A 69,608-nucleotide genomic window follows, 5' to 3' on the forward strand; every position below is an offset into this window, starting at 1 on the left:
TGGTTGTGGTGGCTGAACCAGCCTTTCTGCTTCTTAAATGACTGCAAGATGCACCTCAGCACCAACCCTCAGGGAACTTAGAAAACCCAAGGTCTCTGACTCACAAGCCCTGGAGGGTCCACGGCACACGAGGGCCACTTGGGGAGGCTGTAGGGAGAGAAAGCGAGCGAGCATGAGCACAGATGTGGAGTCCTGCCTTTATTGGGATCTAATGGGGGGTTGTTGGAAGGGAATGGGGGTGCAGTATGGAAAAGCAGGCTCGCTCGGGGGTTGTCGAGGTTTCCCCAAGGCTTTCTAAAAGGGGAACTTCATGAATGCGGGCCACCTGGGTGCTAGAAGCTAGAAGCTGTCCCATAGCTGTCGATGCCTTTACTCGAGGCGGACGTCTTTGAAATGGACACCTCGGCAGTCAGACGCTTAAGGTCAGGCACTTTTCCTTAGCGGCCTCACCATTTCACATGCTTGCCAGCCGGGCCCCAGGCTCCTTCCTCCTCATCTGCCTCAGCACCTGTCACCTCCTGGTGCTTTGATAGTGGCCATCCTCATGGGTGGGAGACGGCGGACGCCTATTTTGAACAGATCCTTTGGTCTACAGCGCAGGGAACGGAGAGCCTCGGACGAGCATCCAGGACCTTGAACAACAGAGCTCTGAAGGAACGTTCCCAAGGGCTACCTCTCGCCACCTGGGAATGGGTGGCAGGCACCGCGCGGCGACGTGGAGCTGCCAGGGTCGACTGGGCCCTGGCACGGTCTTAATTTTTTTTTTTAATGTTTATTTAGTTTTGAGAGAGAGACAGAGAGCAAGTGGGGGAGGGACAGAGAGATGAGGGAGACACAAAATCCGAAGCAGCTCCAGGCTCCAAGCTGTCAGCACAGAGCCCGACGCGGGGCTCGAAGTCACGGACCGCGGGATCGTGACCTGAGCCCAAGTCGGACCCTCAACTGACCGAGGCACCCAGGCGCCCCACAGCATATCTGATTTCTTGCATTCAACCACGAGGTTCGCTGACGTAGTTCCCCTTTTTTTTTTGGCAGTAGGCTAGTCCATTGTATGAATGCATTTTTCCTTTTTGCTGTTGGTGAACCATTGTGTGGTTTCCAGTTTGGGGCTGGGAGGAGCAAAGCCGTCATGAACGCATGCATGTGCTTTCATTTCTTTCAGGTAAATGTCTAGGATTAGACTAACCGGGACATAGGAGAGGCAGATATTTGACTTTATTACAGTCCATCAAGGAGTTTTCCAAAGTTGTATTCTTTCATATTCCAATCTGCAGTGAATATTCCAATCCAACATCCAGTTTTCCATAGCCAATCAATGAGGAAATTCTCCTGGTGTCCCTGGTGTCCCCGAAAGGATCCCAGAGACCTTCCCTTCCTTTCCTGCCCCTCCTTTCTGCTCCAACTATTGTCTGCCCCTTATATTTGGTCATATTCTGATTGATCCGGGAATATAATGGGGACGGAGGGTGGGCAGGGGGGACATGTGGGCTCAGTCTCTGGGAGCATCTCAGAGAAGTCAGCCTTTGCAAATTCTGGAGCATCTAGGCAAGGTGCAAGAGGAAGAGAGGCCCAGAGCTGCACACGGCCCCAGGGCAACCTCTACCCAGCCGGTGCCCGGATGACCCTTAACCACTCTTCCAGGCTTGACCGTGGCCCCTCTCCCTAGCACAGTGCAGGGACCCACATGGCTCCAGGTAAGTTTATTGTCACCTCCCCCCACCCCATCCTCTGACAGCCTATCCTGCTGGTCTCTGCTTCAGTCAGTCATTTCCCTTCACTAGGTACTAAAGCCACTCGAATGCAGTTTATTTCATATGTCTCCAACCGTCTTGTCACTTGGAATGTTCTATTATGTCGAAGACTTGTCCTCTTTCCATTGTAAAGCCCAGGGGGAAAAGGGGAGGGGAGAAGAGACGAAAGAAATAAAGAGAGGGGATCTGAAGCTCCCGGGGCACCAGTACAGTCTAGGGTAATAATTTCCATTATCATGTCCTCTATTTGAAGAACATTTCTTTCTAATTTTTAAAAATGTTTTATTTGTTTTTGACTGGGGGGGTTGGGGCAGAGAGAGAAGGAGACACAAGGTCCAAAGCAGGCTCCAGACTCCGAGGGGTCAGCACAGAGCCCGGTGCGGGGCTCGAACTCCCAAACTGTAAGATCATGACCTGAGCCTAAGTCGGATGCATAACCGACTGAGCCACTCAGGCTCAGAAAAACATTTCTTTCTACGTGATTGTGTTTTAATATGAGGAGTGGAATTTGTATTTATTTATATATTTATTTTATTTTATTTTGAGAGAGAGAGAGAGAGAGAGAGAGAGAGAGAGTACAAGTGGGGGAGGGGCAGAGAGAGAGAGGGAGAGAGAGAGAGAATCCCAAGCAGGCTCCACGCTCATCACAGAGCCAACACGGGCTCGATCTCACGACTGAGAGATCATGACCCGAGCTGAGGCCAAGAGTCCAGCGCTTAACCAGTCGAGCACCCAGGCGTTCCAGGAATAGAATTTTGAAAGGGAGAAATACTTTTTTGAGAACCCAGGTGTCCTATAGCTCGGGTGGCCGCTGGTGAGCTGTGTGATTGTGGGCATGTCCTTTAGACTCTGAGCGTCAGTTTCTCTGTGTGCAAGTGGGTAGAAGCAGGCCTTCCCCCACCGCCCCGTGCACAGGCGATGCCCGGCACAGCCCCACTGTTTTCTGGGCCCTGTGGGCAGGCATACGCAGGAGACACGGCCCCACGCTCGTGGACAGTGTCCTCTAGAAACTTGCTATGTCAGTGAGGTCAGGCTCTTTGAATCTGTCTGAACCAAACACAAGTGGTTTGTTGGAATGGAGCACAGGAGAGAGGAAGGGCAAAGGTCACTGAGGTGAGGAGTGTCTGCTCCCTCCTCCCTCAGTGTACCCCCAGCCCTCCCTCAACACCCTCCCTTTCTCTTTTTCTCCAGACCACTTCCTCTTGCCTCTGGCTCCTCCCTACTGAGTAACTGTAGGTTTGCTTCAGTTTCTATTTCCTGGTTATCTCCTCCCAGTGCAGAGAACTGACTGCCTGGCTGGCCGCGGAGAGCAGCAAGGGCCACACGGGCAGTGGAGAGATGGCCTTAAGCAGCTCCCAGCCTCCCTACCTGAACCCGGTGAGTTCTGGGGCTGAGGGCATGGCTGGTGCTGGCATGGGATGGCCCCCACTGAGCCGGCTGCCTCCGCCAGGAGGAAACAGCGCTGGGTCTGTGGGGAACTGACCCGTGGGTTGCAGCAGGCGGAGGGCAGGTGTCCCGAAGAGGACACAAGGCAAAGAGCAGAAAGCCAGGAGGGGCAGTCCCAGCACACCCCATGCCGGTCTCCCTTGCATCTCCGGACTGGACTGGCGGGCTGATAACCACCAGGATTCATGCCTCTGACAAAGGTTCACGGAGCTCCCCTGGGAGCCCGTCCTAGGGATTCATGCCTCTTCGACAAATGTCCTAGGTGCGGGAAGTGCGGGGAGGGGGAAGAGGGGGAAGGCAGGCATAATAACGAGAAGAGTGATGGTTTGTATGTTCACGGGGCAGCGACCAGGGCTTCTAGGGAGGAAAACAGCCCAGCGCGGTGGTTAAGGGCGCTTACTTTGGAGATGGCCTCCCTGGGTCCAGCCATTTTACTAGCTGGGGGGCCTCAGGCAAGTTACTTTTACCTCTCTGGGCCTCAGTTTCCACATCTGTAAAAGGGGATCATCTTCGGGCTCACCTCCCAGGGTTGGGTAAGGATTAGGGAGGTAGCATATCTAAAGTGTGGCCACAGTGCCTGGCACACTGTAGGGAGGGGGCTTTGGAAGTGTTTTGTATTATTAGGAGTCTGGAGGCAGCAGGGGAGGCTTTCCGGGGGAGGTGTCTGCTCCCTGAGGGGTGAGTTAGCAAGGCAGAGGCAGGCCAAGGGTGTGTGCAGAGGGGCCATCTTGGGAACGAGAGGGGAGTGGGGCTGTCCCTGCAGAGCGGGGCCCAGGGGGCTGCCTCCAACTTTTGGCCACATGTGAGTAGACTCCGTCTGCCCGTGGCCTTGTTTAAACCCTGTGAGTCTTACGACCCCCACATCAGACGCGGGAAACAGAGGAGCTGAGGCCACTTGCCAATGTCCCCAGATGATAAGTGGCAACTAAGGGAGGTGCCTTGACTTACCCCCAGAAGAGAGAGGTGCCCACAGAGAGAGAGCAGTTAACAGGGGAAGGCAGGCAATCAGCAGGGCCCAGGAGGCCCAGGAGGCTTCGTAGGAGCCCCTCTGGGCCTTGGCCAAGAGCTTCCGGAGGGGCTGGGCTGATAGCCTGACAGAGGCTGCAGGGCAGGGGTGGGGGGAGGGGAGGTGTCGCTGGAGGAAGCTGGGCCTGGCTCCAGTTAGCTGGCCCTCCATGGGGCTCTCAGCATCAAATGTGTCACTTCAGGCTCATTCTCCATCAGATGAGAGATCCCAGAGATCCTCATAGGCCCCGACATTTCATGATTCTGGTGGCTAGTTTTTACTTGCCAATCCTTGCATTCGAGGGTTTCAGATGAGAAGGAGAATCTTCCTGTGGGCAACAGTGAGTTAAAACAGGGCCTTGGAGTCCGAACGAGAAAGAGGATGGGTGCAGTCCCCACAGGCACCAGGAAAACCTGCCCGTCCCACAAGGGTGCCCTCTCCCAAGTGGCCCGCTGATGTCCAGCTGTAGAAACGTTGCTTCCTCCCAAGGGTGGCAGGAAGGTCCCGCGGCCCAGCTGTTCTGAGGAGCCAAACGCCATGAGGGCCGCCTTGGGAACCTGGCCCCCCGTTTCCTGCCCACTCCCCACACGCCTCACCTGACCAGCCTTGTGCTGGGATTCAGACCCCATGCTATCACCAGCTGAGTGGCCTTGGGCAAACTGCCAAATCTTTTGTGCCTCAGTTTCCTCTGTAGAAGTGGAACTCAGAGTGGATAATGAGGTAACAGGGAAGGAAGGTCAGCCACCAGAGGGGCCTCAGAACCTGTAGGGCAATGGCTCCCTTTGGCCGAAAGTCTCCCGCCGCCTCCTGCCAGTGAGCCCTCTGGTGACCCTGGGCCTCCTCCAGAAGGCGGCTGCTGAGGCCGGAGGGTAGAGCCTGGTTCTTCCAGATCAGAAGAGGAGGAGAAAGTCCTCAGCCTCCAGGCACAGCCAGGAGCCGAGAGCAAGTTCTGACCCAGCAGAGTCACATTCTGATGCAAACAGCTGCCATTGTCAAAGGCCTGTGAACCAAGGGGCTTTCGTGTGTGGCAGTGTGTGGCATCTCATCGAATCCTCTCACGAGCTCGGTCAGGTTGGTGCTGTTGTCCCACTGTCCTGAGGAGGGACCTGGGGCACAGACAGATCAAGTGACTTGCCCAGTAGGAGAGCTGTTACCACAAGGAGGCACGTCTTTGGGACCATAAATCCAAGAGTTCTCTCTCTCTCTCTCTCTCTCTCTCTCTCTCTCTCTCATACACGTGCACAGGTCCAAATTCCACAACAGACTTGGCCCACCAGGCCTAAAACGATACAGATTTGTTCTCTTACAGTTCTGGAGGGCAGAAATCCAAAAATATAGGCTTCAGGGGAGAAGCTCTCCTCGCCTTCTCCAGCTTCTGGAAGCTGCCCGCCTACCGCGGCTGGGGTTCCCTCCATCTTCACGGCCAGCAGCTTCTTGCTTCTGTTGTCACACCTCCTACCACTAACTCTGTTCTCCTGCCTCTCTCTTTGAGGTCCCTGTGATGACATTGGGTCCACCCAGATAATCTAGGATAAACTCCCCATCTCAAGATCTGTAACTGAATCACATCTTTCAAATCCCCATTTGCTTCATAAGGTGACATACGGGAGCCACAAAGTCCAGGGATTGGAATGTAGACGTTTGGGGCAGCGGGGAAGGCGTAGTAATTATTCAACCCACCGGACCTCGTCGGAGTCAGCCAGTATTGTCAGTTTCTTTGAATCCATCCACAGATATTCTATGCATAATAGGAGATGAGGTTTTGGGGGAGACAGTGGGGTTCATGGGGTCCGGAGCCGACAGCCAAGAAAGAATTCCCAAAGACGTCTTTGGTGCGGAAAGGTGATTTTATTGCAGCACGGGGACAGGATCTGCGGGCAGGAGTTGTTGCCCCAGGACTATGAAGAGACACCTGTTATATGCTATGGGGTTGGGGGAGATAAGAGTCCAGGGGAAGTTTCCACTGAGATTTTCAAATGCTAGAGACTCATGGGATACCGGAGGCCTACGTATTGTCCAGCTAAGGTTGTTCTTCCCTCTAGCAAGACAGTAGGGAGTCTCTGGAGAAACATTTCACTCCGCCAGCCTCAAGTATTCGTCAATGGGCTGCAGGTTATAAGGAAATTTAGTTTTATCTGCCATTTCCTTCTGCCTGTGTTCCCTACATCACTGTGGAGGGTGATGGAGGGTGACTATGATCTCTATCAGTTAATCATTAGCTTTTTTCCTTTTCCTTTGTTCTTAGGCAGCCAGGAGTCCCTGAGGAATATCCCACATATCCCACGGGGTGGGGGCGGGTGGGGGGGAGAGCAGTGTTTGAGACCTGCCAGCTTGCCTTCTGCTCCCTCATCAATAAGTAAATGCATGTATATGGCCTCCCACCCATGTTTTTTCTACAAATGGGGTCATTTCGTATCAGTTCTCAAAGAATTCCCTTCTTCCTCTTCCTTTTTTTGTGGAGGCTACATCGAACCCATTTACTTCACCATCATCCTCTTGCTGAACTTTTCTTTCCAATCCTCTGCTGTTACAATGCTGCGGTGAATAGCCTTGTCTGCAAAGTTGTACTCAATTTAAAATAATCTTGGTTTTCAGAATTTGGGGACACCATTTAAGGCACATTGAAAGCTCAAAACCTTTCTGGGGAAATCGTTGCTTAGGATTAACCTGTGCTCCCCCGTCCCCACGATCTCACCCTCCCTTCTGTGTGCTGATAAACCCACCTAACCACACTCTGCTTTTAGTTCTTCACACTTTAGTGTGGATGTGCTTAAGTGAAAGACACATGCTTGCCAGGAGTATTTTTTTCTTTTCTATCTCTTTTTTTATTTTTATTTTTATTTATTTTTTTTTTAATTTTTTTTTTCAACGTTTTTTATTTATTGTTGGGACAGAGAGAGACAGAGCATGAACGGGGGAGGGGCAGAGAGAGAGGGAGACACAGAATCGGAAACAGGCTCCAGGCTCCGAGCCATCAGCCCAGAGCCTGACGCGGGGCTCGAACTCACGGACCGCGAGATCGTGACCTGGCTGAAGTCGGACGCTTAACCGGCTGCGCCACCCAGGCGCCCCTCTATCTCTTTTTTTAATGTGTATTTGTTTTTGAGAGAGAGAAAGAGCACGAGCAGGGGAGGGACAGAAAGAGAGGGAGACACAGAATCCGAAGCAGGCTCCAGGCTCTGAGCTGTCAGCACAGAGCCTGACATGGGGCTCAGACTCACAAACCGCAAGATCATAACCTGAGCAGAAGTCAGATGCTTAACTGATTGAGCCACCCAGGCGCCCCCCTCTCTCTCTCTTTTTTTTTTTTACTGCTTATTTATTTTTGAGAGAGGGAGAGAGCACAAGCGGGGAAAGGCAGAGAGAGAGGGTGAAAGAGAGAATCCCAAGCAGGCTTCGCGAGGCCAGCACAGAGCCCGACTGGGGGCTCGATCTCATGAACTGCACGACCCTGACCTGAGCCGAAACCAAGAGCCCCAGACGCTTAACCAACTGAGCCACCCAGGTGCCCCCAAAATCCTTTTTAAAGAATTCTCCCCCCAGAAATTAGAAAGTTTTACAGAAAAGAAAATCCAGATTTCTGTCTTCTAAAAATTTGGGAGCTCTGCCGGCACAGGGCATGGGTGGTGATCACTGGTTAGAGCTGAATGCACACTGCCCTGTTAGATGAGGGAGGCAACATCTAGTTTGTAATACTCCCCTCCAGTCCCTCTCACCTATCGCCTTACCTGGACATCTCACTCACACATATCACCGGCCTGGCTCCTGTAAGCATTTCATTTTTGCAAGGAACTGACCTAGGGGAGAAGTTAGAGAAGGTGTGAACAACTTAACAAGTGTGAAAATTGACGGGGAGCTAGATGTCTCTCCCAGTCTAATGCAGGTTATACAACCACATTAGTTAAGAGGGATTCTGGAGTTAGGCTTTGACAGTTGAGAAATAACCAGTTTGGGGTTTCGCTCAGAGAGCCCAACATCGAAGAAGGGGGGCGGTAGAGAGACACCTGCTAGGTGCCAGCTTCTTCTGCAGACTTTTTCTTAATCATCAAACTGACACAGAAGGGGGGGATTTATCCCTCTGTTTACAGATGAGGAAACTGAGGCAAAGAGAGATTCAATAAGCTTCCCAAGGCCACTCAGGTAATGAGCCAAAGAATTAGCATTCAGACCTGGAGTACGTCTGGCTCTGAAAGGAGGCGTGCCTCACCATAACCGTTGGTCCTTTAAAGTGGCCCAGGAATGAGAATTTGACAAAGCTGGTGCTGAGGGGCCCTAGGAGGAGGGCTTCGGAGGCTGCCGAGGGCCTGAGGAAAGGAACGGGGAGCCGAAAAGCAGAAGTAGAAGAGGGGGCTGCCCCATGGCTGCAGAGAGCATCTGAGGAGAGGCACTACCTGAGGTGGCTGGAAGGGCAAAGGTCATGGTCACCATGGTTCTATGGGTGGGGAGGGCAGGAGCAGGGGAGGATGCGTTCTTCCTGGCCCAGTCAGGCAAGTGGAAGGCTTATCCTCTAGAATGGGTGGTCTCTTTTGGTCCTTTGGGCCTCCTGAGTCCCCAGCCAGGGCTCTGGGCCTTTGCTAGGAGCTTGACCTGGGGTCCAGCGCTCCCATCACTCCTTCCTCCCATCACTGGCTCCTTCCCATCTCAGGGCCATGTACATGTTACTTCCTCTTAGAAGTTGTCACTTTCAGACTCTCAAGGGAGGCCAGCACCCCATCACGTCGTCTCAGAGCCCCAGAGCCTCCCTGTCACAATCTTAGAATCTGTGTGGAACTATCTGGACTCAGATCTGCTCCCTCACGGGCCCGGAGGATCCATGAGGCTGACACACCCAGGCGCCTCTAGCAAGTGCTGGGGGGACCAGACGGAGGTGGGCCCACTGACTGACCTGCCTCTTCTCCCTACAGATCATCCCCTTCTCTGGGAAAATCCAGGGGGGTCTCCAGGATGGACTTAAAATCACTCTCACTGGGACCGTTCTTTACTACAATGGAACCAGGTACCTGGAACTGGTTTTTTTTCTCTCTAGCCTCACCCCTTGGCAAACCGTGGCCCCTGTCAGCTCAGGTGGGTTCGCCCTACACCCTCGGAGCCGCTTGCGCCTGGCTCGGGGGATCCCGGGTGATCTGCGTGACACCACTGTCATCTGCCCGTAGCATCTGGGCACCATTAACAGAGATCCCCCATAGACATCGGGGTGACAGGAGCTCATAGTCTAAGGAGGGAGGCAGGCCAGCCCAGAAGCAGATGATTTTGTTCTGGGATCGAACTTTTCTACACCATAACTCAGAGTGGCAAAAATATCACTTCCTTTATTTCCTGAACTTGCCCTTCAGTACTTTGGAGCCCTCATCTGGCTGATGCAGAAATATTGAAAATTGCCATCAAATGCAAGTCGCTTTCAGTTTCAAGGTCTTTTCTGGAAAATACTAAGTCAATCCAAAACACAAACACCATTTAAGTGCTGTTTCCCACCACCCCCCTCCTCCCCAAGGAGGCATTTCTGGGAACAGGGAGGCGGGGAGGCACTCGAGGACTCCTCAGAGGCTGGAGGCCCTTCGGAATCTCGGGCGGCCCTGCCTGGCCTCTGCTGCGGTCCAGCTTCTCGCCCACTTTGCACGGGGCCTGTGTACATGGGGGCTGTTTCCTGAGGTCCACGGTGCCCACGGGAGCCCGTCTGGACCCGCGGCCTCTCTCAGAAGACTTTCTGCCTCAATCCCCAATGTCTCTTGCTCACTGTGGTCCTCTCTCTCACCACCTGGACCCACCTTCACGTCGCTCCCAGGCCGGGCCCTACCTCAGCTCGGCATCTAGACTCTAGATGACTTCCTCCACCACCGTTTCCCTGCCAGGTGGACATGGTCGCGCTGACCATGGGACTTGTCCCAGAGCCCTGAGTGCCCCCAGGAGACCCTGAGGGAAGGGAGGCACCAGGATCCCCCTAAACCCTGCCAGCAGGGAACTTCGGGACCTCACCTCTGAACTTCCCTTCTTTCTCTCTCCTTCTCCCTCTGCCTACCCCTCCCCTGGCACCAGGATGGCTTTCTACTCCCATCCTGTCTAACAGAGACTGTCCCGACTTCTTCCTGCAAAGCTTCTGCACACAGGAGTTTTCGCTTTCGTTTTCTTTTCTTTTTTTTACATTTATTTATTTTTGAGAGACAGAGCATGAGTGGGAAGGGGCAGAGAGAGAGGGAGGCATAGAATCTGAAGCAGGCTCCAGGCTCTGGGCTGTCAGCACAGAGCCTGACATGGTGCTCGTACCCATGAACTGTAACGTGGTGACCTGAGCCGAAGTCGGACGCTTACCTGAGCCAGCCAGGGGCCCCGAGGCAGAAATTTTCTAAGAGCTCCTCCAGCAAGAAATCAAGCAGACTCTGCAGGAATTTAATAGAATGACTCTCAAGGGCCGCTTCTGGGCTCGGTGCAGAGCCCGGCACTGTGGGGGATGTGGGTGACAGGAGAGCACTGTGCGTTAGCTGGGGAGACTGGAGTGACCCCGAGAAGCAGGTGGCGGACCACGCTGGTGCGCTGAGCTCAGGGAAGGCTGCCGACAGAGACGCCTCGGAGGAGGAGCCTCAGGCTGGAACTTGGTTGTAGGACCTGAGGGAGCTCTGTCTGCGAAGAGACAGAACAAATGTTTACCGTGCCCCTTCTGGGAGCCAGGCTCCTCGGAAGGTTCTTCGTTCGGAGCCATAGGCTGTACCCAAAGGCAGTTTTGACAGTGAGAGGCTGCTTCCAAGGAGAGAGGCAGGAATGGAAATGGATTTGGGTGGGGCTTTCTAGAACACCGCCTCATTAAGCATCCCCAAAGGAAGTACCTCACCTCCCTGGTGATGGTGATTTGAGGGTAGTGTGGTTCAGAACCGTCACAAATGACGAGCAGTGTAGAGCTGGGGTCTGGGTCCAGACCTGCTGACTTCGGGGCCACCACTCCACACGTCATGTGTGGGACACACGCCAACCTCCAGTGAGAGACAGAGAGCTACTATTTACTCTGTACCTTAGAAACCAGCTCTGGAGGCCTATTCCCTCAATTCTGCATCGCCTTTGAATTGGTTTTCTTCTTTCCCAACTGAGCTGATGGGGGCTGGCCTCCGAGTATCCACTTGGCATGAAAGCGTCCACTATTTTTGTTTACCCGTGTTCTACGTATTTTTAGAAAATCATACCGTAAGGGCAGCATGCAACAATTGCACAAACACACACGAAGTCCAAGCTAGGTGAACAGAAAGGATGGCAACAAACTAAGGATGGGTCCAAACCTGCCATGCAGGTTGTATGCAAGTTCGCAGACAGACCAAGTCAAGGGCGTGAGCCCCCCTCCCCCCAGCTGGCAATAAACCAGGCTGCGGAATCTCTTTCTGCCTAGGTTTGCTGTGAACTTTCATTCTGGCCCCAGCGACAATGACATTGCCTTCCACTTCAACCCACGGTTCGAAGAGGGCGGGTATGTGGTCTGCAACACAAAGCAGAACGGATGCTGGGGGCCAGAGGACAGGAAGATGCATATGCCTTTCCAGATGGGGAACCCTTTTGAGCTCTGCTTCCTGGTGGACAGCTACAATTTCAAGGTGAGAAGCAGCCCCCCTCGCCCGCCTTCCCACCGCCTCCTTCCCCTCCCTCCAGGCCCTATCAGGTGCGGTGAGCAGCCATCAGAAGTCACGTGAGCTTTTAAATGGTCACGTGAGCAATGCCATTATACAGATGGCAGGACGTTTGCCTTGTAAGAACGTTAGCGATGGCCACAGTCTGCTCACACACCTTCACCTGCACATCTACAGGGACACCTGTTGCTGCTTTTACTCAGGAAATAGGAACGAGGTAAATCACCGTAGCGCTTTTGGGCCTTGCGGGTCTTTAAAGTTCTAGTTCATTCCATCCCTTTGCTGTAGGCTTTCCTCCCCTGCAGGTCCCTGCTAACGTTTGGTTTTTGCTAATATTGTTGCAGCCTTTGTCCGGGTTCCGCCAATGGCTTAGTTTTACATGGTGTTGCAAATTACGTAAGCAGAGTAGTGTCTCTGGGCTTGGGAGACAGGTGGGGGGTGAGTGTCCCCGTGTCTGTCCTTCTCTGTGCGAGCGTGGATGTTCCCGTCCCCTCAGTGTACAACCTGCCTCTCCCCTGCTCCCCATGAACATGCTTATGCATATTTAAACAACACCTCCATGAGCTAACATTAGAAAGATAAACTGATTGAGGCACCTGGGTGGCTCGGTTGGTTAAGCATCTGACTTCAGCCCAGGTCATGATCTCATGGTTCGTGAGTTCGAGCCCCACGTTGGGCTCTGTGCTGACAGCTTGGAGCCTGGAGCCTGCTTCAGATTCTGTGTCTCCCTCTCTCTCTCTCTCTTTCTCTCTCTGCCCCTCCCCCACCCGTGCATGCTCTCTCTCTCAAAAATAAACATTAAAAGAAATTAAAAAAAAAAAAAAAAAGGTAAACCGATTGCAATAAACAAATGACTAAGAACTAAAAAGCCCAGTAGAGCCCAGTAGGGACTGGGTTCTGATGCACTTTGGATCATAGGCCATGTTCTTACAACTGGCACAGTTCTGAAGGCTGGTGTCCCTGACCCCTGGGGGACAGATGTGAAAACCAAACACAGGTCTTAATTTCTGGGAGCAGGGGTTCAGGTCCCCCGCCCTGGCCTGAGACCACTGTTCTGGAATATGCACTTGTCTTCACAGGTGACAGTGAACGGGAGCCATTTTGTGCAGTACCCACACCGCGTGCCCTTCCACCATGTGGACACCCTCTCCATCAGCGGTGCTGTGCACCTGTCCTACATCGGCTTCCAGGTCAGAATGTCCCTTTGGCACCTGTCTCAGGGCTGAGTGCAGGGCCCAGTCTAGCTGCACGTAGGCCCTGCTGGGAGGGCCCAATGGTAGCAGCCAATGTCCTACCCAGGTGACTCTGGGAACACACCTCCAGCTCCCCTGTCCTGTCCTTCTGTGTTACTTACTGTCTTTGTCCAGAACCCTTGTCTCAGTCTCCCAGACACTCTGGCCACCGCTCTCTGTCACTCTCTATTTCCACCATGCTTAGGAGGCCACGTGGCTCTAGAAAGAACCCAGGCTTGGGAATCCAACTGAATCTAGCTCAGATGCCTAGCTCTGCCATTATCACCAGCTGTGAGATCTTAGACAAGCAACTTTGCCTCTCCCAGCCTCAGTTTCCCCATCTGTGGAAGGGGTGTAGCCACTGCTGCCCCATGAGTTATTGGGTGAATTCAGTGAGCTCACAAGACGGCCTGCCTGGGCCCCCGCCAGGGTCTATTGGCCCCTCTCCGTGTGTCAACATTTTCGAACGTGTTGCCAGCATCTAAAAGGCCAGGAGAAGAAGTTTTGCATTCTGGAAGTGGGTGGTGGTGACGGATGTATGGCAGTGCCAATGTACTTAATGCCGCTGGAACCATACACTTAAAATTGGTTGAGATGGTAAATTCACACGTGTGTCACCACAATTAAAGGCGGAAAAAAAAGGTGAGGGAAAAAAAGCCAGGATTTCTGGCTTTTTTGAAAACTGGGAGGAGGGGGTATGCTGGGCGCACGTTCCCTCAGGGCCCCAGGTGGCTGAGGGGGACTGCTGTCACCATTTTTGGTCCTGGTGCTCCCTGAGATGAGAAGAGCACACAGCAGGCCCTCCATGGGTCCAAGCTCCTCTCTCTCTTGTCCTAATCTCTCACATTCCCTCCCTACCCAACTCTTTCCCCACGGGCCTGGGGAAGAGAGCAGGGGAGGGGAAGGGAGGGTGAAGGAGAAAGATGGAGGAGGGTGGGGCAGGAGCTCAGTGGCCTGCTGCCCCCCACTGGAGCCGAATCCTCCCTCTGCCTCTCTGCATGATCCTGAACACCCTCCCCGGCCTGCCTGGCTTCCTCCCTCTGGCCCAGGCCCCTGCCTGTCTGAGCTTCCTTGGCTCCATGAATGCTTCTCTTCATGCCTTGGTGCCTTTTGTTTTAACAGAACATGCGAGCAACCCCTATGCAGCCTGCCTTCTCCACGGTGCAGTTCTCCCAGACTGCCTGTTTCCCACCCAGGCCCAAAGGGCGAAAGCCAAAAGTGAGTTCAATGTGGAGGCCTTGGAGGCCGAGCGAGCGCTCATCAGGAAGGACAGAGGCTCTGAGAGGCTGGTTCCAGCAGGCGGGCCCCATGATGCCTACCCAAAGCTTCCCCGTCTCCACCACACCACCTGACCCAGAGCTGGGGACCTGGGAGTCGGCCTTCCTTCCCCTCCTTAGTATGCCTGCATTGCACCCACACCTCTCCCTCCCGAAGCCACTCTCTTTCTTGGGCCAGGCCGTCTGACCCTTGACTACAAGGACCGGGCTCTAGTTCCCCACTCACCCCGCCCACTGCGGCAGTGACCTCCCTACACCCAAATGCGACTGCGTCCTCTCCCTGCTTAAAAATCCTAAAGGCTGCAAACCCTTCTAAATAAAGCCTTAAATTCCCGGCAGGATGTGCAGAAACCACCCTGCTCCCACCCCAGTCCTGCCCCAGCCCACCTCCCGGCCACGCCCCTTCCCCCATGAAGCTTAGGCAGCCTCCACTGCTCACTTGAGGCTCTCTGGGGCCGCATGCTTTTTGCACCTGCAATCCTGGTGCTGAAAACACCCTGGGCCACCTCAGCCCCAGCCGACCTCTAACAGCCCTTCACTGCTCTGCTTAAATGTCCCTCTTCAAGGGCATCTTTGCTGTTTGGAACATCGTTGGATGTCCCCCCCCCACCCCAGTGTCCCCATGGACTATGTATATATCTGTGCTATGCCAATTACCATGTCCTGTTGTAACTGTGCCTACATATCTGTCCCTGTCCCTCCACCCCCTCCTTCCCTACACCCACAAGCCCCTTGTGGGCTGGGACTGTGGGTCGTTCATTTGTGTATCCCCAGCACTTAGCCTAGCATCTGGGCAAGCAGTAGGGGCTCGGTGCATGTGGAGTGTGGTTTGCACAGCCAGAAGAAGGGGAGACCAGCCAGGGCAAGAACGGTCTGCTGGGTGGGGACAGGGTCTAGGACAGGAAGGGAAGCATGGCCTGGCCCCTCCTTCGAGCACTGGAGCAGCGGGGGTTGAGGAAGGGGTGCCTCTCTACCCAGGCTTTCTGTGGCCCATCGCAGTACAGACAGGGCCTGCGCCTCGCACCCCGCTGGCTTCAGGACCGGGCAAGCTTCAGGGAGTCTTGCAGGGCAGCCCGACTTTGGCTCTGGCCTGGGGACGACGGAGTGTGGTAGATACAATCAGCCAAAACCGAGTAGCAGTTTGGATTTTATCACTTACTACTGGGAGGAGCTTGGGCAAGTTGCTTAACCTTTCTGACTCAGCTGCCTCGCTAGCGAAACAGGAGCCGAGGGTGCCTCCCTTGTAAAAGTGCCAAAGTCAGAGCCTGGCACACATGTGGCCTTCACTAAATGGTTGACCTTACGGATCAAATAGGGCACCGGAAGTAGTGGTTTTGCCTCTGGGAGGGAAGGGAAGCTGTACGGTCTCTCTGCGACCCATCCTCTTCTCCCTCTGGAGGAGCCAATGCAGATGTTCCCCAACCTGACCGTACCCCCAACCCTGACTGTACCCCCAAACCCCGGTGGGCCTGGGATGGTGGGGGAGGCTCACTCTGGAAGGCTTGCTAGGGAGCAGGAAGGAGGTGAGCGTGAGTCTGGGGAGGCATTTCTCACTCCACTTTCCGCCAGTGTCTCACCCTCGTGAAACACCAACGTCAACTACTGTTTGATTTTTCTCCTCTCCTTCAGTCTCCAGGCATTTGGCAGGCCAACACGGCTCCCATTGTAAGTCTCTGGTTTCTCCCATCCTCTTAATTTTGCTTCTTCCGGTGGGTTCAAAGGAGGAGGCAGGCTGGGCACCGGGCCTCTCCCACGGGGAGGCCACCCCGGGCCGTCTGCCTGGCTGTCGTGGGGGGCGGGGGGGAGGGTGGAAGCAGGGCAAGGGGTTGGCTGGCCCTCGTGAATTGGGAAACACCTTGAATTGCCCCCTGTCTGCTCAAGCCCCTGCCCTTTTCTGTGAGTGGCCACAGGAGACCGAGGCCACACATCCACTCGTTCCTCTCGTAAAGTGAGGCTGTGCCACATAAAGTCCCCTGAGGAGAAAGACGAGCCACAGGCCACAAGCGCAGCCGTATTTCTTCTCCAAGTAGAAGAAACCTTTGCCCCTACCTCACCACCTTGAGAGAAGATACCCCTCCATCCGCCAGTTTCGGGGGATCTGGCGGGGGCCGTTGGGCTGCTTACACGCTCAAGATGGAGTCACCTCATAGGGGGTTAAGTGATGCCCTCTGGTGGCAGCTGGTGGTGGTCTTGATGCCGCGGAGAGCCGGTTCAAATCTGGATTTCTTTCTTCCAGACTCAAACTGTCATCCACACCATGCAGAGCGCCCCCGGACAGATGTTCCCTGTAAGTTTGAAAGCTCGGGTCAGATCACAGCCCCACCGTGTGCCCCTTCACCAAGGACTGAATTCTCTAGTCCCAGAGGCAGGAAGGAAGTGCAGCAAAGAGGATAGAGTTTTGGGGGCTTGGGCCTTCTGCTCAGGAGGCGCATGAGTAAAATGCCCCTGGGGACGACAAAGATTCTGGAGCGGGTTTCTCAGGGACCAGCAAAAAAACTGATCCTGCTGTCACTGAGAGGGGAGTGCAGCGGTCCCAGCATGTGGGTATGAGACTCTGCGTCCTGAGGACGAGCCCCTGGCATGTCACCGCGGGCCACAGGCTTAAGCTGCTGCTGCTTCTCCCGCCACGGGCACAAATCAGATGGGAGGCCTGGAGTTAGTGCGGCTACCTGCAGGCAGGCGGCCATGATGTCAGGGAACATGGCAAGAAGTTTCACCAAGGCTGACTTGAGAAGGAAGGCGAAGCCGAGAGGCCAGGGGCCTCTGGAATGTGGGGGTCCCATGTGGGTGTGCACTCCCAAACCAAACTTCCTGCTCTCTTTCAACAGAACCCCGTCATCCCACCTATGGCGTACCCCAACCCAACCTACGTAAGTGGTTTCTCTGGGAGGGGCGGACGCCTTGTTCAAGTTGGGCAGGGTGGGAGGTGAGGGGCGGCTTACAAAATTAAGGCAACCCTTTAGTAAGCTAACGTTTGAAAACATCCAAGTGAATTAAAAGGCTGTTGAAAGGAGATGTCACCTTTAGAACTGTCCCTTCGACATGAGCATAGGCTAGGGCCTTCCCCTCAGCCCAAGCATCCTATGGCATCCGGCCAAAGCTCTTTTCATGACAACTTGAGCCCGTTACTTTGAGCAATGCTGGAAAGTTTTCCGTTGGCATTTACTGAACCAAGTAAGGATGTTACGGAGTTCTTTCTTGAAAATATATTACTCTCAGAAGCGGCCATCAAACTCAGCTGACAGTCCATATTCATGGAAATTGGCACAAAGCCCCCCCTGCGACTGACCTGCCCCCTCTCCTCCTGATAGTCGATGCCTTTCTTCACCTCCATCCCGGGTGGGCTGTACCCCTCCAAGAGCATCATCGTGTCTGGCACCGTCCTGCCCAGTGCCCAGAGGTAAGCCAGGGCCCTCAAGAAGGCTCTCAAGGTCCTCTGGTCATCCCCCGCTGGCTCTGGGCAGGCTGGGAGGGGTAGGGACTCAGAGCTCAGTGGGCAGAAGAGGTTCATGGGAGCTGCCCATGCCCAGGTTCCACATCAACCTGCGCTGTGGGAATGACATCGCCTTCCACCTGAACCCCCGTTTCAACGAGAACACCGTGGTCCGCAACACACAGGTCAACGGCTCTTGGGGGTCCGAGGAGCGAAGCCTGCCCCGAAAAATGCCTTTTGTCCGAGGCCAGAGCTTCTCGGTAAGATGCCGCGGCCGGAGCACAGAGGGGGTCAACGGGCAAACAAAGCAGGGCATGGAGGGCGTCTGGGGGCACCTTGAAAGATGTGGGAGCTGAGGCCTCTGGGGTGAAACCTGGGCCTAGAAGAACAGAACGTGCCCCACAGATGGCTGCTATTATTGTTTTCCTCATACTGTCCCACATAGGGTGGGTGGTGGTGCCTCTGCTCGCCAGTGAAGGGACAGGCTCACAGGTGCAGGTTACTCGCCTGAGGTCACACAGCCAGTAAGTGCCAGGTGGGGCCCAAGCATGGGTCATTCATTTACCTCTCACTCATTCAACAATCCTGGACAGGTCATTGGAAATAACAACTGGTCTGTGCAGAAAGCAAAACAGACTAATGGGATCGAGTGAGCCCTGGGGCAGGGGCCACGCTGCCCCTGATGGGGACAGCTGTCAGAGGGGGCCCTAGTGCAGCTGAGACCTCAGAAGAAGCCCGCCTCACAAAGATCTGAGGGGGCATTCCTGGTGGGCGGCAGAGGGGGCAGCTATTCCCACAAAGGTAGAGTCAGGGGCATGGTCTGTCTAGGGACAGGGAGGCCAGGGGCTTCTGGCTAAAGTGACAACAGAAAGGTGTGGGTGGTGAGGCTGGAGGCCCGATCACACAGGGCAGGTGTTCTCGGCCCCACCTACGCATTCGGTTCACCTGGCCCCATCCCAGCCTGGACATCTGTGTCTTAAAATATGCCATAATACTCCTCACTCAGGCTTGGAGGTGACTGACGTAGGGCCTTGAGAGCCGTGGGAAGAAGTTTGGATTTCAGTGCAGTGTGCTGTTATGTTTCAAGCCAGAGAGCAGTATGCATGGATTCCTAGATAGCTGTGTGACTTTGAGCAAGCGACTTCACTGCTCCGGGCCTCAGTTTTCTCATCTAAAAAATGCGGCTAATATGGAGCGCCTGGGTGGCTCAGTGGGTTCAGCGTGTGGGTTCAGCGTCCAACTTTGGCTCAGGTCATGATCTCGTGGCTTGTGAGTTCAAGCCCCAGTTGTGTTGACAGCTCAGAGCCTGGAGCCTGCTTCAGATTCCGCGTCTTCTTCTCTCTCTGCCCCTCCCCTGCTTGCGCGTGTGCACTCTCTCAAAAACATTACCAGAAAAATGTTTTTAACGGGGCTAATAATATCAGTCTCATAGAGATGTTAGAATGAAATGAAATAATGTCTGTGACAGGCTTAGGACAGTGCCCAGGGCACAGTAAGTGTGCCGGAAGTGTCAGCTGTCCTGGTGGCATTTTCACAGACGTGGTCTTGCTGCCTCCGGGAGCACATGTGGGGTGGGAAGCACAAGTCAGGAGGCTGCACTGCGGGGGTGCAGGCATGGAGGCTGGCTGGGTGCCGGCCACTAGGGACATGGATGGCACAGGCCAGTGTTCCTACCCCTAGAGGCTCGGGGTCAGTGGGAGAGTGGGGGTAGGGTGGGCGACACGGCCTGAGGGTCATCTGACCAGGTGGGGGAAGGCAGGGGAGGCTTGCTGGTTGGGGAGAAGCCACCTGTATGGGTGCAGGGGGGCAGGGGGGCAGCGCGGCGAGCACAGAGGAAGGGGGAGCGGGGTATGTAAAGGCACAAGGGGAAGAACAGGAGGTGTGTGGAGGGAACGGTGGGCTCCCCCAGGTGGGCTGAAGGCAGGCGTGACACTTGCTTCATGTTTGAGGAAGGCAGGTAGGTGGTGGGAGACACGAGCCTGCATTTAGGGTTGAGGACTTTCCAAGGGGAATGCAAATAACATGGCCTCCATGCAGGTGTGGATCATGTGTGAAGGCCACTGCCTCAAGGTGTCCGTGGACGGTCAGCACCTGCTTGAATACTGCCACCGCCTAAAGAACCTGCCTGCCATCAACAGCCTGGAGGTGGCGGGTGACATCCAGCTGACCCATGTGCAGACATAGGCGGGCTCCCTGGCCCTGGGGGTAAGGGAAGGGGCGTGCTGCTGTTCGGATCTGCTCCTCACCTCCACCTTCCCTGTCCCTGCCTGGGCCTTTCCAGCCACCTGACGATCTGGGGACTTTTCTGGAGAGACTGTGTCCTTGTCTGGCTCTGCTTCCGGCTGCAGCTAGCCTGGAGGGGAGGAGGGCAGCTGGCAGCGGGTCGGGGGGTGGGGGGGGGCGCCTTCCTCAGAGCAGTATCTGGGGCTCCAGCAGCCGCCCCAGTCCTGCCGTCCGAGGAGAGGGGGGTGGTCCCCACAGGTTAAGCCCTATGTTCAGTCCCCTTGGCAGAAAGGGAGAGCCCAAGATCCCAGACCAGGCCTGCACCCCATCTGCCCCTCCGTCACACTCCCTACCCCCTGCCCCCCCGGTCAACTCTGCCTCAGCCCCAAGCCGTTCATTCTAGGGGGAAGCTGTGTCCTGGGCCCCTCCCCTTTCTCCTACCTTTGACCTTGCCTTGCACCCAGCTCCCACCCTCCCTGCTCCTGGAAAGGTACCCTGAGGACGCTCCCCTGATCTCCACCAGCCAGCAGGTCCTTTCCCAGCCTCCTTCAAAGAAAGACAAATGCTTATGGGCACCTGTGCATGGGCTCACTGTGGTTATTGAACATGTCTGAGACATTCTGGGGTCTCTGGAGTTGGGGAAGTTCTGGGCAAGGGCAACGGGAGGAGACAGCATGGGTTCACTGATGGGGTGGGTCCTGACATCCACACCTGCTCCCAGTGGGTCCCGCACACACCCCACGTGGGTGGGACGAAGCAGGTTGGGCTCGGGCCTCCTGGGCAGGAATCTGTGATGCAGGAAGCTTGGTAACAGGCCAACCCCGCAAACAAACTCACACTGCAAGGGCTGGGCCAGAAGGCCAGATGGCTTATCAGCCCCCTGTGTCCCAGTGGGAGGAGGTGGCGGGTGTGGTCTCAGGAGAAGCTGACTCAAGTGGACACCTGTCTGTGTCGTTCCACTGTGGGTCCCAGCATTCGGGGTTAGGGTACAGTGGGGAGAGTGGCTCAGTGTGGGGGGGGGGGCTCCCTACCAGCCACTGGGCCGGCGCAGGAAGGCCGGTTCTGTGCCCACATGATGCCAACTCAGCCTGCTGACTCCATCAAGAATCCAGTGCTTCTGGAACCGGGCTGGGGCTCAGAGCATCGGCCTCAGACCAGCAGCACCGGCGGCAGCCGGGAGCTTATTAGGAAGGCAGAACCCAGGCCCGCCGCAGACTTCCAGAATCAGTCTGTGTTGTGACAAGACACCGGTGGTTTGCGTGCATCTCCGAGGGGACAGGCACTGGTCTAGGTGACCACATTCTCGACCACGTTGTTCAGGTGCGTTGCTGGGACACTGGGGGCTGGGGTGCCCTTTTGTCCCATTCTCACCCCATCTGAGTAGGGGGAGGGGAGAAGTGAGCCCAGGAACCAATGAAGCAAAGGCCAAATCCAAGCTGGGAGCTGGATTTTCCCACACCCCTCGGCCCCTGGCTAAGTTCCTTATTATTTTTTTTTTTAAGTTTATTTTTTGAGAGCAAGTCGAGAGGGGCAGAGAGAGAGAGAGAACTTCAAGCAGGCTCCGTGCTGCCAGCGCAGAGCCCGATGTGGGGCTTGAACCCACAAAGCTGTGAGATCATCCCCTGAGCCAAAACCAAGAGCCAAGTGGCTGGGTCCCCCAGGACACCCAAGTTCCTTCCTTATTCTAAGAGAATAAGGCTCAGTCCCTGAAGAAGTCTTCCCCGTGGAAGACATGTGTCCTTCACTCACTGCCACGGCTTTGGCACAGTCCCACCTCACCTGCTTTGTCACCCAGGTGCCAAATTATTATTGGCCAAACTCTCATGAAACAGGCGAGCCCAGAGCAAAACACAGCCGCCTTCTAGAAAGGGATTGTGGGCGAGGCCTTCACCAAGGGGCTGGTACCACAGGCAGCAGTGCATCCCCGACACACCCCGTGTGAGACATGCCCCGTGAGTCACCGCCCACGCCCCACGGGTGATCTTGCTTCCTCGCCCCATCACAGGTCTTCAGATGGGCACAAAACTCCACGTTCTGCCTCATACCTGGTGGCCATTTCCGAGAGGTGGCGTGGTCAAACCAGCATGTCCCTCTGAGGGGGATTTTTGTCCAGGCTGTGCCACCCACCAGTCCCCAACTCTGTGTGACGGAGTGGCTTTCCCTACAGAACACCCACACTCACGTACAATGTGGTTAAAATAAAATGTATTCCATATAAATATCTCCATCCAGGAGTCATACAGGGACGGCCCGAGCGGCCCTTAAGGCTGGAGGTTGTTTTTTTTAAATACAGAGGCATAAATAACTGTACAGTGGGGAGCTAAATACAGGGTGGCGCGACAGCGCCTCCTGGTGGTCACGTAAAGTGGTGCAATCAGAAGAAGGTTCATCCTTGTCACCCACCAGGTGAGCCCGGCACGGCAGCTTTAGTCTTCAAGGGACCCAGGAAGCCCCAACTCTCCATTATCCGGGAAGGGTGGGCTCAAGGGAGACCAGAGGTTCCACTCGGTCCAGGCTGCTAGCCGGCAGCAGGTCAAGTATAGGGTTTGGCAGGGAAGGAGCTGGGGAACTAAGACGTGAGGCTCCGGGCTATGATTTCCTTCCATCTCTCCGGGCCCTGTGACCTCAGATAATCGGGAGTTGGCTCCATCATTAAGTTCTGTGGCAGCGACTTTAACTTGTCCCGAGGGCCGCTGGAACTCTGGGATCGCTGGGCTGCCTTGCTGCCCCATCCTTTTTCACCTCGTAGGGAAATACAGCACCAAAGATGTCTTCATGATAGCGCTTCTGGCTCTAAGGGAAACCAGGCCAGCATGTCAGCTCTGCTGGTCCAGCCGCCTCCCATTCATCAGGTCCAGGCTAGGACGAGCCCCTGGGGCTCCCCTGGCTTCCTTACCACACATACACTCATGAGCCATCTGCCTTCACAACTGCCATGCTTAGGGCACACTTGAATCCCACTTAGGCTCTACCTCCCATCAGCACCTGCGCTGGTGTGAACCACCCAACCCGCTGTCCCAGCCTGCCTCGTTCTTGTCCCACAAGACGCTCCGGGAAATGTGGGCTCTGAGATAGACACGTTTGGGAAATGCTGCATCCTTTCTCTCCTTGAGGAGTCACGACACACAGCACATTAGCGGCCCTGAGAAGTCTTGTCATAAAGCAACGTGTTGCCTTTGTCTAACTGAGCAACCAGACCAGGATGCGCGGCCAGGCCTTTTAACAGCCCATCTCGCTCTGACCTCCAGTCACCTCCAGGATTCTTTTGAGGTGCAGGACTGTTCTGAGCCTGACTCTCCTAGTCCTGATTCCCTTGCCCGTGTCCTTGATCTGCACCCCTGACCCACACACCAGCCACCGTACCTTAAGTTGGAAGAAATAGTCCTCCACCTGCTCCTCGCTCAGGCTCAGCTTGGCGGCCAGGAGGTGCTTCAGGGTTTGGGCCACATCCCGGGCCATACGCACATCCCCACAGACATAAAGGTGGCCTTGCTCCTCATGGAGCACACGGAGCACCTCGCTGGCCAGCTGCTGCCTCAGGACGTCTTGAACATAGACCTGAAACCAGAGGACGTGGTGGGTCCAGGCCCCTGCTTCTGGGGGTGAAGCGTGCAGTCAGGTCTGCTGGCCAGGGGGAGGCAGTGAGGGGACATGCTGGGCTGCAGGGTGAGGACCCGCCCAGCCGGGACCTTGCCTAGGGATCAGGCTCAGGATAAGGAGGTGCCCTTGCATCCCGCCCAGCTCTGGCCTGGGCTGGGGCCAGAGAGAGGAATGTTGACCCCTCAGCCCTGCCCTCAAGAAGCTGACAATTCAGTAAGGCTCCTGCATTTACTTTGAATTCACCATGCTTCAGAGAGGCATCTATCAAGCCACTTCCCCTGCCTGGGCTCTGAGGCCCACCTGCCTACACCCCAGTAAAGGGAGCTTCTCAGTGCAGAGTTCACGGAATCCCCATTGTAATTCAGAGCAGGGCACAGAACCCTGGGCTCCCCAGTTGTACAGAAACCTAGGAGTCTCTGCTCTCATTCCACACAAGATGCCCAGTGACCCTAGCACTGGACGCAGAGCACCATGGCTAGAACAAATTCACAGGAGCTGAGGCAAGGGTCTGTCCCGACTCCCCAGGGCAGCAGAGACCGTCACCGGGGCATGGTGTTTGGGCATAAAGCCAGCCCGGAACACTTCTTCCCAGGCAGCTGTGTATCTGAAGGGAGCACTTTTAGTCAGCTGGGCACTGGGTCTAACCTACCAGGTGACCTGCTTTGTCCTGAATGTCCCGGGGGCCCTCTCTTCTCCTGACAGAGTGAACATGATAGCTTCACAGCATCGCTTTGATGGTTGTGTAACCACCTCCCTTTTAGAGCTGAGACGAAGGCTCCAAGAGCAAGGGGCTCCTCGCGGGGAGCCACGGCACCCACCAGACTGTGCTTTTAATGTCCCACCCACTGCACGGGCAGCTGCCGCATTTACCTTGGGCTGGCCAGGCAGGCGAGAGTAGGCTGTGTGAACCTCATGCAGCACCCCCTTCTGGGCCATCTCCAACATCTCCTCCCGATAGAGGTGGTCCTCATCCGGGCGGCGGCACCCGAACACCAGGGTCATGCGGCTGCCCCGGAGCCCTGTGAGACCCAGCAGGCTCCAGTTACCAGGGTGGCCACCAGAGGGCCCGCGGAGCCCAGCAACCGACCTGAATTCTCATTTCACGCCCACAGCTATCCTAGCTAGTATTATCCCCACTTTACAGATGAGGAAAATGAGGCCCAGGGCATTCAGATCACTTGTCCACACAGGCTGAGGCAAATGGGAGAAGGGCAAGGAAATGTCTGTGGGCGGTGGCACAACTCTCCAGTCACTGCCGCCCTACTCCTGGAGAGATGCCAGGCCACCTGGTGTCCCCTCCCCGCCTGCCGGAAACCCTCTAACTGTACCTTTGTGCTCGGCATCATGGAGCCGCTGCTGCCAGAAGCTGCGGAAGGGGGCGATGCCTGTGCCAGGCCCAATGAGGATGCAAGGTTGGGAAGGGTCCTCAGGGAGCTGGAAGCCGCCGGCACTAAAGGGAACAGATCAAGAGGCCCAGTCCTCAGACACCCTGAGATGGATGCACACACTGGACCGGGGCTGGGGAACTGGGGGTGCAGCTGGGGGCGGTGGTGTTGTGAGGGTGGAGGAGACAATGAGCTCAAATGTGATTTCCCAAGTCCTGTAGGCTGCCTCATTTCCCCTGCCTTGGCACACCATCTCCTCGCCCTGAGCTCCTTTTGAAAAAGGCCTGAAACTCATTGTTCTCTAGATCCCCACCCCGACTGCTGTCATCTCTGTCTCTGCTGGAGATCTGGCTACGCTTTATTGCCAGGGATAGAATGGAGAGGCCCAGGGGGACCCCAATGCCTTCTTCATGGGCCATGGGGCCCAGCATGGTACCTAAGTCCCAGATCACTCCCCTTCAAACCAGAACTCCCAGGGACCAGTGGTCCCACCAGGGACAGAGTGGAGGGCCTGTTTACCTTCTCACAAAGCAGGGTACTGGGTCTTGGGGCTTCAGGCTGCTGAGCCATGTGCTGCAGACGCCGTGGTGCAAGGGACCTTGGCCATCTGCAAGGACAACACAGACATGACCAACATCATTCCCCACACCCTAGGGGTGAATTGTCCCAGAGGCTCTTCCCACACCAACGAGCCTCCTGGAAGTGTCTGCTGAGGCACTCTGTGGGCTTTAGTGAGGGGGCAGTTCTCCCGGTCCTGCGGTCTGCCCTCTATGCAGCCAGAGCTGGGGAAAACTGAAACGCACTTAGAGAGTTTGCAAGACTCTCCCCTTTGCCACTGCAGAAAGTCTCAGAGAAGGAAAGTGACTTGTACAAGGTCACTCAGGTAGCAGTAAAATGAGGCCACAGCTCAGGTTTCCTGACTCCTACTCCAATGCTCCTTCCAAGAGTTTCTCCAGGGACCCTCCTAGCCCATCACTCAGCTCCGATGATATAGCACAAAGTGACCCTGAAGGGTGGCCACAGTCACTGCCCCACAGTGTCTTCATGAGGTAAACCCCTTGCTGGTAGGAACCCTGGGTGACAGACAGCCCCCTGAGCATTCTGCTCTGCTGTGATATCTCACTGTCTTCCCAAGCGGCCCCTCCTGGGCCTGTGGAAACCCCTACTTTCTCTGGTTTACATTCCCTTCCCAAAGGCCCAGCATTTAAAGCTATTCCAACCAACTTGAAAAGTCCCTTTTTTCCTCTGGATGGAATCTTGCTCTCACAAGGTGTCCCCACCTTCCCTCTCCCTGCCTGAGGACTGAGACTTGGCCTGTGTAGATGTTCTCGAACAGAGCAGACAGAGTCTCTGCCCAGTGTTTAGAAACCGTGTGACTATGCTTTTTACCTGGCTTTACCAACCCAGGCAATGCTCAGTTACAGGGTACAGTTTACCCAGCACAGAGGCCCAAGTCCAAGTAGACAAGGTTTTGGACCTTCCAGTCTATGTTAGCCCATCCTCTACCCTCTGCCCTCAGAGCACCCTGCATAATGACAACTGTCCATCACTATGAGTCTCTCTTCACTGCCCCCTCTAGATGGGACGCTCCATGAGGGAAGAAGCTACGTGTTGTGTTTCCACATCCACCACCATGCCAAGCAGAGATGGATATGAAATAACCATCGCTGAATAAGTGAATGACTGAGTGAACAATCAAGGCATAATCACCCCTGTACCCAGGCTAGACTATCAGGAAATGAAGAATCACTGGGCAGTATTGGGTGCTTTCTACATTTGATCTCATTAAGTTGTCCCAACAGTAGTAGGGCAGTAGAGTGAAGAAGGGAAGACTCAGCAGTCAGACTGCTTGGGTTTGAACCTCAGTTCTCTATTTGCTAACAGTATGACTTTGTGGCTTAACCTCTCTGTGCCTCAGTTTCCTCACCTGTAAAATGCAAACAGTCCCCATCTCATACGGTTACCGATAATACATATACAAAAGGGTGAGTTCAGTGCCTGGTTCGTAGTAATCTCTCCCACACACCTCCTATTGCTATTAACACTCTGGGAGGTAGGGGTTTTTGAAAGTTTACTTATTTTGAGAGACAGCGAAAGCATGAGTGGGGGAGAGGCAGAGAGAGAGAGAGAGAGAAGGAGGGAGAGAGAATCCTAAACAGGCTCCACGCCGGCACCTTAATGTCGGGCTTGAACCCACAAACTGTGAGATCATGACCTGAGCCGAAATCAAGAGCCAGACGCTCAACTGACTGAGCCACCCAGGCTCCCCTGGGGAGTGGGTTTTTAACTGCCGAGGAGACCACAGTTCAGAGATGTTGGACGACTGCCCAGTAAACAGCAGAGCTGGACTGCTCCAAAGCCCCTGCCCAGCCTTACCTCGGGTGCGGTAGGTGAGCACAGCCACAGTGAGGTGGACCTCCGTGGGTGCACAGGCCCTGGAGGAGCTGATGGAGTAGTACCGGGGTTTCAGAATAGGCAGCTGGGAGAGCAGGAAGCCAGCAGACACCCGCAGGGATGGGAACTCCTCCAGTACCTCCAGGAATGTGGGGCTATTGGTGAACTTCCATTTGTTGTACTCTGAGGGCTGAAAGCCAAGGGCAGTGTGAGTGACTTCTGGCACTTGCCCCACCCGGAGGCAGAAGGCTGTCACAATCCAGCATTCATTCATTCACTCATTCACACCCTCAACAAACATTTCCAAGTGCCAGGCGCTGTCCAGGGTGCTGAGACTACCAAGCTGGAGAGAAAATCGTTCCTTCCTGGAAGAACTCAGGTCAGTGAGTAGCATTAACCTGATTTGTGTGCTTAGAACTCCACCGTCGGCTCCTGGTGGGCAGGAGTCAAATTTTTATTGTAATCTAATTGTGGACAGAGCTCTGGAATCATACACACCTGGGTTCAAATCTTGACTGGACGCCCTTACCAGCTGTGGGATCTTGTCCCAATCACTTAACCTTTGTGAAACGAGGATGGCATCATCTATTTCATGGGGATATCGAGAGACTTAAATGCAAGAACATGTGCCACGTTAGTACAGTGCAGTGGAGGTGCTGGGAATCAAGATAATTAGCGATAAACATGATGGTAATAATGCCATCCGGTGCCTTTGCAAAGGCATGGGCCTAGAAAGTTGTCAGTGAGTTAATGCATCCTCTCATTAATTTATTAACTCAACTACCCGTTACTGTGTCTATTTATCCATTCATCCTCACCATCCGTCCTCCAGCACTTCCTAAGTTTCAGACTTATTCCAGGTTTTGGGAATATACAAAGCTAAGACAATAATGGCTCCCCTTTTCTAGCCTCTTATCTTATCTTATCTTATCTTATCTTATCTTATCTTATCTTATCTTATCTTAGGTGGTGTCCTGCAGACACTAAGAAAAATTAAGATCACTCAAAGCAACTGTGTCCTAGTGATGGGATGGAGGGGATACATACTTCACACCAGCTTTTGACAAGTCTCACTCTGGGAAGCTAGGTAGGATTTCCCCTTGGAGGTTAAACACTAGCTCTGGGTTCTGGCTCCCCTCATCCGCCCTGCCCTTCCTTCACCCACCAGCCCCAACCTTCACCTGGCACAGGATCTCCAGCCTCTGCCTCTCTGCCTCTTCTGTGGCCAGCTGTGCCAATTTGCGGAGCAGCAGCTGGGTTGGGGGGGTGGTGATATCCAGGAAGTAGGTGAGGGCCTGGCTGAGCGAGCACGGGGGCAGCCGCTTGTCTCTGACCCAGTAGCTTCCTGGATAGGGAAAGTAGGAGTCAGGATGGCAAAAAGGCCCCGTTTAGGTTTCCTGAAGGGTGATGAGGCCTCTGGGGAAAACACCCTCCACCCTCCAGCTGCAGGGAGAGAAGACACTGAATTTCTGCCTTCAGGAACAGCGAAAGTGCTCACGTGCCCAATTCACATGCAAGAAAGTGGTGCTCAGAGTTAGGGCTGCCATGGGAGGCTGATCAACAGCTCTCTAAAGGGTACCCAAGTTAGCACAATCCTGAAAACTTAACTATGCACCAGAGTTCAGTCCCTCTCTGGTTCAGATCTTCACTTTAGCAAAACAACCATAGGTGAACTACAGACTCACAGTAACTAAATTCACCAAAGACTGATGTACACCCCTGAGGCCAGTTATGCATTTACAGAAAAGCCCATGACTTCAGTCCCCTGGGGCTATACCAAGAGGTACTGGGTGAGCAGCAAATCAAAGTAAAGTGGCAAGTCCCAAGGAGTCCCAAGAGGCAGTATGCAGGGCCGTCATAGTGTGGACCCTGGAGTCAGTACACATGGGTTCAAACTCTGGCTCCCCACTTACTAGCGAGGTGACTGAACACAACCTTGGGTTCTGTCTCTATAAAACGAATGCAATAACAAAACCTGTCTCGCTGGATTTGTATGACCATTGAATGGTATACTGTACGTGTAATAGTATGGTGTTGGGCACATACATGTTCAATAAATATTAGGTAAAAATATTCGTACTATGTTATTTCATCTAGACCCAAGGCCTGAAGAACTACACATCTGTCTTCCTGCATCACAAGACATTCTCCTGGACAGTGGGGGACAATGCCACACTTTGCTTCTCTGCCCCTCCTTTTCCTATTGTAGCCACTCTCTTTAGGGGCACACGTTCTTTGGAGGTCTGATTGTCACTCAGGCCAGAGGGCCATTCCTATGGGCTAGGAGGCTTGCAAGTGTTGATTTCATTAGTTTATCTCTCCTAGTACCTGTCCCCCACCCCGTGCTGTGCTGACCACACAGACTGGGCCTCACCCTAGCAGGGGAAGGGGGTGCTCCCGACCCTCCCTAGGACAGCGTCCTCTCCCAGGTGAGGATGACCAGGAGGAGACTCACTCTCCCTGCCACCCACAGTCTGCTGCTGCCCATCATCCGGGTACGGTGGGGATAAGTGAGGCCTTCGATGGGTAAGCAGTGTGAAGTCAGAATGCCATGAACATGCAAGGAGGTTATGAACTTTGGGGTCCAGGGACACTCTCAGGGCACATTAAACTCCTTCTCTGAGCTCTGGACAGATGTTCACAGCCTGTAGGGAATGGACATCCCTCTGCTTCTGCATTTATTCGGTGCCAGGAACTGTGGTGAAGGGGGCATTTGCACCTAATCATCTGGTCTTACTACAACCTTACAAGGGCAGCTCCTTTGTCTTCATTTTAGAGACAAGAAATAAAGCCTCGAGAGGTTAACTGCTATGCTCAAGGTCACATAGCTAGGAAGTGATGGATCAGGGACTTGAACCTTCAAAGCGCAGCATTTTTACACTGTTCCCACATTTCTCCATTACGTCATCAGGCAAACTGCAGACACATGTCTACTGTGGGGACTGAAGAGACAGGGCATGTAAAATGCTGGCATCTAGTAATTACCCAACAAATGCCAGCTGCTACTGTTATGATGAGGATGAGGATGAGGATGAGGATGATGACGGTGATGAATATTCTTGCCTATCTGCCTCCTGTACTCGGTAGTGAGCTTTCTGAATGCAGACATTGAGCCTCATTCATTTTTGTAGCCCAGGGCCTGCCTGGTATATGGATGTGACCGGTTGAAATCTCAATGGAAAAATAAATGAGCCCATCAATGAACAAAAAAAGTGGCTGGGTGAGCAAAAGAACGAAGGGAAAAAGACTCCCCAGTCTCTGGGGTTGGACAGATAGTCCCAAAGAAGCGTCCCTTCCATTGGCAAAGCTGCACGAGTAAGGGCTTGGGCGGCCCACCCACTCAGCAGGGAGGACAGGGCTAACTGCCCACAGCGCGGGCGTGGGACCAGCCCACCAGCAGAGTCGGGGAGGTTGCTGGGGGGATGCTGGGGCCACCGTGCAAGTGCTCACCGCTCTCGCTGAGGGTCTCCAGGTGCACCGGTTGGTGGGGTGCAGGGCCGTCCACCACTCGCTCCAAGATGCCTTTTACCAGAGCCAGCTGGTTGCCTGGGAAAACCCCGAGGTGCTCTCCAGGCAGGTAGCTCAGCCGGTGGCTGTCCTCACAGGAGAGCTCCACCAGGAGGGTGGTGCGGCTGGAAAAGGGAAAGAGAAGCCTCTGGTGACGCCACCAGGATTTCCTCCAGAGGTCCTGATGGCCGGGCCAGCTTCCCTAGGAAATGTGCCCTTCTTTCATTTTCCTGCCCAGTTCCATGAGCATGGGTCACCCACAGCCCCTGAGGCTGGGGTGCTCAGGAGGGCCTGGGGCTTCTCTGTGGGGAGAGGGTGGGCTGCACCCTCCCCACATGACAGTCCTGAGCCGCACAGGCTTGACCACACCCTCCGCCTAAAGAATGCATCCCCTTGGGAGATAGTCAGCATTAGGAAAAAAATCCTTCTTGTCCCCAGCACAAATCTGGTTCTTATCGGAACAAAGCCTGGTTTTCCTAATGAATGGGGAGGGGGAGGGAGGACAGCACAGACAACCTACAGGGAATCCAGAATACTCGTTTCTCCTGGCAGGGAAATGTCCTTCCCTGCCAAAAGTTTTCCTGAAAGTTCTTAAGAAAGAGCCAAATGGTTTGAGTTTCTCTTGCCCTGCACCTTTGGTGAAAGGCTTTAGTGACAAAGGACAGGTTGGTAGAGCAGGTGCCTAGTTGTCAAGCTGGGAAACTGGCCCATGGTTAATGGAGACCAGACCGAGAGGCGATGGAGGTCACAGGCGTTACCGGTCAAGCTGGTCCCGACAAAGTCATCGTTGCTATTACCAGTGGACACTTCTCTCCTTTCAAAGACTGACTTGCTCTGGTCTTCCCTTCATTAAATTAAATTTGTGGGTCATCACTCAAGCAGGCCTGCAGTCTCCCTTACCTGGATTTCGCACTCTGGAGATTCCGCTGTGATTTGAGCCTCATGGTGAACACGTTCTTGGCGTGCATACTGCCGAGAGCTGTGGGGGACAGAGAGGAAAAAATGGCAAAGTGTCTCTTAAGTGTTGGTGGGGGCAGCCTCCATGTATTTGAGTCAGTTATCCCTGGACACTACCCTTGGGGTGTCCCGCTGTGATGGCAGGGGGGTTTTCTGTCCTTTCTTTTTCCCTGTTGTTTCTGAATCACAAATAAAGACCCTTGGTTTGACAGAGGGTAGCTGTGCTGTTAAGCGCTGGGAAGTGCATGAGGTGCCCAAAGGTGGGGATTTCTAGGCCATCCCCATAGCCTGGTATCTGCAGGAGAGCATAGCTGAAGCCAGGGGTGTCCTAAACATGCAGGAACCTACAGGGCTACTGTACTCATGGTACAAGAAAAGAGAAATCACGGAGGCACAGTGTCAAGAAGGCACCATCAAGAGTTCACGGACGGCAGCCTTGGGACTACTTCTACAAGATGTGGTTTATAATACAATAATTGGCTTCTGTCAGAACTGGATGGCTGGGGCTCAAATCCCAGCCTGGCCACATGCTAGCAACTTGCTTCACCTCCCCAAACTTCAGTGTCTTTGTGCCCGTCGTATTTTGTTTTTTAAGTCACCTCCACACCTAACATGGGGCTCGAACTCACAACCCAGAGATCAAGCATCAGATGCCCTACCAACTGAGCCAGCCAGGAGCCCTGGTCTTTATGCCCTTCTTACAAGATGAGTGTCAGGGTCACTTAGAGTGGCGTGGGTGAGAAGCCCAGCACAGTGCCTGGCACACAGGAGGCCCTCAGTTGGCGCTGACTCCCCTTTCTGTCACCCTCCCAGGGCTTCCTCCTGGAATAGGCTTCCTCAGAGATGAAGCAAGCTCTCCAGTCCTGCACCCCAGCAGGCTCTCGGCTGCAACAAGAGGGAGAGGCCTGGAATTCCTAGGCCAGCTGCCTCCGTTCAGAGGGTCCTAGTGGTCTCCTCGAGCACAGACTCCGGCGTCAGGGACCGCCATCCCAGCAGGAAGGGCCACAAGCCCAGCAGGTACCTTTGTTGAGGTCCAGAGGCTGTGAGTCCCGCACGAGCCTGTAGTGGTGCGGGTCCCAGGTCACATTGGAGGTGTAGAGCTTGGGGATCTGAATGCGGTGCTTGCCTCGTACATCGAACGTCTCACAGGCTGCCTGGAAGAAGATGGGGCAGACCATCATCATGGTCCTCCTCTTCGACATCGTCACCACCATCGGGGCCACCATTTTGTAGGTCCTTACAGATCAGTTAAGTGCTTCCAGTAATTACTAAGTACACGGATCTGACTGGGCTGCTGTGTGCACTCAAAGAGGCAGCCAGGCTTGGCACGTCGTTGCTATTGTTTTCATATTATCCTCATGCCCACACCATGAGATTTGATTACCCCCCTGTTCCTGGTGTGGGGTCACGTAGAGGTGGCGTGGGCCTGGGAACCAGGTGCTCTAAGTGCCACCGCTGGGTGAAACACTGTTCGAATGTGGAGTTCTCTAAAATCGGGGGTGGGGGGGGGTGCGGCCACAGGCAGCAAAGCCCTACTGAGATTCTGACACAGGTCCAGAGGACTCAACCACATGGTCCCTGTCCCCAGGCTCTCTGTGGCTGGGAGACTGAAACAAGACAAAGTCGTCAAGAGGTGACCTGAATAATTAGAGGGGGAAAGATCTTAAACCGAAGCTCCCTAAGGGCAGGGGTGTGTCTCAGCCATCTTCCCCCATCTGGGGGCACATGCTTAAAGTGGAGTTCTGAGGGGTAGAGGGAAAGCAGCAGTGACCTGAGCCTTCAGGCCACACCTAGGACCATGCCTACAGGACCAGGCAGGAGTCACGCCATCCAGGATGGCCGGCGTGAGGTGTCCTGGACATGAGTGGGCTGTGGCATCCCTGTCCGGGCCGGGGGGCAGCTCCAGCTAAGAACTGACCTTGAAGGTTTGCACGGCCCAGCTGCGGAAGGCTTCCTCCTGTCCACTGAGCTCGTCCCCTTCCCCTGTTGGGGCAAGCTGAGAGGCCCCCAGATGGGACAGCTTCTGGTCGATGTCATGAGCAAAGGCACAGAACTGAGGGTACATACTGGAGCCGAGGCCGAACACGGCATACCTGCCCGAGGAGGACACACACGTGGAGACTGGGGTGAGCCCAGCCACGCAAGCATCACGTAGCATTAGTGGCCCCGTAAGGCCAGCCTCAGACACTCCCCCTGCAGCTGGGCACAGGACCAGCCAGCGCACGCCCCCTTCTGGTCCTCCCTAGCTCCCAAGCCTTGTCACCAACTCCTGTGACCAATCCCACGCTTGAGGGACCTATGAGAGACAGACCTATGAGAGGGACTTGGTTTCCCTGACTTGACCCTCGACATATGCTGAGGACAAGGATCTCTCTGTGCCTGGATATCTTGGAGAAGACCCCCTTATACACAACCAGTTTCCTCCCTGGCACCCAGACTCTAGGTTCATAAGGTAGGGCTTGGACAAGTGGGTGTGGGGAAAAGCCTTACCTGAACTTGTTGGTAAGCTCTTTCAGCATGAAGAGGGATTTTTTCAGTTTCTAGAAAGAGAAAGAACCACAGACTTCTCAGGATGAGATTAGTATAAGTACTGGCCATATCTGGCCACATGTGGTTCAAGATCCACAAATGGAAGTGTGGGGCCAGCTGGCTGGGGCTCAGGGACAAGTTCAGTCTTAGCAACTCATGTGGGCTTGACCCTTGGTGGGGGACCTAGAACAGCCCAGCCCCATCCAGCTCTGGTAGAGGAGGACCTCCCTTACAGCACGGCATCTCCAGAGGGTCTCCTCATGGGGCACGAGCCTCTCTTCCTTTTTGGAACCTGGTAATAATGACAACCGGTCCCATACTCTCTAAGATTACCCTGATTTCCAAGGGACTGAAGATTATTTTAGGCAGAATGTGACCCAGCAGCAATGGCATCAAATCACATGGTAAGAAAGTACTCTTTTCTGTAAATTTAAAAAAATTATTCCTGTTTCAGTTACTATTCTTATCTTTATGAAAACCAGGGAGTGTCTTCGCTTGGGGCTATGGGAGCCCGAAGTCCTCTAATCTTTGCCTATTACTCATTTTAAAAAACAAAGCAAGCCACGGTCAGGCAACAGTACCCAGTTAAAGTTCAAGAACTTTGTTTGGCTTTCATTGGGTTTACTTTTTGTTGGCCTTCCATTCGTGGGAGTGATAGAAAGTTTCCTTTAAACATGAATTTTTGAGGGGTGCCAGGGTGGCCCAGTAGGTTAGGCGTCTGATTTCAGCTCAGGTCACGATCTCACGGTTCACCAGTTTGAGCCCCGCATCGGGCTCTAGGCTGACAGCTCAGAGTCTGGAGCCCGCTTCAGATTCTGTACGTACGTCTGTCTCTCTCTCTGCGCCTCCCCTGTGTTCTCTCTCTCTCTCTCTCTCTCAAAAATAAGTAAATAAACATTTTAAAAAATTAGCATGAATTTTTGAGTTTAAAAAGGTGGGTCAATTTACTTAAAAGTATAGATCATGTCACAGGAAAGGCGTCACATACATATGGTGACAGTTATAAAGGAGGCAGGCAAATGGCTGGCACTCGGGCAGCCCACAGGGATCCAAGCGCTCACTTCCAAGCGCCCTCCTTAGGACATGCTGAATCTCCCAGATCCTTTCCCTGTCCCTCTCGGACCCTACCCCGCCCCCCAGACCACCGGGACCTGGGCCACCCACCTCTCCGTTGCCGGGGGAGTCTCCGTTCCCAAACGTGCTGGTCACCACCAGTAGTAGCTGCTCTTCCTCCAGGTTGCTCAGCCCGTACTGGTCCATGCAGAGAATCTGCGCGGCACCAAGGGTGGACATGAGCCCTCGGTTCCCGGGCTGCGGCCTTCCGCGCCGTCCCCGGAAGCCGTGTGCCTCCCTTCCCCCCTCCCGGGAGCTCCCTGCGTCACCTGTCCCCCTACCCCGCCCGCGCCCAGCACAGGCGCGGCACAGAGGAGGGGAATGCTTCACGAATGCCCGTCAAATAAACCTGCACGCACACATCGCTCCCCATCCTCCTCCCCCCGCTCAAGCCCCACGGCCAACACTTCAGCCAATCTCAGGTGAAATGTGTCACAGCCTCCCTGTTCTAGCCGGGGCCCAGCCCACCTGACGCAGGAGGCTTCCAATGAAGGATGAACTCCGACACTGAGGGAATGAGGGAGTCCCCCTGTGGGGCTGTTTCATTCGTCTGCATCTTATTCGTCCTTTGCCCCCTCACCTTGAGCACTACAGCCCGTAGTGAAGGTGTTGAGTGACTAAAGTTCATCTACAGCAGCTCGTGGATTTTGACACTTGCATTAGGAAAGTGTTTCTCAAACTGTGTGCCCTGGAACACCACGAAAATTCTATTTGCTGTGTAAGTTTGGGAGCCCTTGGACACCGATCTGTCTTATCACAGATTTACAATGTGCATCAGCACCCCCAAGGCTCTGGGACATTCAGGAGCAGAGTAACCGTTTTAACTTTTACCAACTTGTCTGCACACAGGCAGAGAAGGAGGCATGCGTCCAGCTGAGTTGCTCACCTTGGGGTTGAAGGCACAGCTGAACAAGGCCCCTAGGTCCCGGGCCAGTGTTTCTGACTTTCCTGTCTCCGTCGCAAAGAGGATTGTGGCTCTCACTCGGGACGCCATGGTCTTGCGCATCAGCATGGAGGCGAAGAGCACAGCTCTGTGTAGACAGACAGACAGACACTGTGCTGACTCACCCTTCCAGAGGAACGCACGGGTCATAGAGAATGGAAGAGGGACAGTGTCTAAGGGGTGGCAGTTTGTGGGAAAAGAACTCATGTTTCTTACCAGGTATCGACCTGGACTCACGGCCCTTCTCCTCCCCTCACCCACTCAACCCATGACTCAGCCCCGTGGGAAAACAGAGGACAGGGAAGGCTGGGACGATGGTGGCAGGCGGTCCCCACTGGCGTCTGGACCTCTGCGAGCCCAACTCCACAAAGACCATTGTTTCTCTTTGTTCCCCGCCCTTCAAGGCCTAGAAGGGCAGGCTGGCTAGAAGAAAGGGCTGCAGGTGAGACGCCAGCACTGGCAGCTCCCACTTACTGAACCAAGACTTTGAACGGAATCTTTCTTCTCCGGGGTCTCCGCTTCTCATCCTGCCAGATGTGGGTTTTCCAGGCCTCCACCTGCAGAAAAGAAGGCACCTGTGAGGGCAGGTGGGCCCTGGCTCGGCCGGGGCTTGGGGATGCGAGGGAGCCAGAGGACCCTTTGTGCACTTTGTGAGGTGGGGGTCCCTGGGTGCCCCGGCAGGGAGGGCTGGGGCTCTGTCTCCCTCAGAATTGCAGCTCCAGGGTCCAGCTTGGAACTTGCACATACCGGGTGGCCAGTTGATTTTATTCTCCATTAGTGTCCCCCCAGGAGGAAGAGGCCCCACTTCTCTTTCGTTTTTAGTGCCACTAGGCAGACCATGTGATGTACAGTTCAAACCGGACAGCTTTGAGTGAAATAAGGCACTATGACGACAGGCACACGCTGTCCCCGGCAGTCAGTCCCTCTACCTGGCATCTTAAAGTAAGGAGGCTCCTCCCCGAATCTAGCCGAAGCCCTTTATGACAAAAAGTGAACGGGTTTCAATAGGGGATGGTTACGGAGTGCATTCTGGGCTGGGCAGAGACCAGCTCACGGGATCCACACAACGAGAACATCAGGGCTCCCATGGGTGAAATGACCCACCCACGACCATGCCGCTAGGAAGTGGCAGAGTCGCCCACAGGTGTGTTTGACCCTCGAGCCAAACTCTTCACCCTTATGGGATGTGACTGGTTGAGGTGGGGGCAATGGCGGTCACCCTCAAGCTTAAGCCCCATCAGAGCACTGAACCCCTGAAGGTGAAATAAAAGGTCTTTCCTTAAGTCCCACTCTCTGAGGAAATGGACGATTGCTGTTCAGCATCCTGACAAGCATTACAAATAGGCCCCTGTGTCCCCGGCCCTGCCCCATGTGTCCTGCATGAGTGAGCGTGAACGTGCATGCATACGTGTACACACACGCACCTGCACGCACACACATGCACACCTACACACACACCCACATTCTCCACCCCTGAGCTCCCAAGACAGAGAGGGGAGGAAGGCCCTCCCTCACCTGGTAGTAGAAGAAAGGGGACAGGACATAGTTTAACATCTCCTGGTGGAACACGGGAGTGATGCTGCCAGAAATCGGGGGCACCAGCCAAATCCAGTCGGCAGGACAGCCCCCTCGGGACCGGTACTCGTTCTGCATGTACTTCATGAAGGACTCCGCAGCCGAGTGGTGGTCCATGATGGTCACGTTTTGCTTCTGAAGTAGGAGGAGGCAAAGAGGCGGGGTTGAGGCAAGGGAAGGGGGACTCAGGAGCATGGTCTGTCAGCACGGCTCCCAAGGTCAGTAAAATGTGACAACAGTTCCTCCTGGCCACCTCCTCGCTGCTGAAAGTAAATACCCAAATGGAAGGCACTTTCAGAGCCTCCAAAGGAGCCCCAGAAATCACCATAGTCATAGTTGGCCCAGAGGTCACATGGTGGGCCCCCCCACCTTGGCCCTCTAGGGACAGAGTCAGCTTCTCAGGCCACGCCTACAAGTCTCCCCAAACTCCCCACAAATGGCTCCCTCTGGATGTGGACAAACACCTCCAACCATAGTGTCTTTTTGCCACCTGTTAGTACTGAGAGTTCCAGGAGTCACTTCCCTGAGGATGGGGCTCTCTCAGCCAAGAAGGAACTAGACATCTCTGAAGAGAACTAAGTGTTGGGGAAACGGCAGCATATGGAAGACAAGTCAGCACAATGTCCAACATCCCAAAGTTAGAAGCCAAGGGGTCTGAGCCTTCCTGGAATGATCCAACAAAGGCAGCCACACCCCTCAATGTCTGGGGCAACTCAGTCAGGAGACATTTGTTTAATGTCATGATTCAAACTTTGGCCTCTTATTAGCCATGTGACCTTGAGCTATTAGTTCCTGAACCTCACTAAGCCTCAGTTTCCTCAAATGTAAAATGGGGTTGATAACAGTTTCTACATTATAACGTTGCTGAAAGGAGGCAATAAGTTAACACAAGTAGGGGCACTTGGGTGGCTCAGTTGGTTGAGCCTGACTCTTGATTTCAGCTCAGGTCATGACCCCAGGGTTGTGCAATCGAGCCCTGCATCGGGCTGCAAGCTGAGTGTGGAGCCTGCTTAAGATTCTCTCCCTCCCTCCCTCTCTCTCTCTCCCCCTCTGCTCCTCTCCCCTGCTCACACTCTAAGTAAATAAATATAAATAAACAAATAAATAATTTAAAAACTCTAAAAAAAAGTTAACATAAGTAAAGCACAGAATGTGTGCAATAAATGTTAGCTGCTATTATTATTTCTATCTATCTTTATCTATTAATGCCAGGCACTGCATAAAGCACTGGCATTACAGAGGTGAAAACGTGGCCCCTTTTCTGCATTAGATTATGCTCTAAGGAGGGGAGGCCATTTTCATGTGGTCTGATACAAGGTACAAGGGAGGTGAAGACAGGTGCTGCTGGAGGGCAGGGGGGGGGGGGCCCAGACAGAGGCCTGGAGGAGAAATAGGGGACTCCAGAGACTGCATCTAAGAGTAGGCAAGTCTTGAGAGATAGGCACAAGTTAGGCGATGGATGGGCATTCCTGGAGGAGGACACTGCCTGAGTCAAGGCCAGAAGCACAAGAGGAAGGAGCCTCCGGATGGAGGACGCAACACGCCTTCTAAAATCTTACACATGTACAAGCAGCTCCTGGGTGCCAGGCCACTTTTGAGCTGAGAAGCTGACAACGATGATAATAATAAATAACAGCAACAATAAAACAAATACTTACTGAGTGTTCACTATGGGCCAAGCAGCACAGCTAAATGTTTTGCATGCATTTTCATTTAATTCTCACAATAACCCAGTGAGGGAGGACCTATTATTTATCCTCGGTGTACAGATGAGGAAGTTTATCCTGAAGGAGGGTGACAAGGAAGTCCTGGAGACTCTCAAGCAGTGGGGGGGGACGTGGTCAGCAATGGTCGGGAGACAGTTGAGGATCGGCAGATTCTCTGGGACGTATCTGCATCCTGCAGTATCAGGCCTGGTGCGCAGAGCCCCCAGGAGTCAGGATGTGTGGTCCACGGCCAGCGGGGTCCTTCTGAGCTGGGCCAGCCCTGGGGGTGTGGTGCTCTTCCTGTTCCGCCTCTGAACCCCTGCCCACCCACAACCCTCAGAACAATCAAGCACAAGCTTGACCTGCCCATGGGGTGACTAGCCCTGGGAAACAGTGTGATTGTAAATATTTACTGGATGTTTGTTTAATGTCAACTCCCCTTCCCACTCCACAAGGAAAGGTTTTTGTCTATTTTGTTCACCACTCACATCCTGGGCCAAGCCCAGTGCCTGACTGATGCAAAAGGCTCAAAGTACTTGGCTGAATGAATGAATATCTTCCTAGCAATCTGGCCCCAGGGTATCTGCCAGCTTTGTGGAGATGGTTTCAGCCTCTAAAGTAAAATATTCACACATCCCCTGCCTCCTTCCCAAAAGGAAGGAGAGCGATCATATGAGTAAGAGCAGCAGACAGACCAGAGGGCTCAGTCCCACATGAGAACTGATCTGTGCGTGGGCCCAAGGGGTGGGTACATTCATTCAGTATAGGGAAGCAAGAGCAGCGCCTGCCCATGGGGACGTGGGCTCTCATTTACTCACTCAAGTTCATAGTTTTTTCAGTATCTACCATGGCCACTCTTCTAGACTCTACAGGTAGAGCAATGAACAAGAGAGGCAATGCCCAGCCCCAACAGAAAGGCAAGAAGTAGATGTACTCTGTCACGTCAGGAGCTAATAAGAATTCTGAAGAAAAATAAAGACAGAGGTAAAGGAAGAAGAGAGAGGGACAAGATGGAGGTGTGGGAAGGGTGCCATCTACACGGCATGGTCAGGAAGGGCTACTCCAAGGAAGTGAATAGACACCTGGATGAAGGGAAGGACCCAGTCATGGGATGATTTGTGGGAGGAGTATTCTAAGCAGAGGGGAAAGCGAGTGCAAAGGCCCTGAGGTAGGAACCATCTTGGTGAAGTTTGGAAAACAGCAAGAATTCCAGAGGGACCAGAAGAGTGGCAGAGGATGCAAGCCTCACTTGCAGTGGCTAGAGGATGAGGAGGTATAGTGAGACCTTACAGTGGTTTGGCTACAGAGGAAAGCAAGAAAACAAGGTGGTAGCTGGGGGACTTATTTGGCTAGCTGGTCAGTTATTTCTCTGAGACGGGAACCATTATAGCCTGTTGGTCATTGCTGAAAATGATCCAGCAGACAGGAAGACACCAATGATACAGAAGAAGGGGGTCAGAGTTTTCAGGAGGAAAGTCCTTGAGCAACTGACAGGGAACAGGATTCAGTGCTCAAGCCCTGAAATTGACAACGACTGCCAGGTCTTGAAAGGTAAGGAGCTGCCTGTTGCTGGGAGCATTCAGTTTACACAAGAAGCGCGAGAGCGAGTAGGAAGGCTTATAGGTCTGTGCACCCCCAGCACCTACCACAGCGCCTGGCACAGACTGGGTGCTCGCTACTTGTTTGAGGTGTGAGGAAATGGACAATGCTGTCAAGGGGAGAGCCAAGTATAAGATGACCGGAGACGACCTAATCAGAAAGTCTCCAGACCCACAAAACACGACATACCTGGAAACTGTGCAGCACAGCGACGTTGATCTCAATGACAGCCCGGTCCTTCCAGAGTGAGGCCAGCTTGTGCGTTTCCAGGCCCATCCTTCTGCCCACTTCCTGTGGAGGCAGAGCGATAGGGTGAGCTGGTGCCCGGGACTCCTCCTGCACAAGCCCACGTCCACGGTTGGCCCCGCCGGACGGGCCTCATTACCTCCAGGATGTTGTAGCGCTGAACGTCACAGAAGTCCCGGACCCCGATCTCCGTGCCCATGTACCAGCCATTGAAGGGGCACCCTGGGAACTCCAGGCCACCCACCTCGAGCAGCATGTTGGCCACGGCAGGCAGGGCATACCACTTTAGCTCCAGTTCACGGAACCACTCATACCTGGCAGGGAGGCAGAGCCAGTGAGAACTGAGGCCTGTGCTTCTGCCCATCCTCACCACCACCCCCACCAGCACACAAAAAAGCCTTCAGAGAAAGACTCAACTAAGAAAACTCCTTTCCGAGTGTTGTTCTCTGAGTTTATGCAACCTGGAGAGGTGAACTGGGCACAGTAGGTATGAGTCATTAATTAAGCATTCATTTACTCATCCGTTCATGCAAACATATATTGAAGCAACACGTGTGTGACAGGCACCATGCTAAACACTGAGAGCCCAACATAACATAGCAGTTAAGGACTCCAGTGTCAGAAAGCCCAGGTTCAGGTTCTGCCTTACTGCTTACCAGCTGTGTGACCTTGGGGTGTTATTTAGCCTCTCCGAGCCTCAGTAACCCCACCAGTAAAATAAAGACAACAGCATCCCATTCATGGGATTACTGTGAAGATAACATTATCACTCATTTGGAAATTCATTTATTTCAGAAATATTTATAATTGAACACCTACCATGTACCAGGCACCCTTCCAGGTGTTAGGGATCTACGGCTGAACAAGAAAGGCAAGATCCCCATTCTCAAAGAGCTAACAGACTACAGTCTAGACTCTAGATGATACACAAGTAAACAGACAAATAAACAGAAAAACAAAAGGAAGGTGATGTGGTAGATGGAGGGTGAGGGCATCTGCTCTTGATAGAGTGTTCAGGATAGGCTTCTCAGAGGGGGTGACATTCTGGAAATATCTCATTGTCAAGAAGAAATGAATCCTTTAACTTTCTGAGGAAAAGGCATGTCAGGCAGAGGGAACAGCAAATGCAAAGGCCCTGAGGTGAGATTGACTTCAGTATATTCAAGAGACAAAAAGAAGAGTATATAGCTCAATGCCGGCCACATAGTCCCAAATATATGGAGGTATTTTTGTGATTATGAGAGCTGCCCAGAGCCGGGACTGCTCCAGAAGTCACCATAGCCCTATACTTTCACCACATTAGATGAGGGCCAGCTAAGAGAGTTGGCAGGAAGCAAGAGGCCTGGGCTGCTCAGTGTGAGGATATTAGAGCCTTTTGGGGGTCCTTCTCCCAAGGTCACTGCTTCCCAAGTTCTTAGGGCCCCATCCATCTAAGCCTCTGCTTCTCCCTCATTATCAACATATCCTCATAAATCTGAGGCCCAAGACCCAAGTCCATGATTGCTTCACAAGCGTTGACGAGGCATGACTTGAAAGCCAGCCTTTCTGGACACCAGCTGCTGCTGGCTGGGCTTTAGGGGAGTGGGAGGGGGGCCTGAGGATTGGGATCTCCCTAAGGAAAAGAATGGAGCATACATGTTAGCATACACCCTCAGCACCCATAACATACACCCTGCTTACTTGGGATGTTCCATGGGCACCTCGAGCACGAGGTCAGGTGGGATTTCAAAGAGCTCAGGGTCTCCGCCATCAGCCTGCAGGACCAGAGGCACCACATCAAAGCGGCCGTACTTGGGCTTCCAGCCCAGGTCGATGCACAGCTGGGGGCAAGACAGGCCCGGTGAGTCTACACACCCAGACCCCTCGGCCCCTCTGGCTCCACTCTGTCGGCCACCAAGGCTGGATCCCATACCTGGGTGAACTCCACGCTGGCAGGGTCCCCCAGGATGGTGCCATCAGGCATCTGGTAGCCAGCATACCGGATGAGCTGAGCGTTCCAGATCCGGAAGTCATGCTTCCCATCACTCCGCTGGGGGAACACGGTGATGGCCGACCTTCCCAAGACAAAGACAGCGTCATTTACCCCTCGGCTTTGGTAGGGGCTCCCGGCCAGCCTCCACAGTGCCCACCCCTGCCTCCTGTCTTCCCACTCCCCAGGGCTCTGCACCTGACCTGGTCGAACCAAACTCCTCTCGCTGCCTCTGTGCAACCCGCCCCCCTTCCTGACATACCCTCTCTCTTGTTCTCCTCCCACCTCTGCCCCTTCCTTCAAGACCAATACAGGGACCACGCCTCCGGGGAGCATTCCCCATCCCTCAGGCAGGGTTAGCTCTCCCAGCCTCCTCCCTGGCTGCACCACATTTCTCTTGCAGTCTAGTTAGTTGGATGTTTGTCTAGTACCAGGGACAGTGGGCTGGAGCAGTGTCCTAGGTCTTAGTCACCTCTGCATTGCCCCCACCCCACTGCCATGTCTAGTCGTGGGTTGGGTCCCCATTACGTGGGCGCTGAGTGTTTGCTGAACAGAAAAATGAATGAATGGCCAAATGAGCCATCCAGTCCTTGTGGCCTTGACCTCTTTGGTTGGAGAAGGTTGAACAGGAGAAGGTAAGGGCAGGAGGGGCTACTGATGAAGAGTGATTCTCCTGGCTCTAAGAAAAACGACACACTAGAGCCTTGAGCTGCAAAGCCAACCTCTCATCCCTTCTAAAAAGTGGAAAGCCTGACCAAGCAGTGAAGAAGTGGCTGCTTAAAGATCCCCCCATCCCTTCCAAATGGTTTCAAGTCGGAAGGAAACCAAGGTCATGGGCTGGTGAGGGGGGCTAAACTCATGGAGGCTACTCTCACTACTGGGGCTCGACAAAGAAGCCTGAGTCTTTCTCCTTTCTCTATCTCCCTGGTTTCTCCTGGAGCCAGAGATACCTGCCCTAAACCCATCTGTGTCCTTTGGCTCAGACTCGGGGTGGGGGGGTAGGGTGGGCCCTAGCCATACCCCTGGGAAAGGTGCACCCACCTGATGTTGCCATTGTTGGTAGCATAACGCACGTGTCTGCAGATGTGCTCGAACATTTCCTGGGCAGTGGAACAGCTCCGGGCATCAAAGACCTGCACACAGCCCACCCAGCCCACACCATCAAAGACTGTGAGGACAGAGGCCTCGGGGTTGATCAGAAGCTAAGTTAATGAGGGAAGGGGGGAATGGTCCAAAACCCCCACCACCCAAACCCCAAGCGGAGGAGAACGTTCTCCTCTCTGCATTGACACCTCCCATCTCAGGGCTGCCCCAACCTGAGGGGCCCAGGCAACCCTTCTTGGAAGACGCCATCAAAACCCTATCACAGCCCTAGCCTAGTGCCTTGATAACATCAGCACATTTCATTAAGTTTTATTTAATTTTGAGATAGAGATAGAGAGCAATGAGTGGGGGAGGGCCAGAGAGAAAGGGAGAAAGAGAGAATCCCAAGCAGGTTCTGCATTGTCAGCACAGAGCCCGACATGGGGCTTGATCCCATGAACCCTGAGATCCTGAGCTGAAATCAAGAGTCGGACGCTTAACCAACTGACCCACCAGGTGCCCCAACATCAGCCCATTTTTCACAGGGCTCTCAGCACATTTTATTTCAGCCAGCGTTGGTTTCACTGGTATTTCTCATCAATTTCTCTGCCCAAGCACTTCCTATATTATCCAGCAATAAATGGTCCCCCCCACGTAAAGATGCCTATGAGGCTAGGATAAAGAAAATGTTTTCTAGGAGCCAAGGATTCAAACAGTCGAGGTTGACAACCTCTGTTGTGGCACCAGGGCCTCAACAGTAATAAGAACAAGGTCGTTGGTTTTATGTCTGTGTGAGAAAAGGCCAGCTAGAAATCCTGTGTTGAAACCACATTCTAGACTTCGAGGGGGGAGCCCTACGAGTCCCCATCTCACGGTCACAAATGTGAAGAGAAAACCAGAGTGGGGAGTCTCGGGCACAGCTCCACCTGGCTGTTCAGAGCCACCTGCTGGGGGCCTGCCCGCCACCCAGGTCCTCTCCCACTCAGGTCTAAGGACGCCCACCTGTAGGTTGGACCACTGGATCCTCCCGATGCAGCGGGGGGCATTGCGCCAAGCCTGCTTGGTGGCGAAGATGAGCTCATCTCCCGTCAGCTGATAGGTTCCTGTTGTTTCTATCTCCTTTGTTACTGCTTCCACCCTGGCCAGATGTTCCTCTATTTTTGCTCTGGGGGACAGGAAGACATCAGGAAGATCAACAATGAGATGGCCTTAGATGGAGACTAATTCCAGCCACAGAAGCAGGAACTGAGCTAGGACACCAGGAGGGCAAGATGGCCCTCACAGAGGCTGTTCCCTCAGGGCCAGTTTCACAAGTGTGTGACACCGGCCCCCAGCTTGGAAGGGCCCCCCGCTTGGCTTAATGCTCTGCTGTCACGGTCTCGAAATTCTCAGTCAGTGTGAACAGGGAGCCCACGTTTTCATTTCTCCCCTGGGTCCTGCCAGTTACATGGCTGGTCCTGATTCTGTGGGCACCCTAGTTGTTTCCAGGCGCTTTTTCTCCAATTACATTCACCTCAACTTGGCAAGTATCACCCAGAAGTGCAAAATCCTTCTCAGATGCCTGCAACACCCGGGGAAGTACTCACCAAGCCACAGCCACACCCTGCCTCTTGGCCACCATCCTGTGACCAGGAGAGGAGCAGCCCGTGCGACGGCAGCTCCCGTGTGCCGAGTACTCATTATGAGCAGGGCACTGGGCGAAGCCACTCACAGCTGGGGTCTCACCGAGTCTCTGAGGGAGGCATTTTTGTGTCCGTTTTGTAGTGTGGGGTAGGAAGGCTCTAGTGCGTTAAGTAGCAGCCCAGAAATGTAAGTGTGATAAACAGCAAAGTCAGGACTCAGAAGCAGGTTGCCCTGATGCCAAGCCCAGGCCCTTAACCTTCCACCCTCCACCCTAGGGGGGAATTGCAAGTGCAAAGCGCTGAGGGCCTGCCCACGCTTCCCTGGACCGCGCTGGGCTCTCAGGACTCAGCCTGCAGGGCCCCAGGGCCTACTCAGGGAGGAGCCCTCCGCAGCCCGGTCCAACAGCACAGGCTCCTTACAGTGTGTCGTTTCTCAACCCCCACACTGTTCAGCCAGCAATTCCAGGAGAGATTTCCAAACTGTTCCTTCCCTCCCCTCCCAGGCTGCAAAAATATCCCCCAGGGAGGGATTCAGTCAGAAAGGCTTTGAAACACATACACACACACATACACACAGCAACCTTGAGATTTCCAATCAACACCAAAGACTATTTGAAATGGCACCAAACAAAGCTATTTAAGGAATGAACTGCTGATTAAGGACAGTGGACAACTCAGAACAAAATGGCCTTTCTGTGGATGAAGAGTGTCTTGACAACTCTTGCTTGATTAAAGAAAAAAAGCTCAAAGGCAAAACATTTGGGGCTCCTTATCTTCAAGGATACTCCTGGCATTAAGGACCTGCTGGGTGAGGTTAAGGCCGCCACACTGGAAGCCCTCCCTCCCCAGCAAAGCATCTGGTGAGACTCGTAGATACATCCAAGCACGGAAACAGTAGCCATCTCCAGGACACCCATGCCTGGAGCACCCTGCGTGGTGTTACTATGGGACTATGTAAGAAAGGATGATTTTTTCACATTTTTGTCTGATCCCCTTCAAGTTTCATATTCTATCACCGTTTTCATACAGTCCCATTTCTGAGGCACTCCAGATGCTATGATGCCTATTCGTCCCGAAAAAAGAGTCTAGCTTTTGGCATAAGCCAACGGATTTGAACAGAACGTTCAGCAAGTTACCATTTCTAACTATACTCCTTCATTCACAAGCAAGACCTAACTCGCCAGCTGTCTGTGCCTCTGGCTGCACAGAAGTTGGGACCTTCAAGGTCCAAGAGCTGGAGGCTACAACATAGGTTAAAAGCAGAGGCTCTGATGCCAAGCTGCCTGGGTTCAAACCCCAGCTGCGGGACCCCCGAACATCTGACTTCAAGCAAATTATTTCACCCAGGGGCTTCAGTTTCCTTGTCTGTAGAATGGGGAGGGTAATAATGATACTTATTTCATAGAGTTGTGGTGAGCATTACTTAGAAGGCACTTATGCAAGGCCCAGAACATACTTAGTGCTCAGTAAATGTTAGTGTTGAGACCATGGCCCGATGAGGCCCATCAGGAGAATTCCCAGACTCTGAAAGGCTCATTAGTCATTGACAGAGCTGACAGCCCAAGGATCTTGAACCTCCTGGTCACAAAGCACTTCTACAGAGGTGTGGTTGCACGGCACACACAGCAGGCAACCCCCAACAGATTTCTCAATCCAGTTATTAGAATAGCCGGAGGAGCTTCTAAAGAACACAGATGTCTTCCTCCTCTGCACTTCCTGAGATCCCGATGCCCTTGGCCCAGTGTACCCTGGCATCAGGACTTTGCAAAGTCCTCAGGTGACTCGATGCACAGCCAGGGTTGAGGATCAGAGACCCCGGAAAGTAAGGGCCCTTTGCATAAACTCAAGGCCCCCTCCAGCTCAGACACTGTAGGGTCATAGTAGAGGGGACACGGCATCACCGGGAACCACTCTTTCCACCATGGGGGTCCCAGGCGCACTTCTAGGACTCACTTCATGCAGCAAAGTGCCGCGTGACGTATACCATAAAAGCCACACTCCCCTCCCAGCCCATAAAACAGCAAGTGCCTTCCCTCAGTCATTCTTGTCTTACCACCCCTTTGTGTATTTCATTTTAAAGTTGTAAGTGGGCCTAAGTTGATAATCGTATATTTCATGAGACCCAGGAATACAGAGTTCAGTGCGAAGAGCATGACTAGCTCTCTCCAGGTCAAATGGCATGGACTCCAGCTGGGACTGGGCTTCCCTGTTCACACCCGCTAGAGGTAGGCTGGACCAGGTGGTCTCGAAAGTCCTTTCTATCCGAGACACTTCATAATGAAAGGGAACTTGGCACAAACTTAAAGGCTCGCAACAATCTTCTGAGCCAGGTTCTAATCTCACCACACTTTTACCGATGAGGAAGTTGACTCACAGAGAGGGTAAACAGATTTCCCAAGGGTACAGGACTGGTTGGCTACTGGTGCAGCCAGGATTCAAATCCAAACGGTACACTCCGTCACTTTCCTACACCTATGCTTTCAACCACTACTGCTATGTGTCTTTTTCTTTCTTTTTTTTTACGTTTATTTATTTTTGAGAGACAGAGAGACAGAGTGCCAGCAGGGGAGGGGCAAAGAGAGAGGGAAACACAGAATCCGAAGCAGGCTCCAGGTTCTGAGCTGTCAGCGCAGAGCCCGATGCGGGGCTCAAACCCATGAACCGCAAGATCATGACCTGAGACGAAGTCGGACGCTCAACCGACGGAGCCACGCAGACGCCCCAACTATGTGTCTTTTTCTTATGATTATGAGAACCTACTCTGGGGTCTTTCCCCTTGGAGAACTATCCTTTAGCCCCAGGCTCACTGTGAATCTGGGAAGGAAAAGGGCCTGGGGTCAGAGGGAAATGATTAGAGACGGAGGAGCTCAGGGGAAGGGGGAGGCAGCAACCCTGCCCAAGTGAGACTTACTCTTTGAAGGAGCTGTAATACTGGTTGACAAATTCGATAGCTTGAGGTAGAAGCTCGTCTGGGGGGGTAGGCTTGTCCCTGGGTCCTCTGGTCAAACTTTTGGGGTTCATGATGGCTCCCAGACAAGACTTAGACCTGCAAGCAAGATCCTGGAAAGAGAGAAGCAGGTGGTAAGGGGGCTGCTTGGCCCCTTGGGAAGGTGTTGACACAAGTTCTTCTTCAGGGCCATCTCTCCTGGCCGTTTCCTTCCACTCCAGCTGCTCCAGCTCCTTGTTGCCCCTCTCCACCTCTGTGGCACCTCCTCCTTGGGGTCCACCAAGCTTTCTCCCCACTCACATCTCCTTTCCTCTACTGGCTCACCCAAGTGGGTGTGAGCTGGGGTTATTCCCACCACCTTGGGCTCAGTCTCTGGCTCTGCTCCCCAGCCAGACTCAGACTTGGCAAAGTCAACAGCTCGATCCCTGGGACATGTCAACTACCTTCTCATTTAAAGAGGCTGATACGGTTCCTGGGTACACACTATTAGTATTCAGCCAAAATGAATTGCAAGGAGAGGATATAAATCCTAAAGTCAGAGGATGGCACAGAAAAAATACTGGAAAGAAGTACACCTAAATGTTAACTGTGGTAATTTCTGGCAGGTATGGAAAATCATTCTGTTTTCATGGTCTTGGAATTTTCAATTCTTTTCCACTTTACAATCAGAGTGTGTTCTTTTTTTTTTTTTTTTTTAATAATGTTTATTTTGGGGGCACCTGGTGGCTCAGTCAGTTAAGCATCCGGCTTTGGCTCAAGTCATGATCTCACGGTTCATGAGTTCAAGCCCTGCATCGGACTCTGTGCTGATGGCTCGGTGCCTGGAGCTTGCTTTGGATTCTGTGTCTTCCTCTCTATCTGTTCCTCTCCCGCTTGCACTCTTCTCGCTCGCGCTCTCTCTCTCTCTCAAAATAAATAAAGATTAAAAAAATGTTTTTTTTAATTAAAAAAAATAATGCTTATTTTTGAGAGAGAGCAAGCATGTGATCTGGGGAGGGGCAGAGAGAGAAAGGGACAGAGGATCAGAAGCAGGCTCTATGATGTCAGAAGAGCCCGATGCGGGGCTCAAACTCACGAACCATGAGATCATGACCTGAGCCAAAGTCCGACGCTTAACCAACTGAGCCACCCAGGCACTCCCAGAATGCATTCTATAGTTAGAATAAGACACTTAGCAGAAGAAGCCTTAAAGGCACTTACTCCCAACTATTCACTAGATGCTTGAACCCCTCTCCAATCTCCCTATCAAATAGCACTTGAATCCTTCCAGTGACAGGGATCTCACTATCTCCTGATGTAGTTCAGTTCAGTTTTGGACAGTTCTATTAGAAAATTCTCTCTGATTAAAAAAAAAAGAGAGAGAGAGAAAGAAAAAAGAAAGAAAGGTCCCCAATACTGCATTGTCTAAGAAAGATTGAGTTTCTTTCTGTAATCATTGATCTCACCTTCAGATTACCCATTACCCATTAGGGGGATTAACAGGGAGTGGGCATCATTTACTTCTTCTGTTATTTGTGAAGAACACTGGTTTCTGTTCCCAGCACCCTGTGCCCAAGCAGATGACTGTCTGGTTTGCCCAGGAGGATGTCCATTTGAGCTAATAAGGGCCCTAACGGCTTCACAAGCTTGGGACAAGGGTCGTTCTCCCTGAGCCCCAGACCTCTCACCCCTTTGGCCTTGTGGTGAAGTGTGTCTTGGAAAGTCATCCCACTGCCCCAGTTTTTGATCCTCACGTGCCGTGGGCAGGCCGACGGGGGCATATCCAGCTTCCCCAGGGATTCTGGAACTGTCTAAGGGGGGGAAAACACCAAGGATTTACAAACGCCTTCACTCCAGGACCCCACAGGTCTCCCCTGAGCCCTACTCTGGCTTGGAGCGGGGAACCATGATTGGGGACACAGGTCAGGATGTCGGTCTGTGTCCCTCCTCCTTTCCCAGCAGCTTGGCCACCTGGGCCAGTGCCTGCTAAGAGCTCCAGGTGCCTGGGCCACTGGCCAGGCTTCTCTCCTCACCCAGGACCCTGCCAAACGCTCCCTCAGAGGAACTGCAACAGGAGGGATTAAGGTTAGCTGTAAGGGAGACTACGGTCACAGCCAATACTGCAGAGAACAGAAATCTCAGCACAAGGAAGAATGGACAACTGCCTCCCGTGCAGGCATTTAAGACTATGGAAACCATCTTCTCTCCTACCTCTCACCCATTTCTCTGCCCACCTCTCTGGAATGCTGAGGTCCAAAGCTCTTAGGAAAGATGGAATCTGTGGGCTAGAGGCTGGGCGCTGGGACTGAGGCTCAGCTGCTGAGCTTGCTTTATGTTGGGGTGTCCTACCCCTGGCTCCATGAATGGCCTCCTCTCATCCGTGCCTGTCAGCCCGCACAGGCCAATCATCTGGGGGCCATAGCATCACAGGGGCCACTACTCCCGCTCTCCCAAGGCCCTTCCTCACCCCCACCCGTGCCCCTGGGGGTCCCCACGCACTGCCCAGGCCCTAGCCTCCACCAGGCTGCTCCTCCTGCATCTGCCTACGCGAGGGAGGAAGGGGGCTTCCCACACCCGTATGACTCACTGACCTTTACTGTCCCCGTGAGGGACTGGGGGGGCTCATTCCGGTGTTTGCTGAGGCTGTGACACTTGGGGTCATCCTGTGTCACTAGACTGCAAAAGAAAATAACCATCATGAGGTAGAGCATCTCAGGACAAAGAGCGATCTTGGAGTCCCCTCTGCCAACCCCTCATTTGATGGAGGGGGAACCGAGGCCCAGACGGTAGGAGTGAATGTCACAGCTGCCGGTCGAGAAGGATGTGTGTATGTGGTGGGGAAGGCAGCCAGCCAGACAGACCCGATCTCCCCACCAACACCACCCTCCCTCCTCCTCTTCTTTTCTTGCCTCCCCCACCCACCCACCCACAAAGCCAAAAAGACAAGAGAGGAGCTGAGTCAAAGCTAGCTGCCCCAAATGACCCACAGAAGCTCTGGGAAGATGCCCCTCCCAAAGCCAGGTACAAATATAGTCATCCTATGAGTGCACGGAGAATGGCTCCTTCAGGCCCGCCCTCCCAGGCCAGCAGCACTGCCCACTACCCACTTGTTTAAGCTTTTTTATTTCAAGCCCTCGATATATCTTGGTTTCGTTATTTATCCTAAATTTGTTTTAGGGGGAATGTTAAGCATATGCACGTAGAAGGGATGGTGTAATAAATCCCCATGGGCCCCTCGCCCAGATTCAGCCCCACTTCAACAAGTATCACCCCATGGCCAATCTTGTTTGAACTCTATTCTCCCAGCCTCTGCTATCATTTCAAAGCAAATATGGGACATCACATCATTCGTAAATATCTCAGTAAGTGTATCTGGAAGTCAAGGACTCTTAAAAAATATATTGCTGGGGCGCCTGGGTGGCTCAGTCGGTTAAGCGGCCGACTTCGGCTCAGGTCATGATCTCGCGGTCCGTGAGTTCGAGCCCCGCGTCGGGCTCTGTGCTGACAGCTCAGAGCCTGGAGCCTGTTTTGGATTCTGTGTCTCCCTCTCTCTGACCCTCCCCCGTTCATGCTCTGTCTCTCTCTGTCTCAAAAATAAATAAATGTTAAAAAAAAAATTTTTTTAAATATATATTGCTTATATTTATTTTAAAACAGGAGATGTAAAGAACTTTGCCTGTCCTTTGAAGAGGAAAAAGCCCTAACAGTCTGAAATCACTCAGAAGCCACTGCCCCGGGGCACCTGGGTGGCAGACGTCGGTTAAACGTCTGACTCTTGATTTCGGCTCAGGTCATGATCTCATGGTTTGTGAGATGGAGCCCCGAGTCCGGTTCTGCACTGACAGCATGGAGCCTGCCTGGGATTCTCTCTCTCTGCCCCTCCCCCGCTTGCGTGCTCTCTCTCAAAATAAATAAATAAACTTAAGGGGAAAAAAAAGGCAAAGAAACCACTGCCTCTGGTTTGGGATTTCAGGTTCGCTTTTCTGGCGAATGCTACAGAGAAAAGAAAGCCTGTGACCTCCCCAGGACGCTTACAGGTGAGCACCCCCCAACAGTCATACCCCACATGTGCCTCCTCCTGGGACGAATCACACTATAGGGGGGTTTCAGTACGAAAGCTGTGTTCCATGTTCTTCTGGGTATTTTCTGGGGCGGGCATGCGTGTGCACACACATCCAAGGGGAAAGGAAGTTAGAAAGTATTTCAAAGGTCTCTCATTTTCCACTTTATACGTATTTGTAATGTTGGCATGTGAAGAATGAGCATGTATTACTTTAGTTATTGGGAAAAGTAATGACTATATATTTAAATTAACATTATATGATCAACTACATACATTATATAGTAGTTACCTGATTTATAACTATGAAGAGATGGTTTCCTTTTACGAGAACATAAATACGTATCAGGAAGCAACTTCTATCTAAATCAAGTGACCCAACAGGCTTTCCGAGAGACCTGCTATCATCACTCCTCTGATGCGGACTGGCGGGCCCCACCAGAAAAAAGCCAGAATAGGGTAATCTGTGCATTTGGAACAGGTGAGCCATGGCTGAACAATCTTCAGAGGGCTCCTTAAATCGGAAGAGTTTTTAGGCTGGGGTTCTCAGTGAGGCAATGAGTTACTGCTCTTAATCTTTCGCGGTCACCTCTAACTCCAACCTCCACCCTGCTTGTTCTTGCTTCCTGTCACTTACTTGTGGCCATAGGACTGGAGGATTTGAGAAGTAACGTTTAGATGGAAAAACAATGTCTTTGTACACTGCACATAACTACTGCCACCAAATATGAAAAACCACCTGAAAATCTACTATACAGGTGGTCCAGATGACCTCATTGCCTATGGTTGGATAATTAGGTTGTGTCCAGTTTCTGCACTATTATAAATAATGCCTCACACTACTGTATACATGGTCTGATGGTGATGATGATGATGATGATGTGTGTGTGTGTGTGTGTGTACAAGCACAAAAAAACACCTGGGGGAAATGCCAGTAATAACAGTGATGACAGTCTCACTGAGATGATGACACTCTCAATTTTCCTTTATAGGCTTCTGCATTTTCCAACTTTTACTGTGTGACCATCAATTCCTTCATAAATTAGGAATCTTTTTATTTTAATTTAAAAGGCGAATAAGCAAAGCTAGGCACAGGTACCTAGCTACCTTCTGCCCCAGGTAGCTAGCTAATTTCTTTGGGCTAGCTGCTGGGAGCCAGGGTGGCCGTAAGTCAGGTGAGCATACTAAGGATCTGGATACTTATTGCCAAATTACTACACAGTCCATCCAGACACTCCTGAATTTGGCTAAACCCACAGCTATGCTCAGTACCGTCTGGTCCTTCATGGGAGCAGCGGACCCTTGAAGAGCCTGCCGTCAGGAGTGCTGGAGTGTGGTGCTTAGACCTGGACCTATCCACAAGCGCCGGGGTGACTGCGGATGGCTGAGGTCAGAGCAGCAGTTTGTGGCTTGTTTGGGGTAACGGGGGTCATGATTTCCCTTGCAGTTACCACTCCTGCCCACCGCCCACCGCTGCACGCACGGGGGTGGGGGGTGGGCGGCGGCGGAGGGACGCTCTGGGAAACGGGTCTGATTTGTAAAACAAGAACCTCTTTGCTCTCTTAATCATATCCGTCCTAGTGTGCAGCAGCCCCAGCGCTGAAACATCTACAAAGGTCCCAAGTGCGGAAACATCCACAATTCCGACTCCAGCCCGCATAGACGCCTCTCGTGGGTGCGCGCGGGGCTTCTGTGGGTCGTCTGCGGCTACTAAACCGCAACCTCTTTTGTGTTCTCAACGAGAAAACACTTTACATCCTCGTCGGCATCCTACGGAGCCAACGTCCCAACCCTCAAACTCTCACGGAAAACCGAGGCTGTGAGCGGGCCGGGGCCGCGCCCGGGCTCGAGCCGGGTCCCGGCGTGGAGCCGCCCGCCACCCTCCCAGGGCGGACCCGGCCCGGCGGGGGGTACCTGGCTCGGCGGGGACCGAAGGCGGGCTGCGGCCGCAGGATCCTGCGGAGGAGCCGGCAGAGCCGGGGCCGGGCGGCCTCACACGCGGCGCCCAGCCCCTCACGCATGGCCCCGGCGCGGGCGCAGCTCTGAGGGCGCCCCGCTCCGCCCCGCCCCGGCCCCTTTATGGCCGCGACCCCGCAGCCCCCGCCCCAGGGCGGAGCGAGCCGGAGGCCGGCCCAGCCCGTGTTTCGCCCCGCGCGGGGCCCGGGGACCGGGCGGGGGTCGCCGGCGCCTCCGTTCTCGGTTCTCCGGCCGTGGCCCCGGGCGCCCTACACCCACCCGGCGTCCGCAGGGAAGTCGGCCTTCTGCTGGACGCCACTGGACTTTCTTCGGGCCAGGAGCCTGGACATGCACGGCCGGCCTCGGGTTGGTTTATCCCTCATGAAACAGTGTATGTTATCGTAACGATTCCCACCATCTGGCGCTTTATGGTTTAGAAAGCAAACTTTCCTGTCTGTTATTTCATCTATCCCTTACCTAATCCAGTCGAGAAGACAGTTCTATATGGTTTCCTCTTTATTGAGAAGGAAGCTGGGGGCTCAGAGAGGTTGAGGATCTTGCCCTAGAGCACACAGCAGCCTCAGGCCACGGCCTAAGCTCCCTTAACTCACAAGGCTGTCGCAAAGAAGCGCTATTTCTCTTTGGCGAGTTCTGTGTGATTCCAGGAAGGGAAGCCAAAGGAAGCGCAGGGCTGGGGGTGACACCGTGAGAGACAGGGTGGGCAGCTGGTGGTGGAGAAGCCCCCTCAGGTCCCCTCCAGGGGCCTGGTCCTTGCTACCTGAAAGTCGCAGTGCCTCCTGACTTTCCTCCATCTGTGAGTGGCTCCCTACATTGGAAGCAGGGTAACTTCTAGGGTCCAGACAGGGACAGGACAGTAGCCCTCAACCTCAGGGAACAGGGGGCCCTCCTGCATGTAGGACAGTGTATTTAATCCCAAAGCCGAATTAAAGTGGAATGAAAGAGGGTACCTATTTTTTCTGAGCCCACCTAGCAACACTGAGCTCAACTTTGTTCCAAATTCCATGTATTTTCACCTAGGTGTTCCCACAGTTGCCTTTCTCTCTCTCTCTCTGTGTCTCTCTCTCTCTCCCCGCCCCCCCCACACACACACCCCACACACACAGGCACACATGCGCACGTGCAGGCACCGTGCTCACTTCCTAATCGTTTGTTTACATAAAATATAGAATCATTAGTCACCTATAATGGGTTCTTGGTCTCATTACATCTGAATGGATTTGAAAATTGCTTTTTAAAATCAAAATACATTAATTGGCTACCATTGCCTTCAGGATAAAATCCCCTTTGTACAGCCGCTTCCTCTTACAGGAACATCCTCCCCATCCCCCCTCAGTGTAGGCTAGCTGTCCAGCTGGGCCTACCTCCTCCCCAAAGCCTTCTCCCACCCCACTCCTGCCCACGCGACGGCCAGACCAGGCCCCCTCCAGTCTCCCCAGAAGAGATCCTAGTGCACCTACCTTGTCCTATAACCTGCTGTCTACCTCTCTGCCTGCCCCACCTCTGCCCTAATATATAAAGCGCTTTAACATCCCATTCTGCATGTATCCCTCCCAGAACTAGTAAGACACCATTTCCCCATTCCTTCCTCCCAGAACTAGTAAGACATCATTTCCCCATTCCTTCCTTGACAGCAGGAACTCTTCTCTTGGTCCCTTTCTTGGCCCATAGTAGGCCCGTAAGGAGAGTCCATAGAGTGTAGAGGTTATGATTTGGGGCTTGGTTCAAACCTCAGCTCTATGACTTCCCAGATGCTGACCTTGAGTAAGTCACCCAACCTTGTAAAATAAGGGTAATAATAGTTCCTGCCTCAACACTGACACCATAATTAGGACTTTATAAACATTGCTATTTTTAGATGCTGTGTATGCGGTTACTAAATGGCTCAATTTGTTGCTTATTTAATTGATAAACAGAAGGGCTTCAATGACATCTCCAAAACGCCCCAGCACAGAGCCAGGTAGGTAGCCCTCAGCAAATCGCTGTTTGTGGACTAGGACATGCCCAGGCCCCAGTAGTGGCTCAGGGTAGGGGTTATGAGCCAGACTGCTGGGTTTGACTGCTGGCTCTATCATTTTCCAGCTCTGAGATCTTAAAAATTACTTAAGGGGTGCTTGGGTGGCTCAGTCGGTTGAGCATCTGACTTCGGTTCAGGTCGTGATCTCGCGGTTTGTGAGTTCGAGCCCCGCACCGGGCTCTGCGCTGATAACACAGAGCCCGCTTGGGATCTTCTGACCCCCTCTTTCTCTGCCCCTTCCCTGCTTGCGCTCTCTCTCTCTCTCTCTCTCTCTCTCTTAAAAATAAATAAATCTTAAAAAACTTTACTTAAACCTCCTAGGCTCTCGTGTCCTCATGGCTACAGTGGGAGGATAACGAACGCTCCTTCCTTGTGAAGTGTTAAGAGGGTTAAATGAATTAAATGTGATATTTTCTCTCCATCGCCTTTGATACCTATGTCAGTACTTCCATCAGCTCACCCCGGCTTAAAAAGATGAGTAAAGTGAGCTAGTTTGCCTCAAGTCAACCTACAACTCAGGTTTCCTGAGTGGTCCCAAAACACCAATCAGGACTAACTGTCAGTGCTATTAGAAGGTGTGGGATCTGGGGCTCAAGGCAGTAGGCCACACTGATGGGCTAGGAGAGGAGGGGCATTCAGGATGATCTCAAAAGACGGGGGGTGGATTGGGGTCATATGGAACAGCCACAGTCAAGCGTCAGCATGATGCCAGGCCATGGGGAGTCACTGTAGACTCTAGAGCAGAAGCAGGGCTTGCTAGAAGTCATGGAGTAAGAGGGGTTGGAGCTGGGGTGGTGAGAGGGGGGTGCTGCAGCTGGGACTGAAGAGAAGGAAGGGACACATGATTTGGTGACCTCCTGAGATCCCGGGAGGATGCTACTGCTGTCGGTCTGCAGCATTTGAGTCTTGAAGTGCCAGGAGGACATCTAGAGGCTGTCCAACCCTGCACTCTCATCTCTCGGTCTCTTGGCCACCACAGCGCAGACTGCCTGGTTTCCAATTTGCTCTCCTCCAGTTCAACCACACCCCACACGGGGACTGTCTTGTTCAAGAGCCTGCAGCGGCTCCCTGCCTCTCCTATGGCAGCCCCCAACACAGTCATGCTGGCTTCTGTCTGAATCTTTGCCTACGCTACCCACTTCCTGCAATGTCTTCGCTACTTGTCTTGACCTCCCCACATTCTACCCTCTCTGCGAGTCCGCCGAGCCTGCCGAGCCCACCTCGCTTCTGCGAAGCCCTTGGAGGGGACCCTGTTCAACATCGCTCGACCTCGTCCTAGCTGCCATCCGCGATAATAGAGACAACCACAACAGATGCCATTTACGGAGCATTTCCTCTCTGCCAGGCACGGGGCTGAGTTGAAAACTCATTTCATGCTTACCACGACCCCAGGGGATAAGCAACACTACCCCCTCCTTACAGGTGAGGAAACGGAGGCTCAGAGGCTAGGGGACTTGCCAAAGGCCTCAGGACTATTAAGTGGCAAAGCCACCTGCTTCTCTCCAAGCCCGTGCTCTTAACCTTGCCACTCTTCTGCAGCCTCTGGCAGGTGCACTCAAGGTTGCCATCCTGCCCACTGATGTCCACGGGAAACCTTCTCTGGGGGCTGCGGGGCTATGTGGCAGCTCCGTGTGGACTGGGGCTTTGTTCTGATTCATAAGATCATGTTAATGCAGATTAACTTGTCTTTCTACTTCCTCCAGTTCGAGGCTTTGAACTCTTCTAGCATGCTCTGGAAGCCTGTTCACTGACTGGCTGGTTGGCTGGCTAATTCTCTCAGTTCTGTCTCTGGCTTGCTTCTCGTACAGGCGGCTGGGGGTCGGGTGGGGGCGTGGGTGGGGATCAATTACCAGTCGTGTGACCTGGGGGGAGTCACTTCCCTCTTGGAGCTTCTATTTCCTCATCTGTAAAATGAGACAATGACCCACACTCCACGGAGCGGCTGTGGAGATCAGTTGAGATGCAACGCACGTGAAGTGCCCTGTATGACCCTGGCACAGAGTTACTGAGTAACTCGGGTTGCCCAATAGATGATAAGAGACCCTACCCTTAATCAAGTGTGTCTACGTATGGGCACACTGCTAAGTGTCTTATATGCACACTCTTGTGTCATCCTCAACCGGCTACGAGGTGGGTCCCACTGGTGTCTTCCTGCTGTGTCTGAGCATCAGAGAGGTTCGCTTGCCCTAGGTCACACAGCAGGTGAAGAGACAGCACGGGGCCAGGTAGTACAGCCCAGCAGAAGGCTTGGATACAGTTTGTCTAATGTCCTGCTACCCTTCAGGCTGATATTCAAATTATCTACCAGTTCGTGAAGCCTGCACACCAGAGAGAATGGGATCGAACGTCAGCTGGGATGTTGCTTGTTCTAACCACTGGGCCCCACTGCCTCTTCCTCTCAAGTCAGATATTCCATACTCCCTTCCCATATTCCTCCCCCAGAGATTCCAGAATCCTTGAGGGCCAGGATTGTGCCATGTCCCTTCCTTCTACACATAGCGTCAGGCGCGATGAGGTGTCCACTAAACAGTGCCTGTGCTGAATTCCTACGGGGACATCTGAGACCTCCAGTGAGACGCCAGAGGCAGGGAGAGGAATTCTGAGTTGGCGCACAGGGCAGGGAATGGAAGCCCTGGGGAAGACGAGCAGCAGGTGGTAACAGGGAAGAGCTTACCCAGAGGGGGCCCAGACGGCCTTCCCCACATTGTTGTTGATGTCTGTTTCCTCAGTCAAGTTGTACTGGTGGGATTTGGCCTTGAACAGAAACTGCCAGGGACAGGCCATCTCTATGCTTTGCAAAGCAGGTCACTTATCTGGATTGAAACTCAGAGGCTCTTCACCGACGGGGCTGAGGAAGGGGAAGGAGATGGTGACAGAAGGTTAGGAAGAGTTTACGGAACTGAGCCTTCCCGATACGGTGAGTTTGCTCCGGAATCGGGACAGAAGCTGACACAAACAACCACTTCATCCATGCTTGCAATCTCCGTTCCTATTTTGAGGTTGGATCTGGGGATCCATGGACATAGATTTTAGTTCTACAAAGCCGCATGACAATCTGAAGGAGAAACACTGAATCCATAGCATAGCAATCGCAAAGCACATATACCCTGTGAGCCTCCTTCATAGGACCTGCTGGCCCGCCTGACCCCGGGGCAAGGTGGGGAGGAGCCCATGTGCACTGAAACATGGGTGCCTTTGCCTGGTCCTGCAAAGTCACTCCCAGGAGTCTAACTAGCAACTGTCATGTTACACCTGCCATTGGAAAAAGCACGGGCAGCGGAGGGGAGAGAATCATTGTTTGTGAGATCATTTGTAGAACTGTTTGTGAAAAAATGCACTCAACCCTCAACACTGGAGATCACCTCCTTTAAAAAAGGGCTGGGTGCCTGGGTGGCTCAGTTGGTTGAGCATCCAGCTTTGGTTCGGGTCATAATCTCACAGTTTGTGGGTTTGAGCCCCGCGTCGGGCTCTGGGCTGACAGCTCAGAGCCTGGAGCCTGCTTCAGATTGTGTCTCCCTTGCTCTCTGCCCCTACCCCACTCCTGCTCTGTCTCTCTCTGTCCCTCAAAAATGAATAAATGCTAAAAAAAAATTTTTTTAAAGGGCAAAAAAGGGACACCTAAGTGGAGAGCCAGGTCTGGTCCAGGCTAGCCCCCAGCACGCCTTCTCAATGGCAAAACCCTCTGCGTTGGAAGGCAGTGTGGTGATGTGGCCCATGTAGGAATCTTAGAGGCCCCCAAACCTGGGTTCAAGTTCTGGGTCTACTAGTTGCATGACCTGGATTGAGTTATTTACCTGAGACTCATTTCTTCATCTGTAAAATGGGCTTAATAATACTCAACAGAATTCGTTTGCGAGGGGAGAGGCGCACATTATAAGGATTGAGTAGGATCACCTGTGTAAAGATTCCTAGCAGATTTCTCCCCGCTCTCCAATCTGAATTTGCCAAAAAGGTTTTCCTGGAACTGTAGCAAATTTTGCAGGGAAAAAAATCTAAACAAGATGCCCTTTCCAAACGGCCGAACCTCACATGGGCGTTTCTTAGATTTCCACCAGTTTATCTCTGTAGGCAGAAAATTCCCACAGTTTTCTGGACCTTCCCAAACCGGAAGAAGCAAAACCCCCTCAAAACAGTAGCTTCCCCAGAAATGAAGACAGCTCACCTCACCTCGCCGCTGGCCACGCTGCCTCAGCAGGGTACGGACAAGCACGCCGGGGAGACCTGTGCCTGAGGCCTTGGGAACCACTTCAAATTGCCCGGGCGCCTCACCGAGGGTGACTGAGAGATCTCAGACCAGCGATGCTGAGTTCTTCGGGGCCAGAAAGTCTCAGGCTCAACTGACCGCAAAGTTATGAGCACACCGGCAGCTAAGTTATATTTATACCCACCCAGTGTCATCCAGGGAGCCGTTTTTGCATAAAGGTCTGGTTTTTTTTTTTTTTGTTTCCAAAGGGAGTGTCCCCAGCTGGGCATACAGTTTGCTAATTTATGACTGGGGCTCCTGGTCTGTGGGTGACCTGCTCCTGCTGTTACATCACCCTATGTGGTGCATCCTCCGTAAACCGACTGCTTCCTGGTCCCAGGTCCTTGGTGGCAGCTGATCAGCAGGGTGGGGTGGGGGTGGGGTCTGATACAGGAGTCATCGTGGAGCCAGATTTTATTTAGCTAAGCCATATTGCCTGGATTTCAGCATCTGGGTACTTTTTTTCCTCAGCAGGGAGCGCTCTGGTTAATTCCCGTCTGGCCTCTTAGTTTTCCAGTTGGTGGCAGGGGTCCAGGAAGCTGGGGAATGTTGACAGCATGGAACACACTGGAAAATGCCCAGGTTACAGAAGTCCAGTGATGCTGGATGATGCCAGTGTTCCAAACAGGTCACTGAAATATTCAGCTTGCGTTTGGGGGAAAGGAAGGGGAGTCAGTGGCACAGAGAGATCTCTCAGATGTTGGAGTCACTATGTCTCACCCTCAGAGAATAATTGGTAGAATAATTTTCTACAGGGAAAAAAATTCCTTTTTTGTAACAGAAATTCTCTTATACGTTCTTCTGTGGAAAATTATCATTTCTTATACTTCCATTTATTATAATACTTCCAATCCGGTATTCCTGTATGGTATGGATTGTTTCCACCATCCTGGAAATGTTTCATCATCCTAACACATCACTGTCACCCTCCATTTGTCTCCTTCCTTCCCATCCCAAATTAAATGCAGCATTATGATGGATGGAACTCGTTTAAGATAAACTGAGTCCCAAAAAAACCACGAAGAGAAGCTCAAAGATCTTTGTGGAATGGATGAATGAAAAACAGGAGTAGGCTGCAATGAGTTTCAACATGCCAAAGCCATCCTTCATTCAGGCTTTAGCAAGTTCAGTTTAGGGACACCAATCTGCTTGAGGAAAGACACTGTTTCCCTGGGCTCAGCGAGTGCAAAGCTTAGAGAAAAGAATGATGGATAATTATGGTACAGAGTGATACAGGCAGTGATGGAGGGATGGCGTGGCTGAAGTAGCTGAATCTACATTACTCAGGGATGGTTCAAAAGGGAGAGGGCACCAGGACAGGGTCTTAAGGGATGATTAGGAGTTTGCCTCACTCTAATCCCTATTCCCTGTAACTGCTTCCACATATTTGGCTATTCTTGCTGCAAATACGTGTGCTAATTCCTTTAACACCTCTAGCAGTCTCATGAGATGGGTACTACTATTTGCCATTCGTGGAATCCTCTAGAATCCCATGGACTCAGCATCAGAGCACCCGGTTGGTTTTGCCTCAGGAAATGCAGATATTCAGTTATTTGAGCTATTAAACATGTGACAGTCGGGCCTTGGATGCACGGTCACACCCAGAATGTGTGTGCGTTGCCCTTCACTTGAGGTTGGTGCCCTGGCTTGATCCCAGATGCTCCCATCCCTAGTGAAGAGGAACTCTCCTGCTTGCAGCTCCTGGGAGTGTCTCTGTGTCCTCCTTACCTTGCTGTAGGCTTTCCTGTGCAAGAGGCCTCCCTTTACATGACCCCTTGAAGTGCATGGCGTTTATGACTGTCCAGCTGCCTGGTAGACTGTCCAGACTGCCCAGTTGGCCTTCTTTGATTCCATCCCTCTGGATAGGTATGGAAGCTGATGCATCTGAAGTCTCAGCAAATCCGTGGCAGGGTCAGGACAGAACCCAGGTCTCCTGTCTCCCCAATAAATCATGAGCTGCTGGGGGTAGGCATTCTCACCACCCAGTATCCCAAACACCCACCGATCGGCACAGACTGGGCCCTCGGGAGGCATTAGCTAAAAGAGTGGTGAGAGGTACCAAGCAACGGGCCTCTGGAGTGCCTGGTGCAGGGTGACAGCGGGACCATTTGTTTCCTTTCCCTGTTCCTTTGTGTTCTGCTCCCATTGCCAGCCTGAGCGTCAAGGCTGCCCCGTCACCTTGGGGCCTGCTCTAACACGGCGTGTGTCAACCCGCGGTGTTCTTGGTCCCTGGCAGGGTTCAGGTCAGCAGTCACTGCCCAACCTGAGCACCAGGCTTTGCAGACGTGGCTGCAATGGGTCTGAGAGGTCCTGGGTTTGAGGGGTGACTGGGTGACTCAGTCGGTTAAGCATCCGACTTCGGCTCAGATCATGATCCTGCGGTTCATGGGATCAAGCCCTGCGTCGGGCTCTGTGCTGATAGCTCAGAGCCTAGAGCCCGCTTTGGATTCTGTCTCCCTCTCTCTCTGCCTCTATCCTGCTCGTGCTCTGTCTCTTTCTGTCTCTCAGAAATAAGCGTGAAAAAAAAAATTTTTTTTTAATCTGAAAGGTCTTCGGTTCGAGGGGCAGCCCCACTAGTGAGCTGCTGTGTGACCTCAGAATAGACAGCCCTCCTCTCCAGGCCTGACTTCTCACACAACCCATGGTGGCCAAGATCAAAGCGAGTGGATGAGAACCATGAAAATGCTTTGAGCTACGGAGCAAAAAGGCAGCCAAGCAAGAATGTTTGGGCCCTGCTGTGGGTCAGAGAATAACAATTCGCCTTTTGACAAAGAGCAAGTGGGGGACACAGGCTCTCTTTTCCAGAGGGTTAGCACCCCATCACGAACATGAATCCCCAGTTTTCTTTCTGTCACATGGCACTCATTTATTTTTTTTTATTGGGGGAAAACTCACCAGGGGAAAAAAACTCACCATTTTAATTATTCTCAAGTGCACATGTCCATGGTTTTTAGCATATTCATGATCTTTAGTATAGTCATAATCACCACTATCCCAATACTTAGTCCCAACAGTAAGAAAGCGAGTGACTGTAACTGTGAGGATGGTGACACACAGAGAGGTTAAGAGATCCCCCAGGGTCACACAGCAGGAAGCCTTGGAGCTGGAACAAGCCGTGGCCCTGATCCCCTCCACCCCCCTGAGCTCATCTGCACGCAGGGTCCAGGGCTGGCTCTCTGGGCCTGCCCTTGGCCCTGCTCACCCAACGGGCCACATTCCTGGGCCTCTTCTGATGATGGATGTGGCCAGTGAATGCTGCCAAGGAGAAATCAGAGAGCACCTTGAAGAGCAGGCAGGGACAGGTGGGCCCCTGGCAAGGTGGGGAGAGGTAGAGGTTCTGAGGCCTCCACAGAGAGCACCTCCTCCTTTTATTACCAGGGCATCTGGGACACCACGCCTATAGCAAGCCCCACTGGCATTCCTCAGTCTCATCATCCTGGGACTGATTTTCCATCAAATAAAATTAATCTGCTCCTGTGCCAGGCTGTGGAGGTGCCTCAGCTCCACTGGGGCCTCGGCAGGTAGCCACGTTGAAGCTCTTTCTACAAAAATAATGCTCAGAGGGCATGGTGACCAAGCAAGGCACTTTCATGGATCAGCCACCCGATCCGCACAACAGCCCGTGAGGTGGGTGTTATTACTAGCCTAGTTTTGTAGACGGGGAAATGGAGGCCCAGCGAAGTTGAATTTGTCCAGGATCACACAGTTCGGCAGCGGCGAGGCTAAAACCCTAGAGTTCCAGCTCGCAGGCTGGAGTCCCCCTTCCACACCTCCTCCAGCCTGTCAAGCCCTGCAAAGGGGACAATCAGGACAGGGTTCCAGGGGAGCAAGTCTCCCGCACCACACCCCACTGCCTTTCTTGGACTCTTCCCACCCCACCCCCCGCCACTGTCCTGTAATAAGAATTCCCCAGCATGAGAATTACAGCCACCACGAACCACGTAACTACAGCCAAGCCCTGAGCTTACTGCTCGTCTTAGTCAATAGCTCCAGCAGCCCTTGGCGAGGAAGGCACTATTATCTAGCCAATTTCACAAGTAGGGAAACTGAGGCACAGGAAGGTTGAGCAACCAGCCCAGTGTCACTCAGCTGATAAAAGGCAGAGCTGAGGCTCGGCCCAGGTCTGAGACCAAGGTCTCACTGAATCCAGATGACTCCCCACCTCGTGTGCCCTGTGTACCTGCCCATTTCACTGCAAGTGAGCATACCCCGGGGGCAAAGAGGACAAGTAGCAGGAAGGGGGTGGGAAACTGAGGCCGAGGGAAGAGCGGAGGATTACCTTGGGTTGAATGTTCTCTCCCCATACCAGTGTCTGTTGTCAGTGCTGTGCAATACAAGGCAGGTGCAGGGGCCCCCCAGGAAGGGGCAGAGGGTCCCTGCCCCATGCCCCTGCTTCACAGAAGCCCCCATGGGATCCTCTCAATGGCTCTTTGAGGGAGTTACTGTACAGAGGAGGAAGCTGCAGTTTAAAGAGGGAAAGTGACTTGCCTGAGTTACCCAGGAAGGGGCTGAGTTGGGATTTGAACCCAGAACTCTCAGACTCTAAAGGCGGGTTGTTCCTATGCCATGTACTCATGGGGTGCCCATTAGGTAGGACTCAGCATGATGGTGGACAAAGGGGTGATCCCAAAGACACAGCCCTTGTCTTCCTCACTCTCAGAATATGTGTTATAATAAGGGAAAGAGGGCCACCCTTCTCTGTATGCTAAGCTCCACAAGGACAGGAGGACTCTGTCACATTTATCTCTGCATTTCTGTGCTATACGGTAGGTGGTCAAACATTGATTGCATGGAGGATTTGTGTACTTACTATGTGCACAGCACTTTACCCAACCTCACCACAACCCTGCAATGAAGGGGCCACATTTCCTGTCTTACAAATGGGGCACTGAGGCTCAAGGAGGTGGCCCACTGTCTCAAGGACCATCCATCAGAACTGGACAGCCAGAAATGCAGTCCTGCGTCTTCCTGTGCTGAAGCAAAGGAGCTGCCCCCTAGGGGACAGTACCGCACAAAGTGCGTGGCTGTGCTGCTCAGATGCTGAGGGCGCCTGGCCTCCAGGTGAGCAGGGCTCATGGGGACTGCAGTCCTTCAGGCAAGCGCTGCCATGGCTGACTGCTGGGCGGTGGCATTTCTGCAGGGTCTCCAACACTCGGGTTTACCATCCCCACCCTGTACGCATGTGGCTGTGAAGCCAGACTGGACTGTGTTTCACTCCTGGCTCAGCCAGGTGAACTTGGCCAAGTCCCCAGCCTCAGGCTCTTTAGCTGCAGTGAGAGCTCCTTTGTATGGTTTTCCCCAGGATAAAATGAGATCCTGTCTTCAAAGTGCCAGGCACCCAAGAGATACTAACAGTTCCTTTCCTAGGAGATGGGGAAGCTGAGAGTGTCTCATTCCCAAGTCTCCCCTTCTTCCAGTCCAGAAGGTCCCCAACCTCCCTTGCACTCATCTGGTCCATCCTCCTGCTTCTTTCTCCTCCCCAAGGTTCACCGATACCAACCCCCTTTCAGATGGTGACGTGGTTGCTTATATATCTGGTCTCTCCCCTGAGTGTCTTATAACCTCAGCACTCAGCACACAGTAGGCGCTCAGGAGATGTCCTTACAGATGATGCGACAGGCAAGGTGATCTGGGTAACCCGGGTCAAATGACATGTCTCCCAAAGTGTGGTCAATGTATTTAGGGCACTCCTTAGGGGTCATACCTGGAATCGCCTTATTTTTATTTTTACAGTTAAAGTTTTCATGGATGTGATTGCTGTCTGTGACCATTTACTGGTTTTTCAACTTGCAGAAAATGATAAACATTTATTTTAGATTACATTTTTTGGGGGCGCCTGGGTGGCTCAGTCGGTTGGGCGGCTGACTTCGGCTCAGGTTATGATCTCACAGCTTGTGAGTTCGAGCCCTGTGACAGGATCTGTGCTGACAGCTCAGAGCCTGGAGCCTGCTTCGGATTCTGTGTCTCCCTCTCTGTGCCCCCTCCCCGACTCACACTCTGTCTCTCTCAAAAATAAACATAAAAAAAAAAAAGAAATACATTTTTTTAAGTTCAAAAAAAAGAGTCGTTTTAAGGAAAAAAATATTTAAGCAAATGATAGTATATGTGGCATGCAGGTGTGACAAGAATTCCTGATGGTGGAACACACACACACCTGCAAGGAACATATACTCGCGTGTATGCAAGTCTGAATTGTCAGCAACTACGCGTGCACACACATGCTCGTGTGGGACTCAGGGCAAGTCACGCGTCCTAGTAAGGTTTCCCTCCCCTCACCTGACAGAGGAAGGCACCAGGGAAGAGGCTTTCTAAGGATCCTCCCAGCTGGGATACCCTAAAGGCATCGGGTCTCAAGCAGGCCCCCAGCCCCTGAGCCCCACGTCATTTGCCGACTGACCACTGGAGGGTGTGAGTCACACAAAATTCCAGCCACTGGGTAGACAAGGTCTCCCTGACTGTGGACCCCTTGAATGACTTGGAGATGACAGAAGCAGAGGGATTTTTGTTGGAAATGCCCAGGTGGTCACCTGGGGGTGGACAGACCTAAGGTGGCCCAGAAGATGGGTGGCTTTACTCCCTGAGTCCCTGGAGTGTGACTCATGGTGGCTGGCACAGGCCTGTGACTTCACTGGCCGGGCTGGCCCAGTGCGTAAGGACCTGACCAGCTCACAGGGGCATTCCAGCCAGGAATTTTCTTTAAGGGTCAGCTTTATTTTTGACGCTCCCCAGAACATTTTCTTTTCTCTGCCCTTCTATGCTGCTTCCTGGATTGAGGATTAATACATAGAGTGGCATCCGGGCAGCCCCCGAGGCAAGGTAACTTCAAGGTACAAGGATTCAGTTACAAGTAGTATATTTGGGACATGCAGGGGACATCAGTAGGGAAATGGGGAAGGGCAGGCAGCCATCAAGGGTTGTAACATTAAGCCAGTTGCCACAACGGGCAACTGGAGTTCAATTCCACAGGGAAACATAGGATACAGTAGAGAGCACCATCGGAGGGACAAGACTGCTGGCTGTTCGCAGCCAGAGAATCACTGGTTGAGGCTGCTCCCAGGGGGATTGTGGCAGCTGGCCTTCCTTGGTTCTGGAAAAGCCCATAGGCCCAGAGATGTAGCTGCTGGTAGCTGGAACTCACAGGGTTCCCTGGAATGAGAGATGTGGGCAAAACACAGGCTGCATGGGACAGGTGGGTGAGGGCTAGGCCAAACGGAGGAGGAAGACAAGTGTGTGGTCACTTTCTCCCCAGCTTCAGCCTCTGAGGATGCTGGATGCTAATCCCAGAAGAAGTTCTAAAGGCCTTCCCACCAGCTTAACACAGCCCCTTGGGTCCTTCCGTAAAAAGCTGTCCATCTTTGGTTGGGCCACATGAGCCCTCTGGGCCTCTGTGTTTTCAGTTATGGTTCTCTGGAGCCCTTCCAGCTCTGATATCTGGGTTTCCCTGAGTTGCCCTGCCTCATGGATGTCTTGTCTCTGGTGCTCTGGGGAGAGCCCCCTTCCTGACCAGAGCGCCCTCCAAAAAGCAGAACGGTAACGGGCACTTCCAACTCCAGATTCTGGCCACGTGGTGCACAAAGATGTTCAGGGCATCATTGCGGATGAGAGTCCGAAACAACCTCAATGGTCATCATTTAAGAAAGTCAGGCTGGTCCAGGAGCGCCTGGGTGGCTCAGTCGGTTAAGCGTCCGACTTCGGCTCAGGTCACAATCTCACAGCTCATGAGTTCGAGCTCTGCATGGGGCTCTGTGCTGACAGCTCAGAGCCTGGAGCCTGCTTTGGATTCTGTGTCTCCCTCTGTCTCTGCCCCTCCCCCGCTTGTGCTCTGTCTCTCCTTCTCTCCCAAAACTAAATAAACATTAAAATAATAATAATAATAAAATAAAGTCATGCTGGTCCAGCTTTGGAGTCCAGCTTTAGGGCGGGCCATAATATAGTCAAAGAAGTGAAGTCTATTAAGAATTTTTTTATGACAAGGAACAATGCTTATGATATCAGCTAGAAAAACGTCAGATTGTAGCACACAATGATCCCCACCACATAAAATAAAGGCACAGGGGGGAAAAACAGAAAAAAAAAAATACTAAAATATGAAGAGTGGTGGATATATGTGCAATAGTTATTTTCTTCTTTATCCATCTCTGCACTTTCCTTGTGGGCCTGGGGGTGGGGCAGGGGGGAGCAGGAAGTT

General features: G+C 53.1%; 2 protein-coding genes across 4 annotated transcripts; one reads left to right on the forward strand and one right to left on the reverse strand.

The window, feature by feature from the left end:
- The first annotated feature begins 3,026 nt into the window (after window positions 1-3,026).
- LGALS9 (galectin 9) lies at window positions 3,027-20,548 on the forward strand. Of its 3 annotated transcripts, XM_049637905.1 has the most exons (11): window positions 3,027-3,128; window positions 9,108-9,199; window positions 11,573-11,774; window positions 12,887-12,997; window positions 14,162-14,257; window positions 15,946-15,981; window positions 16,553-16,603; window positions 17,145-17,186; window positions 17,628-17,716; window positions 17,847-18,009; window positions 19,787-20,548. In XM_049637905.1, exons 1-11 carry the CDS (start codon window positions 3,090-3,092, stop codon window positions 19,931-19,933), a joined length of 1,068 nt encoding a protein of 355 aa, XP_049493862.1. In that variant the 5' UTR covers window positions 3,027-3,089; the 3' UTR covers window positions 19,934-20,548. The 3 variants fall into 3 exon arrangements, with proteins under 3 accessions (XP_049493862.1, XP_049493863.1, XP_049493864.1); XM_049637906.1 differs by lacking the exon at window positions 14,162-14,257; XM_049637907.1 differs by lacking the exons at window positions 14,162-14,257; window positions 17,847-18,009 and having other exon boundaries at window positions 19,787-19,865.
- Window positions 20,549-22,160: 1,612 nt separating this feature from the next.
- On the reverse strand, window positions 22,161-51,861 carry NOS2 (nitric oxide synthase 2). The gene is made up of 25 exons (XM_049637865.1): window positions 51,718-51,861; window positions 50,815-50,937; window positions 49,112-49,260; window positions 45,581-45,743; window positions 44,537-44,628; window positions 43,439-43,580; window positions 43,207-43,346; window positions 41,666-41,840; window positions 41,470-41,571; window positions 37,916-38,110; window positions 36,875-36,957; window positions 36,344-36,488; window positions 35,509-35,613; window positions 34,306-34,355; window positions 33,734-33,908; window positions 32,837-32,969; window positions 31,759-31,837; window positions 30,802-30,983; window positions 28,533-28,696; window positions 27,334-27,541; window positions 25,477-25,564; window positions 24,901-25,022; window positions 24,443-24,591; window positions 23,336-23,530; window positions 22,161-22,765 (listed from the first exon to the last, which is right to left on the reverse strand). Exons 1-25 carry the CDS (start codon window positions 51,835-51,837, stop codon window positions 22,646-22,648), a joined length of 3,399 nt encoding a protein of 1,132 aa, XP_049493822.1. The 5' UTR covers window positions 51,838-51,861; the 3' UTR covers window positions 22,161-22,645.
- Window positions 51,862-69,608: the final 17,747 nt, after the last annotated feature.

Source organism: Panthera uncia, chromosome E1 (assembly GCF_023721935.1).
Source record: "Panthera uncia isolate 11264 chromosome E1, Puncia_PCG_1.0, whole genome shotgun sequence".
Classification (NCBI taxonomy): Eukaryota; Metazoa; Chordata; class Mammalia; order Carnivora; family Felidae; genus Panthera; species Panthera uncia.

Coding starts and splice junctions, on each gene's coding strand:
- LGALS9 (XM_049637905.1), top strand. CDS start 3,090: ATGGCCTTAAGCAGCTCCCAGCCTCCCTACCTGAACCCG. Junction 17,717..17,846: donor GTCCTGCCCAGTGCCCAGAG/GTAAGCCAGGGC, acceptor GCCCATGCCCAG/GTTCCACATCAACCTGCGCT. Junction 18,010..19,786: donor TCCGAGGCCAGAGCTTCTCG/GTAAGATGCCGC, acceptor GCCTCCATGCAG/GTGTGGATCATGTGTGAAGG.
- NOS2 (XM_049637865.1), bottom strand. CDS start 51,837: ATGCTCTACCTCATGATGGTTATTTTCTTTTGCAGTCTAGTGACACAG. Junction 45,744..49,111: donor TATTACAGCTCCTTCAAAGA/GTAAGTCTCACT, acceptor CCTGTCCCCCAG/AGCAAAAATAGAGGAACATC. Junction 36,958..37,915: donor CCCCTTTCTTCTACTACCAG/GTGAGGGAGGGC, acceptor TCTTTTCTGCAG/GTGGAGGCCTGGAAAACCCA.